Source organism: Garra rufa, chromosome 20 (assembly GCF_049309525.1).
Source record: "Garra rufa chromosome 20, GarRuf1.0, whole genome shotgun sequence".
Classification (NCBI taxonomy): domain Eukaryota; kingdom Metazoa; phylum Chordata; class Actinopteri; order Cypriniformes; family Cyprinidae; genus Garra; species Garra rufa.
In genome coordinates this window covers 168,571-229,518 of record NC_133380.1, presented here as the reverse complement: position 1 = coordinate 229,518, position 60,948 = coordinate 168,571, and the positions used below count along the sequence as shown (strand labels likewise).

The following is a 60,948-nucleotide window of genomic DNA, read 5'->3' as shown; positions in this document are numbered from 1 at the left end:
ACATTTAAAATAAGAAGTTGGCTTTACTTATAAATTGAGTCTTAAACCTTTTAAAAACATTTTTTTTAAAATTCCACAAAAAGTTCAATTAATTAACAATGATACTGTATGAAGCATACAGTGATGTACTGCATAAAAATGCATAAAATACAGGGTAATGTACTGCATTAACAACAATACTGTATAAAATATACAGTAATGTACTGCATGAACAATGAACTGAATGAAGCATACAGTGATGTGCTGCAGCCACGACAAAACATGTCATCATTGTTTCGGTGATGACAAAAGGGAACACATAATCCTTTATTTGGGGGAAATAAACAACATTTTAGTACCGTTATACAAATGTTTAGTATTTTAGTATGTTAGTAGTGTTTTAGTATGTGGGTTAAAATTCTAAAATGTGATGTGGTTGTTACCAAAACATTACTGTCACTACCGAAAATGTGCTGTCACGACCGAAACATGGATGTTTTGTCAAAAATAAAGTATAGCCTACTGAATTATCAGCTAAGATGTTATGATAGTGTTTGGTTCAATGTGTATTCAAACTAATGAATCCTTAAGTTTGAAATCAGTATGGTCAACATTTTTCCTTTTACAAAGAAAAATTGGATTCAAAATACAACAAATCTCATAAATCACACTTAAAATATTTGTAAAATTGTAATTGTTATTGATTTACCTCTGAAAAAATAGAATATATATATTTACAAGGAAAATCTTAATAGGTGAATATAAACCTTCTTATTAAATTATGTATTACTGTGTTTTGGTAGTGACACATTTGGGGAGAGCACAAATATTCCAAACCTTTCTGAAAATAAAATATAAGAATTAACTACACAATTACTAGAAATATGTACCTTGGATATTATACAATTGGCATACATACAAAATTTGTGTAACAAAACATTTCCAACTCTGACTTTGAACCAATTCTGTAGAATGGCCCATATATATTTAAAATATGTGAGGGTGTATGAAGATGAACATCAGTTCTTTAGGGGATGTTCACCATTTTACATACATTTACTTGGGAATGTTATTGTCTACAGACTGCAGTCAGTGAGTCACTTGTTCTTCTGGCAGGTTCTTTTGAAAATAAATTAATGTGTAAGACCTCCATACTGTGGGTTGGCTAATATTAAACTTTCCCCATTATACTTTCAAAATGATTGATTTTATGCTGCAAGCACATGTGTATTAACATATCCGCTTCTGATTGACTCCAGTTCAATACAGTTCTCCATAAATGAAAGATATTCCCATGAAAGCATTACATTTATTAAAAAATTCCCGAGGCACTTCCAAAAGTCAGATACGGTGGTGATTATTGGCAACTTGAGAAGGCAAGAACTCAAATATTTGTATTGGCGAGTTAGTTTACGTTATTGCCGAACATGACATATGTCAGAATAGTTACATAACACACCGTTTAACTACAGACGATAATTTAAGAGAACATACGCAGTTTAATGGGACAGCTGTAACAGAAATCAGAAGTTTAACAGTTAATAATTTAACAGACCAAAGAGCAAAACCTTTGCGACGGATGACAGTTCGCAAGATTTGAGAACAATATTTGTGCCCTGAATGAAAAGCGCGCAGAAGCTGTGCTGTGCGGACAGGTTAAGACAGAGAATGAGTCACTAAACGCTGTTATTCAGGGCTGTGCTGCTGCTGGTGCTGCTCACTATTGAATACACACACCTACTTTTGGAAGTGAGGGTTTAGAACGTGGGTCTGCAGCCTTGGAATTACAGTCCACCTCACGCGTGTCACGTGTCTACGTGGTTCATGCAAGAGCCTTCGCATCACTCCAGAGTCGTTTATGAATGAAGCGTTTTTCATATTAGAGATAAACATGGACAGGTTTGGCGGCGAAGTACGGCTGGTGAACCCGTGCGCACCGGAGCGCATACTTGGCTGAAGTTTCGGATTCTTTTGTCAGTTACTTTTCGACCGTCAACTTGTCTCTGTGCATCGGTAAAGCGCTCTCAGGCAGCTGCTGAATCGGCTGAAATGGATATGTCTAAACGAATGCTTATTTTGTACCTAACCTGCTCGTTTGGACCCGTGAGTACCAACACTTTATCATTTTATACAGTTTTCCCGTGTGATTAGTCATCGACGAAAGAAAAGCCTTTTAGTATTTAACACACCTAGTCCTCAAACAAATCGTCAGATCCAAGGATATAAAGGTAGATTGTGTGCTTTTTCATTTTTCTTCTTTTCATTGGAGATTTTTTGCTTCTCAAATCTGAAGCCACGTTAAACTGTGCTGACAAAATACACTTTGATGAATGAGCCTCAGTAAACTGTTGCTCTTGTGCTCTTCTGTCTCTGAGCAACTGCTGCTGTGTTTCCTCTCACAGAGCAGAATTTGGTAACGGAACCGAATTAAATTGTACATTTCACCGGATAAGAACGCAATCAATTTAAACTTTCCTGCGTTATCCGTAAGAAGTGAATCAAATTTAAGATTGAAAACTAGGCAGGCAGGACATAATTATGTGGTACGAGAGCTTCTCTTATAGCCTACACTGACATTTTGATAAAGCATATTCAGCGATATTAATAAAGCTGATTTATGCATTAAAATAATAACCAGTTGGATTATATGATATAATGCAAATGTGACCCAGGACCACAAAACCAGTCATAGGGGTACATTTTTTGAAATTAAGATTTATACATCATCTGCAAACTGAACAAATTAGCTTTTCATTGATGTATGGTTTCCAAATATTGGCCAAGATACAAATAATCTGATGGTGCAAAAAATCTAAATATTGAGAAAATCGTCTTTAAAGTTGTCCAAATTAAGTTCTTAGCAATGCATATTACTAACTAAAAGGTAAGCTTTGATATATTTACGGAAATTTAGAAAAAAAATTATAATGAAACATGATCTTTACTAAATACTGTACTGTTTTTTTGGCTTAAAAAAGATAATTTTGACCCATACAATGTATTTTGACTATTGCTACAAATATACCCATGCAACTTAAGACTGGTTTTTAGGTCCATGGTCACAAATATGTTTCAGTGGTCTGTGCATTTTACTTAAAACAGTTTGCATTGCCATTTAAAATCCAGATTTTAAAAGGAAAACAGTTTCTGTAAGCAGTATGCACATTTCTATTGTGTAGATGTAGATTTCCTTCAAAATGAGTATAGAGTTGTTTATTGAATTACTTCAGATTTCCTTAGGTCTAGCCAGATGTGAAGCTTAACATGTCCAAAAATTATGCTTTGCTTTACTACATTTCCATCATTATGTTTATCATTTTTTTGTGCTGCTATTGATAGAAATCTGATCGTTAACCTGGGAAATCAGTCAGTATTTACTTTTACTTGTCCCAAGTGATACTGCTAGTAACAGCATGAATTCACAGTACCAGTGTTCCCATGGAAAGATTCCTCTATACAGCTTGTGTTTACCGTTTAAACTGTCTGTCATAATTGTTAATCGTGCTATTTGAAATAGTGAAAATAATTATTTTCTTCTCTTATTGTGACACCATGGTAACAACCATCATTTTCTTCTCTCTTCATCCTTGTGTCCATGTCAGCACTGTCCTTGATCATACCTCATTCCTCGCTGCAGACAGTAGTGACTCATGTCTCTATGAAGTACAGCTTACCATGCAACTGAATTTATGAATACGTCACCCCACACATAACAGTATATGTTCAAAAGAGTGCAATTGTTTGCTTTGGGCACATACATGAAATATTGAGAAACTGCTTTCAGCTGACTTGACGTACAGCATTCAACTTGAGTTAAAAGATACACTGAACGGCACATATCTCAAGATATATCACATATGCTTAATATGTGTTAGTTTTATACATTTGTGACATGTGTAGCATTTTATCAGTAATAAGATGAGTCTGTTTTTTTCCTACAGTTTTGCTTGTTTAGGAATAGTTTATCAAAAAAATTAAATTTTGTCATTAATTACCCACCCTCGTGTTATTTCAAACAACAGAGAGCTTTTGGATTTCATCAAAAATATCTTAATTTGTGTCCTGAAGTTGGACAAAGGTCTTACGGGTTTGGAACAACATGGGGGTGAGTAATTAATGACAGAATTTTTATTTTTGGGTGAACTATCTCTTCAATCATAATAACGGATGATATTCAGCATAACACAAGTTAAAGAGGACACATTTCAGGTCCAGTGTTGTAGAAAGTGCTACTGAACCTTATTTATGAGGCTATTGTCTTGCAAAACAAGTTGTAAAACTCTGTTGTATATCATACATACTGACCGTTCAGGTACCAGAGTAACTTATGACCCAGATGGTCATACTTTCTGTGAGCATATGGACAGGTTAGGGAGTAACCATAGCTCTGCAGTGAAATTCTGATTGATGCCACCTCTCAATGGCCTCATCTGCCAGAGTACCTGCCATAAATCTGACTGTCCTCTGGTGCTCTATGAAAGAATCCTCGAGAGCATTTTCTTATATAATCCAGCCTACATTTTAAGGAAAATTGGATACAGCTGCAGAGAGACAGCTTTAGGACAAATAATTTATGTTGCAAATTTTTCCAACTTATAGATGTCTGGAGGTTAGTCCTTTAGGGATTGACAGGGGTGAAAGGAGACGTTATTAAGAGCTCTGCGCAGTGTGGGTACTTACGCTACGCTTGTTAAATTGCTATGTAAAAATGAAGGAACAGCTTGAATTGTCCTACCCTTCATCAAATCTCCATGACACTCAGGAAAAGGGAGAGGCAGTGTCACATGTGCAACCAGTTCACTTCATCCTTTTCAAACAGTAATTGTGTTCAGCTTGCAATGTGATCAAAGGTCTGTCGCTATTCCGAAATGTGACGTAATGTTCTCTGAAACTTCAAAAATTTAGATGCTTTATTGGAAGTGAGACGTACCCCGTGTCAAAATCTTATGATTGTGTTATTGATGTAAACAGATGCTGTCTGTCCAGATGTGTGAGGTCATGTGGGAGCTGGAAGCGGAGAAAAGAGAATGTTTGTCCAAGCTGGAAAACATCACCTCAGGTATGTACTCTGCATATAAGTCACTATATGACAACAGTAGGCTTGTAAAGACACAATGATTTCTGTATATTGGTGATATACACTGTAACATCCTGTTAAATATACATGGTTGCCAGAAATTCACTATGAAAATATAGTGACAATAATGCAGCATGACAGTTAGTATCTGTAATTTCAAAAGTCAAAAGTTTACACACACACACACACACACCTTGCAGAATCTGCAAATAATGTAATAATGTAAAATAAGATGGATCATACAAAATGCATGTTATTTTTTATTTAGTACTGACCTGAATAAGATATTTCACATAAACGACATTTACATGTAGTTCACAATTGAATATGTAAAAATGACTCCATTCAAAAATTTACATACACTTGATTCTTAATACTGTTTTGTTTCCTGAATGATCCACAGCTCTGTTTTTTTGTTTTTTTTAGTGATCATTGTTCATGAGTCCCTTGTTTGTCCTGAACTGCCTGCTGTACTTCAGAAAAATCCTTCAGGTCTCACAAAGTCTGTGGTCCAACAATGACTGTATGATTTTGAGGTCCATCTTTTCACACAGACGACAACTGAGGGACTCATGTGCACTTATTACAGAAGGTTAAAATGCACACTAATGCTCCAGAAGGAAAAACAATGCATTAAGAGCCAGAGGTGTAAACTTTTGGACAGAATAAAGATGTGTACAATTTTCTTATTTTGCCCAAATTTCTTTTTGTTTTTTATTTAGAACTGCCCTTCAGAAGCTACAAAAGATACTTAAATGTTTCCCTTGCTCCTAATGCATTGTTTTCTTCTGAAGCATCAGCCTATTAACCTTCTGTATAGTTGTCCTCAGTGTGAAAAGATGGATCTCAAAAACGTACAGGGAAATGGTTCAAATACACAAAAATGCTGAAAAACCATAGAATTTGTGGGACCTAAAGGATTTTTCTGAAGAACAGCAGGCAGTTTAACTGTTCAAGACAAAAAAGGGACTCATTAACAGTTATCACTAAAAAAAAAAAAAAAAAACACAGCTGTGCATCATTCAGGTAACAACACAGTATTAAGAATCAAGCCAATGTAAACTTGTAAATGGGGTAATTTCTATAAATTCAACTATTAGCTTCTCTTGTGGACTGTGTAAATTTTTTTTGTGAAATATCTTATTCAGGTCAGTACAAAATTTGTATGATCCCTCTTATTTAGATAAAATAATTACCATTTTGCAGATTCTGCAAGGTGTATGTAAACTTATGATTTAAACTGTATTTCCAAATATACCAAAATCTGCTTTTTTACCAAACTCTTTGAATATGCAAAGGTGGTGCACTCATAGTACTTATGAACAGGAGAAAGTGCAATGCAAAATATGGCAGAATAGTCTTGCCTTCTAAATAAAAGAACCAGTCATCACATCACTACAACTGCCATGGGTTGCATGGTGCCTAAACACACTACTGAAGAAGCTGTATTTCCATAACTGAAATAGCGGCATGAGGCATTTGAAAGATGTCCTCTGAGTAAAATGACTTGCCTAAAGGGACATTGTTTTTACCTTAAAGGGGACATCGATGCCTATTTTCCACAAATTGGTATGACTCTTCAGGATCTACATGAAATGTCTGCAACATACTTTGATTAAAATTCCTCAGTGGTCATGTAAAACAACACCCTTTTTACCTCATCAAAAACAGATCTCTTCACAGTGAGCCGTCTTAAAATGATAATGAGCTACTGCTCACCCCTCCCCTCTCTTCTGTTTTTTTTGTGTATTCGGTGGCACATTACAATCAAACATAAAACTAATTTGTGACTCTGATGTCGGGAGAAAATAAAGAGTCATATATTCACTTTTACATCCAGCTACAAAACACCTGCATTGCTTACAAGACGTTGTCCCTACAGCTGCTCGAGTGCAGAGAAAATGGTAGACAGTGTACAACTGGCTAAGGGTGGAAATATGCTAATACGAGACAGTCCGTCACCATGTTAAAGTCAATTTTGCATTTGATGTCCTCTTTAATGCTAAAGGTCTTGGTTTTAAATGTGACCTTTTCATTAACTACAAATAGCAGTGTCACTCTATACTATAAACATAGAGCAGTGTGAAAATGTGCATTATGAGGTTGGGCTAATAATGCAAGAGCAACATTTTGAATGTTTTGCAGATAAGCAGCATAGCTGTATTTTTTGCACATTTAATCAGATCTTAAAACATTCAAAATGTTCAAAAAGTGTCAATATTTTTTCTCTCATTTCTTCCCACAGTCAGCTCAAACCTCTCTTCTCATTACTGTAGATGCTGTAAATTGGCCAGATAATTGTTGTTTTGTGTTTGTTTGTCTGACCAGGTTTCGGAAGAGGTTACAAAGGCATGCTGGTTAATTAGGCAGAAATGTCCTTCTGTGAAGTGCGATCATCAGTGTTTTCTCTGACACATTCTCTGTGATTAAATCCGTAGTTGTTTCAGTGCACTGCCTCAGCCAGTTAGTTTTGCTTGCAACAAGTAGATTTAGGTTTTTATGTGAAATATTCTCCATCATTGATTAGGTAGTACATCAGATGGTCTGAGAACACATCCATGCGCTACCCAGAAGTCCAGTCACAAAAGGACTAATTAATGATGCTAATTTTAAAAAATAACTGAAATGATATGAATTGCTTTTTTCACTTCATTATTAAAGTCTGATTCTGCTATGATAATGAATACATGAAAAGGATGTCACCACTCATATCAAGTTTTATCTCGATTGTTCATTACTGGCAAGGCAGACAATAACCACAAATGAGTTATAACACATATTTAATTGTGAATTCTAATAACAGTCATATAATAGAGCACCTTAATTACTGGAATCATTCATATGGTTTTGTATGATTTGTATGTGTGAAAAAAAGCTAGAATGAGTAAATTACAAGTGGACTTTACCAGAAGCTTTAGTGGCTGCCTATTGGGCATGTACCTCATCAAACCAAAACGCTGCCTATTCCAGCCTAATCTAATATTGATTTTGTTCTTAATGCACAAAGCAATTACAAAGGCTGGTTGTGTGACTTAAAGGTCTGATTATCTATGTGCTGGTGTGTCAAAGTTGTGTTGTCATTTGTGTTTCCTGTGATTTAAATCTCAATCACAAACCTCCCTTGGGTAATGTATCTTAGACCAATTTGCAGATTGCTTTCTCAGAGTGTGAGATGAACTTTGATAAAGCACAGTCTGTTATAAATTGTTATAAAGTTGTTTTTATAAATTTTAATTCTTGTACTTTTTGTATAGTCTGCATTTTTATAAATATTTTTAAAATAATTGTGCAATCCCATATTGGCCAGACACAATATACAGTGCTATCCACTAATATTGGCGCACTTGGTAAATATGAGCAAAGGTGGCTGTAAAAATAAATCTGCTTCGTTTATCCTTTTGATCTTTCATTCAAAAAATTCACAAAATTCTAACCTATCACTGAAGTAAAACAATGGGAAGTGGGGGGGAAATCTTATTATGAAATAAATGTTTTTCTCTAGTTCACGTTGGCCACAATTATTGGCACTCAATTATTGCAAAGTCCTTTTCCCAAGATAACAGCTCTGAGTTTTCTCCTCTAATGCCTAATGAGTTTGGAAAACACCTGACAAGAGATCAGAGACCATTCCTTCATACAGAATCTCTCCAGATCCTTCAGATTCCCAGCTCCATGTTGGTGCTTCTTCTCTTCAATTCACCCCATTCATTTTATATGGGGTTTCACTGAAGTTAAACACTTGAAAGTGGGAGAAACTCACATTATGAAATGACTTGACTTCCTGTTTGACAGGATAAATAAACAATATAAATATGAGGATTGTTGAGCTTCACAAAATAGAAAGTGGCTGCAAGAAAATAACTAAAACATTGAAAATCCTCATTTTCACCATCAGGAGGGTTTTAAGAACAATCCTCCTCGCTCATCTAAAAACAAACTTCAGCATATTCTGTTGTCAGACATGACTGGAACTTCAAACGGGACTGGCTTCTATGGTCAGATGAAGCTAAAAGAGAGCTTTTAGGCAGCAAGATGAATTTCAGATGAATTTGGTGCAAACAGGGAAAAAAGCACCCCATGCCCATGGTTAAATATACTGCTGGGTCTTTATCTTTGTGGGCCTATTTTTCTGCCAGAGGTCCTGGACTAACATCAAATATATCAACAATATCAAATACCAACAGATAAAAAAATCTAAACCTGACTGCCTCTGTTAGAAATCTTATAATGGGGTGTGGTTGGATCTTGCATCAGGACAATGATCCAAAATAAACATCAAATCAACACAAAACTGAATCACTGAGCCAAAAACAAAGCTTCTGTCATGGTGTCCCAGTTCCCTGACCTGAACCCTATAGAAATTGAATGGGGTGAACTGAAGAGAAGAAGCACCAACATGGAGCTGGGAATCTGAAGGATCTGGAGAGATTCTGTATGAAGGAATGGTCTCTGATCTCTTGTCAGGTGTTTTCCAAACTCATTAAGCATTAGAGGAGAAAACTCAGAGCTGTTATCTTGGGAAAAGGACTTTGCAATAATTGAGGCCAACGTGGACTAGAGAAAAACATTTATTTCATAATAAGATTTTCCCCCACTTCCCATTGTTTCACTTCAGTGATAGGTTAGAATTTTGTGAATTTTTTGAATGAAAGATCAAAAGGATAAACAATGCAGACTTATTTTTACAGCCACCTTTGCTCATATTTACCAAGGGTGCCAATATTTTTGGAGGGCACTGTAGAATTTATCACCAATTACAGCATGATTAAATCTTTTTAGATATGTTATCTCCTCATTGGATTTTTCTCACTTTTCTTTAAGGTTGCACAGGTGAATGGGATCTAGCATGCTGGCCATCAGCTAGGATTGGAGAGGTGGTCACTATCCCCTGTCCGAATTACTTCAGCCATGTCAGTAATCAAAGAGGTATGTCAATATTTTATTCACTAAGTATGAAGATGCAAAATGTTTTCCGGTAGACTTGTTTTTCACTTTCTGTTTTCACAATGCTCCACTGCTAATCATTCTTGATAAAGTCTTTTAAAGTCACTAGTATTTTACAATCTCTGTAGAGACTTATTTTCAGAGAAAGCAAATGTCCTCACTATGATTTAATTAGCATCATAACCAGTGTCACATTGTTTAAAGACTATCCCAAAGCTGTCTTCTGAGTTCCTCTGATTAGTTTTTGATAGCTCTGGAGAATAGAGAAAGATTGCCTGTGCTATTGGGACCTGGTGTTGTAATTTAGCAGAGACATTGACACACAGACGGTAATCATCAGACTTTCTCTGGGGAGAGCCTCATGGGCCAATTATTTCTGAGAATTGAAGACCGCTGTAATTTATTCAAACGAGAAAAGCTGTGGGTAACTTTTAATACTGTTTAGTAAGCCTTTTGTGGTTGTGTTTGGCTAATCAGGATTAGCTGTGTATTTAGCAACTGAACATGAAATCAGCTGTGCTTGTTATGGGTGCTAAGTAGCAGACATGACATTATCTTATCACTGTGTGTGTGTACAGTGAGGAAAAAAATATTTTATCCCCTGCTGATTTTGTATGTTTGCCCACTGACAAAGGAATGATCAGTCTATAATTTTAATGGTAGGTTTATTTTAACAGTGAAAGACAGAATAACAACAACAACAACAAAAAAATCCAGAAAAATGCATTTTAAAAAAGTTATAAATTGATTTGCATTTTATTATTGAGGAAAATAAGCATTATATCCCCTATCAATCAGCAAAATTTCTGGCTTCCATGTGTCTTTTATACAAGTCACAAGCTGAGATTAGGAGCACTCTCTTAAAAGGAATGGTCCTGATCTCATTTTGTTATCTGGATAAAAGACAGCTGTCCACAGAATCAATCAGTCAATCAGATTCCAAACTCTCCACCATGACCAAGACCAAAGAGCTGCCTAAGGATGTCAGGGACAAGACTGTAGACCACCACAAGGCTGGAATGGGCTACAAGACCATCACCAAGGAGCTTGGTGGGAAGGTGACAACAGTTGGTGTTATTATTCAGAAATGGAAGAAACACAAAATAACTGTCAACCTCCCTCGGTCTGGGACTCCGCAAGGTCCCCCTGCTCAAGAAAGCACATGTACAGGTCTGAAGTTTGCCAATGAACATCTGAATGATTCAGAGGAGAACTGGGTGAAAGTGTTGTGGTCAGGTGAGACCAAAATAGAGCTCTCTGACATCAACTCAACTTGTCATGTTTGGAGGAGGAGGAATGTTGAATTGTTGACCCCAAGAACACCATCCCCAACGTCAAACATGGAGGTGGAAACATTATGCTTTGGGGGTGTTTTTCTGCTAAGGAAATAGGACAACTGCACCACATCAAAGGGTCGATGGAAGGGGCCATGTACCATCAAATCTTGGGTGAGAGCCTCCTTCCCTCAGCCAGGGCATTGAAAATGGGTTGTGGATGGGTATTCCAGCATGACAGTGACCCAAAACACGCAGCAAAGGCAACAAAAGAGTGGCTCAAGAAGAAGCACATTAAGTTCCTGGAGTGGCCTAGCCAGTCTCCAGACCTAAAATCTGTGAAGGAGGCTAAAGGTTTGATTTGCCAGACGTCAGCCTCAAAACCTTAATGATTTGTAGAGGATCTGCAAAGAGAAGTGGGACAAAATCCTTCCTGAGATGTGTGCAAACCTGGTGGCCAGCTACTAGAAACATCTGTGATTGCCAACAGGGGTTTTGCCACCAAGTACCAAGTCTTGTTTTGCAAAGTGGTCAAATACTTATTTCACTCATTAAACTGCAAATCAATTTATAACTTTTTTCTGTCTCTATTGTTCAAATAAACCTACCATCAAAATTATAGACTGATAATTTCTTTGCCAGTGGGCACACATTCAAAATCAGCAGGGGATCAAATAATTGTTTTCATCACTGTATATATATATATGGGCCATTCTACAGAACTGGTGCAAACTGCTGTTCCACAAAAAAAAAAAAAAAAACACATTTAAAAAGCAAAGTATTCAAATAGTAGATTTTTATGAAGATAGGCTGAGACTGATTTTAATTACACCCCTACATTTATGATCAGGAAATATTTATGTTTAACTCTCTTTCATAGCTACATAGTTACATAGATACATAGATAGGTCTCATCATTTTGAGGTAAATGTGTTCAAAAGGATAAAAAATCTGTGCATAACCTTAAAGAATGTCATTACCTATTTTTGGGGGGTTCTTTTAGCTAGGTTTAAAAGTATGTACAATTGTCACTATCAAAACAGTCAAGTCCGCAACATTTGTTGAAGTTTCCTTTATTTGGGGGAAATAAACAAAATTTTGGTACAGTTATGCAATTTATTGTGTTTTATAGTGTTTTAGCATGTGGGTTAAAATTAGGGCTGGGCGATAAAACGATAACGATATATATCGCGATAGACAAGAGATCGATATCAATAAAAAATGTGTTCGATAAAACGTTCGATATTTTGTATTCTTCGTCAGCCCGCCCAGCCCCCCTTTAACGTCCAGTTAATTTTATTTTCTATATAGCGCCAGATCACAATAGAAGTTAAGGTTATCTTTCCTACAGAACGGGCCCTTGTTGTTGTATTAAACAAACTAAATAGCCTTATGTTATTTATCTTATTTACACGACGGCATGTGATTTCTGTCTCTACATGATCGCGCGTTTACAATGTCTCCTCACAGACGGGAAGGCGGACTCCATTCATAAAATAGGAAACATAGGAAAACATCGAGCTGCAGGAATGTAGCTCACGATGACCGGAGTTGGAGATACCTGGTTTAGACCTACCTGTATGTGACTTCAAGCACACTTAAACACGATGATACCGACACACGTTCCGCATAGTTACAGACAATAACAAATATAGCAAAGCATCATATTTTGTTGTGTTATATAGATTCAATTAAATTCATTAGTTATGACATTTGCCGATTTTCTCACCACATAGACAGTCGATTATTGTCGATGCTATCACCGCCCCGGTTAGAATATTCTCAGTGTAACGTTAGCCTAAAAACCGACGTTAGCTTCAAAATAAACCTGTCGTATGCGACATAAAGTTAGTAAATAGAGCTTACCCGTGGTACTGGTACAGCAGAACTCTTTAAAATCCGTTTTTTGATTTGTCCTCCTTGGTTGGGGATGTAATCGTCTTCGCTGAAGTGAGCACTGCACACACGAAAATCCTTGATACTGGATATTTTAGCTCCCGCAGAGTAGCCGATGGCAACCAGCCAAAGCTGTCTCATAACTATATCAGAAACAGGAAAACGATGGAATCTGAACGGCGATCCCTGCACATTCTCAACCTGGGAATTTACAAGTTCGCACCATTGTTAATTTTCTACTTTTTACGTCGTTGTCATTCGAGTGTGTAATGGAACAGCTGATCGGAACGTGCGAACTGACAGCAGCAGTGCGGATTGATGGAAACGGAAAGAATATAGTGCCGATTAAAACTGAGGTATGATTTTTGTCAGGAGTGGTTTTTGTGATGTAAATTAATCAAGCTTTGAAACGCATATATTTTTTTCACGTAAAAACGCACAGTTTTGAGGCCCCGGAAACTAACCGTGACTACTTTCTTGAAAAACTTCCAGCGGCCAGAACTCTGACCAAGGAGGTGAACGCAGTGTGGGTCAGTGTGTATACACTATAGTGCTGATAAGGATTGCATACAACTTCATGTCTTAAATGCTCGAACTATCCCTTTAAGTCGCTGGGGTTTATTTGTAGCAATAGCCAAAAATACATTGTATGGGTCAAAATTATTGATTTTTCTTTTATGTCAAAAATCATTAGGAAATTAAGTAAAGATTTTTTGTAAAATTCCTACTGTAAATCTATCCAAATGTAATTTTTGATTAGTAATATGCATTGTTAAGAACTTAATTTGGACAGCTTTAAAGGTGATTTTCTCAGTATTTTGATTTTTTGCACCCTTAGATTTCAGATTTTCAAATAGATGTATCTCGGCCAAATATTGTCCTATCATAACAAACCATACATCAATAGAAAGCTTATTTATTGAGCTTTCATATGATGTATATATCTCAGTTTTGTAAAATTTAACCTTATGACTGGTTTTGTGGTCCAGGGTCACAAATTATATTATTGTGTTTCGCTATAGTGACACATTTGGTGAGAGGAAGTATTCCAAAACTTTCTGAAAATACAATATAAGAATTGACTGCACAACTGCTAGAAATGTGCACCTTGGATATTAAACAATTTGCATCCATACAAAATTTGTGGAAAACGACTGAGACAGAGTTTCCAACTCTTGACTTTGCACCAATTCTGTAGAATGGCCCATATATGAGTCCTTGACTTATTGATGTACTATTTGCTGACTGGCTAATAACTAAACTGCTTTCAGCATAATATTACTAGCATGCAGTCAGGTAAATCACTGCTGACTTCTCTATTTTGCTAGACTGTCCAATGGACCTGTCAGTCATACAGACTTTGATTGACAGGTTTAAACATGAGCACTCATATCATGCCAGATCTCATTAAAATGAAGCCTTACCCTGATTTATTTTAGTGTATGTAACTATCTGGGGAACTGAAAAAACTGGCCTTTTGACATAAAGTTAATATATCAGCTTTTAGTTTCATATTTCCTGTAATAATTTTCATTTTGTTTTGACTCCCCCCTTAACACAGATGAGTAAAAGGAGTCATTTTTGACTTTAGAAGTTTAGAAGGAACTGAGGACTGTCTAGGGCAGTTAAGTTTGACGCAAGAACACCAATGAAAGTATTTCAAGAGGTTGGGTTGCTCAATAATCATGAAATTGTAAGGGGAAATGACAGTGTGGATCAATAAGGTTTTCAAAGTGATCTTACTTTAAAAGCAGCGGACATCCATTTCTGTAATGACACATCATTGAGGAAAATACAGCACTTTTGGGTGAGCTCTTATAAAGTGGAAAAGGTAGCTGACACATTGGCTTCCTTTTATAGAAAATGTCTGTGTTTTTTTATTCCATATGTATGATAGAGAATTTCAACTTATTTATTTGCATGTCCTTTTACTCGCTTGTGCTTTCTGTCAGAATTTCAGCTTTGATTTACGACCATACTTTTCATCCTATGAACTGTTTACACACATCTAATGGCTTCCAGGTCATATCATGTCTTGTTGAAAGGGGCATGCCTTTCCTGTGATACTCTGAGTGCTCTGAGAGAGTGCTTTCTGGAAGGAATCCAAAACATGGATTGAGGGATTTAGATGGTACAGGGTGAAATGCAGTGGATTTATCTTCCTCATGTGCTTGTGGAGTTCATGCAGGAGATAGCCTTTGGTGAGCTGTGATACAGGCCAGATGTGATTGGGAAAAGACCTGCATATATTAGATCAGGGGTGGGCCAACTTGACGATCATGTGATGGGAAAAAAACCTGATAACTAACTGACTGGGAATGTTGAGTTGGATTTTAAAGGAGACAAAGACCTATATAACAAATGTGTTGATGGAACAATTTATGAACCAGAGGGAAGAACAAAGGACACACATGGACCCAGAGGACACAAAAATCCTCATTAATTTATAGCGAACAGATTGAGGCTTTCTGGACCAATCATAAGAAACATTTGTTTTTCTCAGCACCGATTTCCCAGAACTGCTCCATGTTTATAGCTCAGAAAGAGTGTTTAAAGATATTCAACAGTGAATGTTGATGCTTTTAGCGAGAATTGTTTTATCAGTGTTCCTACAGTACACACCAGTGTTTACGCTGCATTAGTGATCGCTGCGATTACGCTGATTTCAACAGAACTATGCGAAAGTTATGCAACAATAACTTGGATTGGTTTGCTTTTGGAAAGCTCTATTCACTTCTTTTAATGACCTCAAAATTAATCCAACACATTTTTTCTCCATTATATTGTGTAGGATGTCCTTCTTTTCTGTTTGTAGCCCAACCAGATATATAGCGGACCTGAAAACGACTTCAGCCACTCTTTAATCTATTTGCAGTATATAACAAAGTGTCAAACAAAGTGGCATTTATTTTAGTGAAATATGGTATAAATACACTTATCAAGCAAAATATTGAATACATTTTTAGGTTTCAAATGATAACACAATAGCACATTTCAGCACTTTCAAACACTCAGTTTTTATGATTGAGCGTTTGCTATTGTCCTTTGCATTATCAACACTGTTTTCCTGTTTAATACTGTAAAGCTGCTTTGACACTGTCTGTATTGTACAAAGCACTATATAAACAAACGTGACTTGACTTGACTTTCTGGTTGTCAGGTGTAAGTAGTCTGTTAATCTGTGTGAATGTTAAGGAGAAATGACTTCATACATCCACAAAATACCTTTCACCTAATGCACCTTGGGAATAGTTGGTTGAGAATAGTTGAAGAAAACATGAAGTTAGTTCTGGGGAGAGATCAAGAAGCATTTGTTTAGTCACATTCAGACATTGCACTGTAAAAAAAAGACAGTGAAACAATAAAATACTGTAAAAATGCTACAGTAAAAACCTGTTGGTTGGTAAAAAAAATGGTAAAAAAATGATCTTTTTGATGGTTACATCTAACATTGTTAAATTAATGTTTATTGCATTATTTCAGTTTCAAGTGTGTCACCGTGATGGTGTTTAGTGTTTGTGTAAATGGCACTGTGCACCTTTAATATTAGTATTGTTAGTATTTAAAAGCTGCTTGTACTTAAATAGGTTGGTTATATCAGTTAATGAAATGACGGTATAGTAATGTAAATTTAGGTTAAAACCGTAAAACCTAAAACTTTGTTACTGTATTTTTACAGTAAAATATGTCTTTACTGTGGGGCAAATAAGTATTTGATACACTGCCGATTTTACAACTTTTCCCACTTACAAAGAATGGAGAGATCTGTAATTTTCATTGTAGGTACACCTCAACTGTGAGAGACAGTATCTAAAAAAATCCAGAAAATCACATTGTCTGATTTTTAAATAATTAATTTCTGTTTTATTGCATGAAATAAGTATTTGATCACCTACCAACCAGTGGCTCTCACAGACCTGTTAGATGTATAAAATACACCTGTCCACACACTCAATCAATTAGATTCCAACCTCTCCACTATGGGCAAGACCAAAGAGCTGTCTAAGGACACTAGGGACAAAATTGTAGACCTGCACAAGGCTGATGGGCTACAGGACAATAGGCAAACAGCTTGGTGAGAAGGAAACAACTGTTTGCGCAATTATTAGAAAATGGAAGAAATTTAAGATGACTGTCAATCTCCCTTGGACTGGGGCTCCATGAAAGATCTCACCTCATGGAGTATCAGTGATCCTGAGAAAGGTGAGGGATCAGCCTAGAACTACACGGGAGGACCTGGTCAATGACTTGAAGGGAGCTGGGACCACAGTCTCAACGATTACCATTAGTAATACATTACAACGTCATGGATTAAAATCCTGCAGTGTGCGCAAGGTCCTCCTGCTCAAGCCAGCACATGTCCAGGGCCATCTGAAGTTTGCCAAAGACCATAGATGATCCAGAGGAGGCATGGGACAAGATCATGTGGTCAGATGAGACCAAAAGAACTTTTTGGTATAAACTGCACTTGCTGTGTTTGGAGAAAGAAGAAGGATGAGTACAATCCCAAGAACACCGTCATAACCATGAAGCATGGGGGTGGAAACATCATGCTTTGGGGGTGCTTTTCTGCAAAGGGGACAGGACAACTGCACCGTATTGAGGGGAGGATGGGGCCATGTATCGCAAGATTTTGGGCAACAACCTCCTTCCCTCAGTAAGAGCATTGAAGATGGGTCGTGGTTGGGTCTTCCAGCATGACAATGACCCCAAACACACAGCCAGGGCAACTAAGGAGTGGCTTCGTAAGAAGCATTTCAAGGTCCTGGAGTGGCCTAGCCAGTCTCCAGACTTGAATCCAATAGAAAAAATATGGAGGGAGCTGAAACTCTGTGTTGCCAAGCGACAGCCCCAAAACCTGAAAGATCTGGAGAAGACCTGTATGGAGGAGTGGGCCAGAATCCCTGCTGCTGTGTGCGCAAACCTGGTCAAGAACTACAGGAAACGTCTGACCTCTGTAATTGTAAACAAAGGTTTCTGTACCAAATATTAAGTTATATTTTTCTATTGTATCAAATACTTATTTCATGTAATAAAATGGAAATTAATTATTTAAAAATCATACAATGTGATTTTCTGGATTTTTTTTTTTTTTTTTGATTCGGTCTTTCACAGTTGAGGTGTACCAATGATGAAAATTACAGATCTCTCCATTCTTTTTAAGTGGGAAAACTTGAAAAATCAACAGTGTATCAAATATTTATTTGCCCCACTGTATATGATCAGAATGCATGAATCAGTTGCAGAACCAATGCATTTTAATCACAATCCAAACAAACATGTCACTTGTAGCATAAACACTTTTTGATGTAAATTAGTTTGTATAATTACAAAAATTAAAGCACAAACAGAATGGTCTTACCTTAACTTTGTGAACCAAACAAAAACAGCAGACAGACTGAATGAAAACGCAAATTCACTCACTGACAGCAGGTGGCACTTTTGGAACATCAGCAATACAACGTTTTCCTGGTCACTGCTGTAAACAAAAACAGCTCTGCACTTTTAAATACTACATTAATATGCATTATACAGAGGTAAGATGAAAAGCAAATCTAAACTTTTCTGAAGACAGTCAGTTCCTCTTAGAGATACATTCATATAAACCCCGAATTCAGTATTTAGGATTTTCTTCCAATATTTCTTGCATCATAAACAGTGAGCTCGATCTGCCTGTTACAGTAATGTTATTTTCTAATCTTTGCGTTTGTCTTCAGTGTCTCTTGCTTCTGTTAATGAACGTTTACAGTTGGTTTTGTTATTAATAGTTCTAAAAGTGTATGCAGTTAATCCCCTCTTAATTCACGATGCTGTCTACATTGCTTGGCCATTTATACCCGTATGCCTTTTTTTTTTGTAAATTCACACCATGTGCGGCCCTAAATTGTTTAAATGTATCTATTTGGGAACCCTGTGTGTGGAAATATCAGTTTATGGCTCTTTAATAGCACTGGTGCTTTTTGTAATCAAGCCTGAAGATTAAATCTCACTCCCGGTATTCCAGCTGTTCCTATATTATTCAGCAGGAGTGACATTTTTTTCCTTGAAGCTTAATCTGTCCAGTGGTAGTATCAGATTATAGATACAAAAGAATCTACCAGGTCTTGTGTTATGGTCTAATCAAGAAGCAATTCATTTTTATAGGAGCACGGAAAGGAAAACAAGCGTTACGAAACTTGGCAGCGCATAGATCCAGGGACATGTCATAAATTCATTTTGGGTGGAGCTTCTAGTGTCCTAATACATGTGAACTTTTTACCCAAGAGCTTTACAGCAAACATACAGTCATTAATCTTCTCAACTGTTCAGAGTGGTTTCTTTGCTCATAACTCAATCTTCACTTTCATGCTTCAGTCAAACACACTGTCAATAGTGCAATGACCTCATGATCACACCTCTTGTAAATGTTCAGAAAGCAAAGTTTACCAAGCCAAAGCTGTTCAACGTTACTTTATACACTTGCAAGCAAAGGTAAACACACCTTAAAGGAAAGTTCAAGGTTCCAGAATTTGTGTCCTGTTGATTGCCACAAAAAAGGCTACAGTGAGTCACTTATAATAGAAGTGAATGGAGCCAATCTAATTTACTTTTATTGATATTTTGAAATAGCTTTTATTTTATTTAAATTGTAAGGTTTTAGTCATTTTATTATGTGCTTTGATCATTTTAATCATTTAAAAACAGTGCCTTGTGAAAGTATTCAAACCCCTTCAGTTTTTTCACGTTATGTTGCCGCCTTATGTTAAACTTATGTTTTTTCCCACATCAATCTACACTCCATACATCATAATGCCAAAGTAAAAAGTGTTTTTAACAATGTTGCAAATTTATTAAAAATAAAAAACTGAAATGATTCCATTGAAATTTATTGATTCCTTGAAATTTAGCTCAGGAGTTTTTATATTGCTTGTAGATGTTACTACTCTTTGAGTGTAAACCTGTGGCAAATTCAACTAAATGAGTATGATTTGGAAAGGCGCACACCTCTCAATAAAAGTTTACCTGGTGAAAAGCATATCAGAGCAAAAACCAAGCCCTGAGGTCAAAAGAACTGCATGCAGAGCTCAGAGACAGGATTGTTCATCTGAGGAAGAGTTCAGAAAAAAATCTGCTGCACTGAAGGTTTACAGAAGCATGAAGCTTTCATTATCCATAATGGAAGACGATTGGAACAACTAGGACTCTTGCTAGAGTTGGTCTCCTGACCAAACTGAGCAATTGATGGAGATCAAGAAGCTGATGGTCACTCTAGTTGAGCTCCATGATCATATGTGGAAACGGGAGACGCTTACAGAAGGACAAACATCACTGCAACACTCCACCAATTCTGTCTTTATGGCGGTGTGGCCAAACTCAATCCTCCTCTTATTTAAGACACATGAAAACCAGCTTGGAATTTGCAACAAAGCACCTAAAGAACTCTCAGACTGTAAGAAACAAGATTCTCTGGTCTGATGAACCTTAAATTCCAAGCACCATGTTTGGTGCTTGGTCTGATCTTTACTTTCACAGCTACCATCCCAAAAGTAAATTATGGAGGTAGCAGCCTCATTCTGTGGGACTGTTTTGTCAGTGGCAGGGACTGAGGGACTCATCAGAGTAGAAGAAAAGCTCAATGCACCAAAATATTGAGATTACCTTAATGAAAACCCAGTCCAGAGCATTCAGAACCTCAGACTGGACAGATGGTTGGCCTTCCAACAGGACAATAACCCTAAGCACACAGCAAGAGTGGCAACTCTGTGAATGTCCTTGGCTTGAACCCAATCAAACATTTCTGGAGAAACCTGAAATTGTGTGTCTGCCCCCATCTGAGCTGACAGAGTTTGAGAGGTGAAGAGGTGAGGAGAAGAATGGCAGATAATTGCCATATGCAGATGTGCAAATCTTGTTGCATCATACCCAAAAAGACTTGAGGCTGTAAAGTTGCTTCAGTAAGTACCGCATTAAGAGTATGAATACTTATGAACTGTACTTTTTTGCAGTTTTTAATTGTAATAAATTTGCAAATCAGTTTTTTGCTTTGTCATTATGATGTATGGACTGGAGTATAGATTGATTTGGAAAAAAGTTATTTAAAGCAGTTTAACATAAGGCTGCAATATAACAAAACATAAAGAAAACGAAGGGCTTTGAATACTTTTGCAAGGCACTGTATGTATATTTGAATCATTTTTATTATAGTAGTTTTTAATTAGTCATTTTAGTATTTTAAACTTAAACTTTATCTCAGTTAGTAGCCAATGCAACATTTTCAAATTTTATGACAACTTTTAACAAAATAATAAAAATCAGCTTCACACTTCTGCTTTTAAGCCCTCCAAAATATGGTCCCATTTACTTCTATTGTCAGTACTGCAATGTAACCTCCTTTTTTTAACAAAACAAGGGAGGAAACTTAATTATTTTTGGAAGTGTTCCACAAATGCTGTTGATTGAGCTTAACTTGTACTGGACCCAGAATACTCCTTTAATTACCCACATTCTTGCAGCTTCTCACAGCAATTCCACTTTTAGAGCCACTGTCATAATACGTCAAGCAGCTTGCGTTTGAAAGAGAAGGACACACCTACACACCCACCTTCATTGCAGAAAGCTGCTGTAATAACACTTTGCTCAAAGAGCTTTATCAAAAGCCCAGTCTGATTCATGTTTATACAAGTCATGCCATTATCAACACTTGTTTAAAGACCAAAACCTTACCAGAACCAGAACCCCCATCCTCACCCTTCAGGCTAGCGGGAATCTTGCATTAACTCTCACAGGGGGGCGAGCTTTAACCCGAGGCCCGGCGTGTATCTCTGCAGGCTTTGAGGCAGAAGACCTCTTCAAAGGCGCGCTCTGAAATAACATAACAGCGGGTTGATTAGCTCCCATGTTCGGTCCACATCTTCATACATGGTGCTGACAATCATTGTCTTGTTTTACGGAATGATGAAAGCATTCTTCTGACAATCCCTCATTGAAAACAAATCCAGACTCTAGCGGCAGTAGCTTATCTGTCCCAGTGCTTGAGATTACATAGACAATGTCTTGTGCGTTTGTATTCTGATGAAGAGATTGTCAGCTTTATTCATGCAAAAACATACTGAATGATTGTGTATTTGTCAATGATGTGAATTTAAAAAAAGGATTTTGTAGTCTGTGGGTGCTATTGTGAGTTGAGCAGGAGCAGTTTGTGCTTGACTGTAATCTGTTTATTAGCTAACACTATAAAAGAGCTCATATTTTATGTATTCCTGTTGCAGGATCTCTGAACGCCCTCAATCCTCACTTTGTCTAAATGTAAATTTTTCGCTCTCAGAAGTAAACATCATCAGCTACACATACTTCTGGCACAGTGATAATGAGGTTTTCAAGCTGTCCCATCTGAGCGAGATGATCACCGCCACAACTTGCCAAATGCATATCAAACGTTCCAAAATTTCACAGTGATGTATTTTCCATCTTGCTTCCCACAGAGTCATTTTAATTGGATGTGGGGCTGGTTTTTAACTTAAGAAATTAGACAAATAAGCTTTTTTCTTCATGTTAACATGTTTAAAAGTCTTGGTGGACAGATGTAATGAGGTTGGTGCTCATTCATGTACACATCCGATTTGAAATCTTTGATGCAATTTTAACAATTTGTAGAGACTTTAAGTTAGAGCTTCAACTTTTGAAGCTAGTTATGGTTAAAAAGTAAACAACATTTGATTCCCTATCCGTTAATTCCACTGTACGAAATCCTGCTCATTAGAAGCTTTTGTGATTAGTTGCTAGCTGATTTTGTGACATTTGGTCACAAGCATTCTGTTCTAATTAAAGGGCACCTACAGTTGAAGTCAAAAGTTTACGTACACCTTGCAGAATCTGCAAAATGTTAATTATTTTACCGAAATATTGTTATTTTTTATTTTGTACTAACCTGAATATGATATTTCACATAAAAGATGTTTACAGATAGTCTACAAAAGAAAATAATAGTTGAATTTATAAAAATGACCCTGTTCAAAAGTTCTTGATTCTTAATACTGTGTTATTACCTGAATGATTCACAGGTGAATGATTTTTTTGTTTAGTGATAGTTGTTCATGAGTCCCTTGTTTGTCCTGAACAGTTAAACTGACTGCTGTTCTTTAGAAAAATCCTTCGGGTCCCGTAAATTCTGTGGTTTTCAGCATTTCAACCCTTACCGACAATGACTTACCCACATGATTTTGAGATCCATCTTTTCACACTGAGGACAACTGAGGGACTCTCAACTATTACTGAAATGTAACTTATTTTGTCTACTGGGAAACATGTAAGTATCTTCTGTAGCCTCTGAAGGGCATTACTAAATAAAAAATTATGATATTTAGGCAAAATAACAAAAATATACACATCTTCATTCTGTTCAAAAGTTGACACCCCGGGTCTTAATGCATCGTGTTTCCTTCTAAAGCATCAGTGAGCATTTGAACCTAACAGTTTTGTAACCAAAGAATTTGTGGGACCTGAATTTTATTTTTATTTTTTTTTTTTTTTTGAGAACAGCGGGCAGTTTATCTGTTCAGGACAAACAAGGGACTCATGAACAACAAAACAAAAACAAAACAAAACAAAAAAAACACAGCTGTGGATCATTTAGCTAACAACACAGTATTAAGAGTATGTAAACTTTTGAACGTGGTAATTTTTATGAATTCAACTATTACTTTTTAAACGTCTTTTATCTGAAATATCTTTTTCAGATCAGTACTAAATAAAAAATAACATGCATTTTATATGATCCCTCTTATTTTGGTAAAATAATTAACATTTTGCAGATTCTGCAAGTTCTATGTAAACTTTTGACTTCAACTGCATTATGCCCCTTATTACAGTAAATAATATAAGTCTCAGGTGTCCCCAGAATGTGTCTGTGAAATTTCAGCTCAAAATACCCCACAGATCATTTATTGTGTAAAATGTAATTTTTGGGGTGTGTCTAAAAAGAGCTGTTTGGGTGTGTATCACTTTAAATGCAGATAAGATGCATATTCCCGCCCCGTTTTCAGAAGAGGGCATAGCGTGTACATCTCTACTTTGCATACCTACAGCAATAAACAACCCGTAGAATCAACATGACTGAAAGCGAGAGAACCGGTGTTCAGGCGTACATATGGGAAGCTAAACACCGAAACTGGACGAAACAACGCAATGTTACAGAGCTCGTGTCGCACTGACCTGTCACCAGAGATTGTATGTAAGCATAACGGTCAACTTGGATTACGTATGCCTTGATAACTAGGGCTGCAACGATTCGTCGACGTTGTCGACAAAAATCGATAATAGAAATAGTCGACAATGAATTTCATTGTCGATGTTGTCGCCAGACAACCGAGTGAGGCATCTTTCTGCCGAGAGTCGCACATACGCAGCTTCTATGCTGAGCGATAACAAACAGAAATGGCGGCGTCCAACGCAGCAGCTGCGCGTACCAAAACACGCCCGTTTCCAGGCCCGGATTGGCTAATCGGGAGGACCGGGAGAATTCCCGGTGGGCCGGTCCGTTTTTTTGGCCGCGAGGGCCGGTGTCCCTAGCTGCCTGCACTCACAGCAGTCGCCAGGGGCTGACTGTCCATCGGGAGAATTTTTGGCCCGCTACCCTCCAATTTTTATTATTATTATTTAATATTGTTGTTGTTGTTTTTGTTGCCGGCCTAATGTACTAAAGTGGTTATTTCAGAATTAGCCATTCAATAATAAAACTCTAATTAATCATAAATCGGTTAGTCTTGACTGGCACGCGTTTCGTCTCGCGCGCGCTCCGCGCATCCGCGCGTCCGCCGTCCGCCAAAACGACGCGAGACTGAAGTAAAAGTGCCCAGGTGGAGCAGAGAGACAAATCTGTCCTGTTTAGGACCTAAAGCGCAGGTCTGTTACATCTGTAAACAGACTATTGTAGTTTTGTCTTTGTTTACTTAAGTATTGAACTGCTAACAAATGTTAATCTATAAAAAATATCGTTTTAAAACAGGTTTAGGGAGCTACCCTTATAAAAATTAACTGTGGTTTTACAAAACATGTTTACTATAGTTATACAATAATTATACAATATACAATGGTTTTGCTACACTATACTTTCACCATGGTATAAAATTATGATTATACTAATGGGAATCAATCCTAAAAAAAAACCCAAAAAAAGCATGGTTACTATGTTTACCATAGGTTCAATAATATCATGGTTAATTTTCCTTAGGGCCAAAAAAAAGATATATTCAAGATGTAGCTAATTTTTGTTGTTTTAATTTTAACATTACGACAATAACACATGGTCCTAATGTAGTGGCCCTCTTTTTTCTGTTGCCCTTTTTTCTATCAAATGTTTTAGTACTAATCATAAATTATATATAATTTTGAAAGCTTAGAAGCTCAAGAACCATCCTGGTGGCTGTCTCCTCCCCCTTAGCAGCAATGTCAAGTGTCATTTTACAAAATCACAACTTTTTACAATCTTGACAAAAACATGTCTTTAAAAAGGTCTCAGTATTTCTGCAATAATCTGCTGATTGTCTTCTTTAAAAAAGACCAACCTTAGATCTGCACTGTATAGGTGGTTGTAAAGGTCGAGATGTGTTTATGAAAAAAGCGACACAAGATACAAGAAAATTTGTTTAAAAAGTAAACACACATGAGAGACAGAGAGATTAAAAGAGATTAAAAGGCAAATTGGAAGTTCAAGAGATAGCATTTAATTATTTTACCCAGTTGATTTCAACTTTTCTTTATGTGATGATGAAAAATATTGTTGTCCAGGGTTTCAAATTTTGGTGTGGGATGGCCTGGATAAGTGTGAGATTTCCCGGCCTGAAATTTTGTCTCAGTCCGCCCCTGGTTAACGTCAAGCTAGTTAGGAGCAGTGCAAAACAACGATGTCTGCAAATCACCGTTCATGTTTATGTATCAAACCTTTTCTTGTACTGTTGCTCTTCAGCAGCAGCAGCCTCTAGTCCAGTTTGCTGCTAAGAGTGAAGAGCCAGGCCCCGTAACATTAACAAGCACCAGTCATGAGCCCAACACACTAGAATGGGCAGGTAGGACAGTGCAATACTTGTTCTATTCTTTATTTGTGTTTAAGGACTGAACAATTTTGCACAGAATATATATTCAGATATTGCAGAAAAGGACATTGTGATGTTTAAAAGAATAGTGTTAGACATTTACCCTTTAATGTTCTCATTTATGAAAAATATTTGAACTTATAAAGCAGCGGTTTACTTGAAAAAGACATGATAGTGTCATTAGAAAGTTTAATACATTTTCTTTTAATCTTTATTTTATACATATAGCTTAATATACATTTGTATTTATTTGATATTTTTTCATTTCAAGGTTTGGATATTTATGAGCACTAATTCTAACAGAAAATAGATACTGATACTGTTAAACATTATATTGTGTTAACTGTTCAAATAAATCTTCACTGTGAAGCAACACTTAGGCTACTGTATTTGCACTGAATTGGAAATGACGTCATTTTAATATAGTCAGTCGTGAACTAAAGTGGGCCGGTCTAAGGCTTGAAACTCCAGGGCTGAAAAGGAGTCCCACTCCGGCCCTGCCCGTTTCACACATACTCCGTCTGCAGTGCGTTTTTTTTTTTCCACACCCATGTTAACGGATTAGAACGTTCACAATGTACGGACTGCAAACGCATTCTGTGTGAAAGCAAAACGAGTCTGTGCTTCTTCTGCACCGCATACGTAACGCACACGGACTGTAGACGCACTGCAGACTGAGTATGTATGAAACAGGAGTAAAGTTTGGGAGCATTTTAGCCTGCTACGGCGAATTAAAATATTACCTGCATGGTTTGTAAAGCAGTCCTTGCGCATCACGGCAGCACCTCTGTGATGCACGAACATTTAAAGAGAAAGCACGTCGGACAGTTGAATGAAACGGAGTTTGGCTGGCCTCGGTAAGATTTAAATAACATGGAAGCCAATACGTTTTGTTTTGGATATACATTTTTGTTTACTGTTTTATTGCTGCTGATGGTTTACAGGAAGAAAATGTTTACTTGATTTTAATTTATTTTTTCTTATAAAACAAATGTGCCTGTCCATTAAAAAAATTATAGAGTTTCTTAATTTATGCATTTATGTCTGTACTGACCGAGCACTGTGCCTAATTGGTTTTAGACAGGGCATTTTTATTTACTTTTAGTATGAATTGGCCTATCAGCAGCAACATATGCATTTTTTATTGAAGTACCCCCTTCTTTCTTGTGTTTACTATAATTTTCCACATAATTAAAGCAATCTCATGCTAAATTTGAGAAAAATTGAATAATTATCCGATTAGTCGACTAATCGTTTCAATAGTCGGTGACTAGTCGACTATTAAAATAGTCGTTAGTTGCAGCCCTATTGATAACCAATCACATTACAGACATAACATCACTGCATTTCAGTTAGAGTTGCGTGACACTCAATCACCGTTTACCGATACCATAGGAATGAATGGGAAGTGCCATAAAATGATTCCCACCTGTCACAAAAAGGCTGTGACTTCTCTTATAAAACAAAAAAAGAGTGAACCCTCTCCTCTATTGACATCCATTCAAAAACAACAATGTCTGGTATCCTTCCCTGCACAGCAGCATTAGCTTTAGCCATTATGCTTTTTTGTCTGAGATTGCAGGCTTGCCTTCTAGTGGCTTTGGAGTGACTGATTTGACAGCACAGGTAGCAAGTGTTTGCTAGCGCCACTGAAAGTGGACAGTGTGGCGCAAACTAATCTCACCAGCGCTGCGCTGGTCAATTATGGTTATCGTTTAACCAAATATGGTTACCTAAGCACTAGAATGACATGACATTCACAAAGCAGTCTGAAGATAAATAATTTGCACAGACATTAACGCATTTAGATTGATTTTAAGGTGCATTACCTAAAAAAATAAAAGTAATCCACTGCGTCCTCAGTGGCTCAGATGTTGGGAGAAAATGAAGACTCTTATGTTCAGTCTTACATCTAAATAAAGAACACCCAGATTACTTACGAGACATTGTTATTGGTTATTGGCTCGAGCACAGAGAAAATGGAGAACAGCCTACAACCGAAGAATTCTACGACCAAACTTGCTGAGGGCGGAAACTATGGTGGTAATGCAGGACTGTCAGTCAGCAGCTGTGGGTGGGGCCTGAACAATGTGACATCACACTGCACAGAGAATTTAAACAGCATGCCTAATGAGACTGATTTGTAGGGTTGTTGTGTTCACACACTGCCAACACACATTTATGTCCAAACACCATGTAAAAGTAGATTTTCCATCATAGGTGCCTTTTAATGTACAGTAGATTTACATCAATCCCTGTATACTGTTGTGTTTCACTGTCCAGAAGTAGAGCCTGTTGTGTTCTCTCGAGGTTTATACCTACCTTCTTTGATGCCCTTACGTTCTCCAAGGATGACAAGGTTCCTACAAATGAGAGTAACATTTTCAGGGGTGAAGAAGTTGATGTTTTATTCATGACTCATCTCTCTAATTGTGAGGCAAATCGTCATCTGGGAGTTTGGATACAACCAGTGACTAACTGTAAATTAAAATAGCTTTTATTTTCTATTTTATTTCTTTTTATTTGGTAGCAAACAGAATATTTCCAAATGCTGAGACATCTGTATGACATTTCAATACTTGGTTTAGTCAGAGACAAATTTGTAATCCTTGCCTCGTAATACTGGGAATATTTTGGGAGGTGCTGTTTTTTAAAATTCCATTCCTTTCTATTTATCTTCTGTTGTGACATCAACCCTCAAAAAACCTGGCCTCAAGTGTATGGCAGAAAGGTCATGAATTTGATAAGAGTGACATGGACATTACATGTAGCGGGAAAAAGTGAGAGGAGGATCTTAAGGGTCATTATGGGAATGTCATAATGTGTCCAGTGAGTAAAAGGATTTTCCAGCTGGTATTTCAGGCAGCGATAAGACGGACAGGACTACATCTGTTATTTTCCCTCCTCCATTTTGCAGAGAATGATTACCTGATGAGCTTGTCTACTATTCGCTTCACAAAAACAGGCTGGGTGCAGAAATCAGCCTCATTCAGTTTGAAGTGCTCCAGGCCTGAGAGGATTCTCAAGCCAGTGAGCGTTTAGCGCAGTTATCAGTTGCAGAAATCTCTTCCAAAAATGTCCATTGAATTTTGCCTAAAATAAATCAGATCACTAAATTTTGTGTTGCAAAAAATAAGATAAGACTAAGACGTTCCAAGTTTTCCAATGACTGTAGATATTTGTAATTTCCTGTTGATGAATTCATTGGCCGCTTGAGATCCATGAAGTGCTCATTTCCTTTGGTTGTTCTGCAGTAATCGCCAGCCTCATCTTTGGCAGTGTGTTTAAGTGTGTGTGAGTAGCAGTCATTATTGGAGGAATGAGGCTGTGATTGAATCCTGCGGTTTAACAGTCTTCATTTGTCTCTGTTTTGACCTACGTACTCACTGTCCTTTTGCCCTTTGCAGGAAACATAACGAAGAGCTGTACTGCCAATGGCTGGACTGAAATAAACCCAGTCGTCGTTGCATATAACTGTGGCTATGACCCCAATATCACAGAGGATGGAAACATGGTGCGTATGTTTGCTTTTTTGCTTTGTTTTAATTTGGCACCCACTGTGTTCTAATCAATAACAGCATATAGTTTTGCATATAATAATTAGGCGTCAATCAAGTACATTGGGCAGGACATTTAAATGCTTGCATTTCATTTATCAACCTCATTATCGCTTTTCATCTTAAATATGTAAGTAGTAGCAACTTTACATGGCCACTCAATCTAATGTTAACCTAGAAAAATGTGTGGTATGCAAGTGTCTGTGTGGAGTGTTTAGGCTGAACAGTAGCTCGCTTACTGCACGACAGATGGAGGCGCTGGTGTGGTCACTTGCTCTTAAAATACTCCGTCATTTTTGGTCTTACAGATAAAAGTAATACATCTTTCAAAGCTGTAAAGACTCTACGTTTATTTGTGTGGACTCAGAATAACAATGAAATGTTGCACTTTTGTAAAATAATGAAAGCAAACAGGATGCTCTTTCTACCGTCTCGGTCTCTGCGAACTTCAAAACTCTGTGAATACTTGCCTTACAGAAAACAAAGAAACTTGTGCTGAAAACAAAGAAAACAATAGTTTATCATTAAATTAATAAAATGTTAATGCAGTCTCCTTGCTGGTTTTTTCTAACACATTACTATATCTGCCGGTACGCTGTGGCAAACTTTTTTGTGTGTGCTTGAGCGCTTATTAAAGACTCATTATTATGATTTCTATGGTTTATTAATAAACGTGTGACTAATGCTGAAAATGAACAACTACTAGTTGACCAAAAAAAATCACTAGTCAAGGGCAGCCCTAGAAAAAATCATGATAAAAAGGCCTGCACATGCAAAATTTATGGGAAGACAGTATTAATAAATTATGCATTGCGATTTATTATTATTTGCGCTAGTCAATTTACTGGTATTTATTTAATAACCAAAAAAAGCCTGTTTATACTATTTTGGACTTGACTTAGCTGTGATATTTGCTAATTTGCACTGTATTTGGTAGTGTGTCTGTCTCTGTTCTTAAATTTGCACATTCCACTCCCATCAGCACTATTATGGTATTGCAGTCTGAGGCAAATTTTCCCTGTTTCGTTAATCTGGCTCTTAACCTCAGTTTGTTGAAATAATTTAAGCAATATCACATAAAAGAAGCAAATGTTAATCCATAATCACTAGGGCTGTGACAATAAATCGAATCATCGCAAATAGAGAAATGATTCTGCATTTTCTGAATACATCACAAATCAATTCTGAGCTTAGTTTTTAACAGCAGATGGCACGGCATGCTTTAGAAACAGCCATACTCTGCTTGCTTCTGATTCCTTACACACACTTGAACCTGAAAGAATCATTTATAAAGTTTAAAAAGGTTGAAGCAAATAACAAGGGTGTTCATGGTGGGCTGTGTTTACATTAATCTAGTCATAAAAGCAGATGTACAAGTACGTTTAAATACTTACATGACTCAGCTGAACATACAAGCTATTCTTTGTGAAAATATGAGTGTGCAGTTGAAAAAAAAACTAGCCTAGAGTGCCATCTGCTGTTAAACTAAGCTCAGAATCGATCTATGAATTGCGATACATTGATTTAATGTCCCAGCCCTAGTAATCACAGCCTTGCTGATATTCAGACTAAAATTCCAAAATTAGTTACTTACAATTTAGACACAAAATGAATTTATCTGTTTCAAAGCAAAAGCTATTCTAACTGGTTGAGTAAACGATTCAATGACTCACTCATAATGACAGTGGCTGGACCTGAAATTGCATTTCTTTCTTTTGAGTATTAAATCTCTTGGCTACTGTTTTTAAAAAAGCATGTTTTGTATAGTATCAATGTGTGCAGTATCCAGACATACTAGTAATCTAAACATACTATATTGGTCATGTTGTCCCTATAATGTGAACTACAATTTTAGTCACATCGTTTTAATTCCATCAACAAATCCTCTCCAGTGGCCTCATGGGATTGTAAAGTCAGATACGCACTTTAAAATTTAGAATAGTAGGTCATCCAGGGAGCCGGTCACTTGTTTAGTTCCTGGATAAAACGTGTTTAAAACGAATCGTTGAATAAATCAATAAAAACAGTCTTTTGTCTCCACCTACTGGTGTGTTGATGTAACAATCAGAAGGAGTCTGTAAAAATCCAAACCAATAATTCACAGACCGAACTATTTTAAACGTACAATCACAAGAGTGATTCAGTCTTAAAGGATAACTATTGCCAAAATGCAACCTGGGCTGTTTTTTTTACTCTCGCAGACATCTTGCCAGTCAAAAGGTGTCGATCTCCGAATGAGGAGATTAAAGATGGATAGCCCCTAAAGCATATTTCCATATAAATGCACGGCTAATTCATTGTTTTGTCGCAAGTGAAAAACAATATTAACCTTCTAGTTGTAAAAAGAGCCTCATATAAGCCTAATATTTCGTCCTATGGAGTCCATTCATTCGCATTCGGAGATCGACACTTCTTGACTGGCAAGACGGCTGCGAGCGGAAACCCAAACAGTGAAAGTGAGTTCTTCAAAACCTTTCTTTTTAGTAAACTCTGTGTACACAAACAATGTTCTCAATGCTTGAGATCATGTGTAGAGACCCAGGCGATACTTCGAGCAAAGTTTCATGGTGTGTCAAGTCTTCTTAGTGTTGTAAAAATATCGATTTTGATGCGCTCAAATTTATGCCCCTAGTACTCCCATTCACCGGCCATTGACCACAAAACGAAATCACGGTCAATCTCAAAAATGGCTCGTTTGTCGTAATTATGCTTTTAGATATAAGTCTGTCTCGTTTACAGTACAAAAAAAAAAAAAAAACAGCCCAGGTTGCATTTTGGCAATAGTTATCCTTTAATGGTAAATCTGCTAAATGGCAGCAAATTAAACATAATTAAAATAATCAAAACAAATCAAGACTGATCTTCTAGTTCTTATTCCAGTTTTGCATAATAATCATTCGTGAGTTTCTGAGTTTAGTTACTAATCATTCACTGTTTTTTCCCCTTGTAGGGTGAATTCCTGGGCTCTGTGAGGATTGGATACACTATTGGTCACACTGTGTCTCTTATATCCCTTATCATCGCTATCATCATTCTGTGCTTTTTCAGGTAAAACCTCCATACAACTCAAAACACACCACTGACTTGTGTTATAGGACAAGACCTTGGCTCTTTATGGCTTTTTCCTTTCTCACATAGAAGAAACTCCCAAATAACTCCCATTTGATAGTTTTGTTGTCCTCAGTCAATGCCCACATTTTATGTGATTAATTCAGCTGTGATCCAGCAGCGAATCGATGTTCTGGTGATCATACTGGTGTCAAGCCAGACGACCTTGTTCAAAATGCCCCGTTTTATATCACATTTAACAATACAGTGTATTGCGAAAGGGCACAGATGAAGGCGTTTGATAGGGTTATACAGTTTCCATTATTGCACAACCTCTCAAACAAAATGGCTTGGTAGTTTGTAACTCTCTGCTTTTCCAGCGCACAGGCTTCCTCGTAGTAAATTAACCACAGTGGATGTTCCCCTCAGTGACCTCAGAGGTCAAGCCAGATCTCAAGTGTATTGAAAACCTTCCTCTTTTGGCTTGCATCACACTTAATTAAACAGGAACATGGTTCTTGAGAGTTGTCATATATTTAAGCTATCATACACACAGTATATGAGTTTCCTATGCCTCTTTGAAAGATAGAAGACAAGCATGGATAGAAAGAGTGGCTCTCCTCTCAACATGAACAGCACTGCATGCATACTCTCTTGAGTGTAGATAGCAATATGTATGGAAATGTAATGAATTGCCTTGTCGTGCACATGTGGTTATAATGCATTGTCTATATAAAGTATATGCAAAGCCTATTAAGGAACCTTCAGCACATTGTTTATTGTGTTTTTGCGTATCATTTATTATGCTAAAACAACTCACTGTGTCTCTTTCTCTCCTTGCTTCTAAGAAAACTCCACTGCACAAGGAACTACATCCATATTCACCTGTTCATGTCCTTTATACTGAAGGCTGTGGCTGTAATTATGAAGGATGTAGTCCTATATGAGGTGGAGGAACCTGATGACTGCCACTATGGATCTGTAAGTGCTTTTTAAGTAAGGGATAATGTACAGTCAGTGGGTATAATTGCGATAATGACTGGCTTACTGTACAGTTATATCAATTATTATTATGTCTACTTACATAATCACACCTACTTAATATTATCTTAAAGTTTTCGCTAAAAAACATAGTTTTTTACAATGTCCTGAATATTCTTCCTAGCAACAAGACAAGTGCTGCAACAATTTTAACAGTAATATCAACAACCTTGTAGCTCATAGTAGGTCTGTCTTTAACGGTATAAAAGTTATTGTTAAAGGGAACCTGAGTATTAAGACTTGTATGGCTTAATATAACATAAATGATGTCTCTTGCTGAAATATGTAGTAGAAAACCCATGAAAGGTTTATGCTATTTCAATATTATACATGCTCTGGACTATGGGGGCACCATTATTTTAATAATGTGAAATGTTTGCGCATGGTGAGCTACTGGCACCAGTGTTTCCAAGTCTGTGGTTTTCCCGCAGAATTGGGCTATTTTTATACTTTTGGCGCGGGTTGCTTTTCATGTCCGCCGGTTGAAGTGACCGGAATGCTAATTTTACCAGAGGAACCCCACCACAAAACGTGTATTTTACCCCCTGGAACGCAATTTTTACCGAGGGACCCACCTTGAAATGCAGTTGGGCTGGTTTTGGGCTAGTTTTGAGTAGCAATTGGGTGATTTTGTTGTGAAAACCCTGGCGCTATCTGTTGCCATTTTTACCGCAACACAACTCACAAAAATAAAATACTGATACGATGCCACATTGTGTGGCTTTTGGTTGTAATTTTTAGTCGAAGGGCAAAAAGAAAAACATACAAGTCTTCACTGCTTTTCCTAGGGATAAGAAGAGGTGAAATAATCAGAAGATGCCTGTGGATAAATAAAACTTCCTAAAGATCCACGTCTTTGTTCTCTTCACTTTAGCCCTGATGCCTGTGAGGCTTTCAGTAAACATAAAGCTACTGAAAGAGGTTACAAATGGCAGAGACAAGAAATGGTAGATGCCATCCTGGCAGGATATAAACATGTCAGTGCTTGCCATGACACTGCAGCTGCTGAAGGAATTTCTCAGCACGGATTTCACTCGATATCCAGGGGAATTTAGACTCCTTGTAGGGAAAAATCTATGGTATGGCATTTGGTCTGGCCTGTAAGCTCTTTCATTAGCTGTGGTCATCATATTATTTTCCGAATTGTGTTGCAGTAAAAATAGCAACAGGTAGTGCCAGTAGCTCATAGAGTGCAACCATTTTATATAATCTAAAAAATGCCTCCACCCCCCCCCCCCCCCCATAGCCCAAAATATGTATAAACCAGATTTCCTACTACATATTTTAGTAAGAGACATAATTCATGCTAAATTACGCCATACAATTCTTAAAACCCAGGGTTCCCTTTAACAATCAGTTCCTCTATGAAGAAAATGAATTGCATTTTTACTTCCAGAACCTGATGTTGAAATCCCAACCACTGACATCTGCGATTGACCAATCAGAATAAAGTATTCCAGACAAACATATAATAAAATATATCAAACTTAATTTATTATTATTAGTAATATGCATTGCTAAGAACTTCATTTGGACAACTTTAAAGGTGATTTTCTTAATATGTAATTTTTTTTGCACCATCAGATTCCAGATTCCAAAGAACTGTATCTTGGCCGAACATTGTCCTATCCTAACAAACCATACATCAATGAAAAGCTTATTTATTCAGCTTTAAGATGATATATAAATCTCAATTTAAAATAAACTGACTCTTACGCCTGGTTTTGTGGACCAGGGTCACATATAGTCAGGTTGGTTCAGTGATACTACATCAAACCACATAAAGCACATTCTTTAGGTTATACCTCACAAAACATTTTACACTGCATTTGGTTGCATTCTACTTAAAGGAGTAGTTCACTTCCAGAACAAAAATTTCCAGATAATGTACTCACCCCCTTATCATCCAAGATGTACATGTCTTTCTTTCTTTAGTCATAAAGAAAATAATGTTTTTTGAGAAAAACATTTCAGGATTTCTCTCCATAAAATGGACTGGTGCCCCCGAGTTTGAACTTGCAGTTTAAATGCAGGGCTCTAAACGATCACAGCTGAGGAAGAAGTGTCTTATCTATCTTAAAGATTGATTATTTTCTAAAAAAAAATTTAACATTTATATAGTTTTTAACCTCAAATGCTCATCTTGTCTAGCTCTGCATGAACTCAACTTCAGAATCATCCTACATTACTGTTTTACCTTTTTTTTTACTGTTTGACCTTCTTTTCATGTTAACTTTGTAAACACTGGGTTTGTACTTCTGCATTAATGTAGGATGATTTTAAAGTTGGGGGAGAAAATGAGATAGGAGTTTTTTGACATGCACTAACAGTCCTGAACCAGACAAGGTTCAGGAGCTAGAAAAGGTTAAAAAGGTTAAACTGCAATTTGGAAGTTCAAACTCGGGGGCACCATAGAAGTCCATTATATGGAGAAAATGCTTTCCTCAAAAAACATAACATCTTTACGACTGAAGAAAGAAATACATGAATATCTTGGATGACAAGGGGGTGAGTACACTATCTGTGAATTTCTGTTCTGGAAGTGAACTACTCCTTTATTATCTACTTTCTGAATGTAACCACATCCAGTGAAAGTAATGGCTTTTTTTGCCCTCGCACCATCTCCACAATTGCTATACCGTCGTTAGTAAATTGCTCTAATGTTATCAGAAGGTTTGCTCTTTAAATGGTGTTTGGCAAAGTGCTCTTTAATCTCATTTTGTGGCCAGGCATGGCAGTGTTTGAGCAGTCCTTAAAGATCTTTGAAGAGTTTGTAAATGACCTCCCTCATCCGGATATGACCAACGCTGTATTTACCCAACATCGTGGTCATGTTTAGCTTGTTTAGTGCCATATTCATAGTTGTTAATGTGTTCAAGTTTGGATAAGAATTGTATAATGATGATATTTTGTTAATTAACAAAAGTGTATTTGGTTATTAAAAGGCTTTGACGGTCTGTGTGTGTAATGGTTTAGTAATGTGTTCTCTGTGCGTTTTCCTGTTTAAACACTCTTCATCTGGCTCTGAGTGTTTTGGGCCGTCTGGACGCAGCTGTCGGCCAAAAGAATATGTCACATCTGTCACAACAGGGTGCTCAAACACTCATGATGGCACGTTATCCCCTCTGTAAACAGCCTTGCAAGGTCACAAAAACAGGGTTGACATTTAAATGGCCAGGGTTTGTTAGATATTGTCATTAATTAAATTGGATTCGTTATTTATTAGAAATCGTTTCTTAGGTTGTTTAGTGCTATGTGATTACTGCAATAATTAAGAAACATTTCTAGGTGATAATTACAGTACGTGTAGGACATTTCTGAACAGTCAGCACTCTACAAAACCATCAAACATTAACAGACAAGCATACGGCGATTCTTTATATGTGTTTACGCTCTTTTTAATGCCCCTCTTTAGAAGTATTGCACAATGTTTTCTAGCGCCTCGCGCATGCAACACTCCAGCGCAAAGGCATTCCCTTTGTTTAAGTACATGGTAAACATGCAAGCCCGCAGTTCCTGTTATAATATACACAAGTGCATAATAGCTGTAAACAAAATCCTCTCTGCATTTTACAGGTGGGCTGCAAGGCTGCCGTGGTTTTCTTCCAGTATGGCGTCATTGCCAGTTTCTTCTGGTTACTGGTTGAGGGTCTTTATCTGCACGCTCTTCTGGCCGTTTCCTTCTTCTCTGAGAGGAAGTACTTCTGGTGGTACATTCTCATTGGCTGGGGTGTGTATGTTCTCAGTTGGCTTTAAGATATATTACCCCCAGGCCTCATAATTCTTCATGGCCTGTCAAATGTGAATGACAAATTGATCTCTAAAGTCAATAGGACCTTGTGCATGTACGCACTCAAAATTTAACGGTTAACCTTTTCATTGACGTCACTGTATCATGTTGGCAAACGTTTCACATGTCACTTTTTTAACATTTTGAATAAGCAGGCTCAGATTTGTATCTCAGGGTCAGTTACGGTTTGAGGCTAATTGGCAATCCATTTGTTTTATTGAAATCCTAATGATCATGTAGGTCAATTAAATAAGGAATCCCTGGAAACATCTGACAGTGACTCTGAAATGTCAACTTGTCAGAGCAGTATGTAGTCAAATATTGACAATATTCATATTCATGTCTGTTTGTGTTCCAGGAGTTCCAGGTGTCTTCATAACAATCTGGAGCATCACAAAAGCTTATTTACATGATATTGGGTGAGTAAATGCTACTTGTTTGCATTGTACATTCAGTGGAGCCATAAGAAACCGTTTTGCTTGTTGTAGCCACTGAGAGTAACAATTCAAAAACAGAGTAAAGTATATAACTATTTTTATGAGTTTATGAGCTCAGTTGAATGTCTGTCTTCTACACACCTTTTGCCAATAGCTACAATATAGCTGACACTGTAAATTTCACTGAAGGCTGTGCCTGGATGATAAATGACATGCCTTCATGGAGGTCAGGAGGCTATATTTAGAGCAGATCTCATAGGAGGAGACATTTGAGCAGAATTTATGTGGATATTTTCATTTTCATTGCCACATTTTTTCTTATTTATTTCCTTGTTTGTTTTTGCATCCACATTTCACGTGGACTGTTCAAACAGTGGGAGTCCAGTTTTTCACCAGCCTTGGCTTTGGAAATATTTTTTCCAGTCATCTTCTAGGGATTTTAAACAATTATTTAACAAAGTGAAATAATCATTCAGCTCTGAAATGAGTCACAACACAACGCAGTTGCTGTGCTTTTCTGTGCAAGTCGAGTTGCCGTGGTAACAGAGATTGATTGGCAGATCACTCTTCGAGATTCTTACCCAGACATTTGACCATTAAAGGATTAGCTCACTTCCAGAATAAAAAAAATACCTGATAATTTACTCGCCGCCATGTCATCCAGAATGTTCATGTCTTTCTTTCTTCAGTCGAAAAAGAAATTGAGGTTTCTGAGGAAAACATTCCAGGTTTTTTTTCTAGGGACTAGCAGGTTGAAGGTCCAAATTGCAGCTTCAAAGGGCTCTACACGATCCCGGCCGAGGAATAAGGGTCTTATCTAGTGAAGCGATCTGTCCTTTTAAAAAAAAACTTTTATATAAACACAAATGTTCATCTTGCACTAATCATGTTGGAAAGGTCACGTGTGGGTAGTTCTTTGTCTGTGTTTCTGGATTCAAAATGGTAAGGTAGGGTGAAAAAACCCATGTAATTTTCTTGTTTTCTTCTACAACTTCAAAATTGCCTGACATCGTTGTTTTACTTTTTTCCGTAAATGGCATTTGACTTTCTTCGCACATTCGCTTTGTAAACACTGGGTCAGTATATTTGCCTTTGTCAACTTTTCAATGCAACTTGATAATGTGTGAAGTCAAGCTAGTGCAAGATGAGCATTGTGGATAAAAAGTATGTCAGACTCCAGACAAAGTAAGCAGTTTGTCTGGAGTCACATGAAGAAACAGAACCAACTGAGACAGACTAAATTCAGAAGAACTGTGGCAACATCTCCAAGATGCTTCAAGACCGACCTGCAAAGTTATCTAAAAACTATCTGCATGTGCAAATAGGGCAAAAACTGGAAAGGATGGTCACACCAAATGCTGATTTAATTTAGTTAATATAGTCAGCTGATAAAGAAAATCTATTTATGACATTATTTTTAATTTGATTTAAAGCATTTTTAGACAAGTGCCTAAAACTTTTAACAGTACTGTAGCTTTGCAGGTAGATTTCTTGAAGCACCTTGGAGATGTTGCCACAGTTCTTCTGGGTTTAGTCTGTTTCAGTTTGTTGTTTTTCTTTATTCCATTCCAGAAAGACTGGGTGATGGTGACATCGGATCTCTGTGTGGAGCACTGGCTGTTGTCAGACTCCTTGTAGAAACAAAAATCTCACTGGATTATTACAATTAATGGCAAAATGAATGTTTGGAAATGTAAACTGATATTTCCTTCTGACACACTACAGCAAAAGATATAGACATAGCGACACGCCTCATAATCTGAAAACACACCCACAATCCAACGCTCTCCATTGACTGTGTATTGCGGGAAGCTGCCTCCTTGTCATTTCTGACTTATAACAAGAAACAAAACAATGTCTAATAGCTGCTATGTAACAAGTTGAACAGTAAACAAGCTAAAAAACACAGAACTACGTTTTTACAGGTTGTCGACCTAAAAAAGGAGTGTTTAATGACACAAAAGTTGAGCACAACGTGTCTTATTACTCTGAGAACCACGGCTGCTGGAGGGAAATTTAACGGCAACAGTAAACATTCATTATTTTTAACCATGTCAAATAGAGCCCGACTGATAAAGGATTTTGAAGGCCGATACCGATACAAATATTTAAAATCCGATATATCGGCCGATATATACATTTAGTTTTTTTTTTTTTTCAGAAATGTGCAACAAAACATTAACAGATTTCCCTAACATTAGTTATTTGTAGTTATTTATGAGTTTTAACTAACATAATATGTGGTTTCCAAGCTCATTAATGTTAACATTAGCAGTCTTCCACTGATAGTGGCATTAGCTAGCATTGTGGTTAGCTAGTCTATGATGAGCCATAATTTAGCAATGGATAACATCATACTGCAAATTGTAAAAATATTTTCAATATAACAGGCCAAGGAGAGATGATACGTCTCATTGCTATAACTGTCACGCTATTAAAGAAATACTTCAGTCTCATTGTCAAAAGTTAAAAGGACAGTCAGTAGGGTTGGGTATCATTTGAATTTTATCGATTCCGATTCTTTTCGATTCCCACTAGTAAACGACAACAACAACAACAAAAGTCAAACAATATTTCAAACATGTTTATTTTCAGTGCCATTAGTTTCAGCTCAAATAACAAACAAAAATTATTTTCTTTTATTTCGACGTGGTGAACCAACTGCAGATGCTTAGATATGTTGCTTGTGACACCTTGCTTGCAACATATTACTTTATTACAGGGGATCTCAACCTTTTTTACACCAGTGCCCCCCTCCTTCTTGAGTAAATTTTGCAAGGCCCCCTATGCCTGACATTTCCTCTAAAGGCGTTTATTTTAAACCTTTTTTATTACCAAAACATTTGTTGTGCCTTTTTATTTTTCTACTGCATGTTATAAAAAACTCAAAATTCAAACAAACTTTAAATTAAAACTATACTTTTGAATTTAAAAGAAAACCCTCTGCTCAGTTCTAACTTTTTAACACGTGTATATACACATATACAGATTTAAAGCTCCTGAATTCTTTAATTCAGACATTCTTCACAACTTCAGAGTACTTTTTCTTAAGTAAGTGAACCTCTCAAACATTCAACAGGGAGATGCCAAAAAAACACTCACTAAACCTGTCCATTTTAACTGGACTGACTGAATATCTACTGTTTGTATTTATTATAAATAAACAAACAAATACAGTGAATACATTCTAAATCTGTTTTTGCTGGTGCTAATATTTGCATAAACAGTACTGACCCTTACCAGATCCACCACTATGGGTGAACAGGACACTCACAAGACATTCATTTTGACAACTATGCAAATATTTAGAAATTTCATGCAAAAATACTATGGATCACAGCCCCGAAATCATGAATAGTTTGTGAATCAACAGCGGACTTATGCGTGTCTAATGTACGAGTCTGATTTACAAGAATGAATACATTAGGCACGCGCAAGTTCGTTACTATTACTCTGGTCTTCATTACATTTACATTAGCGTGAGGGTTTGTTTCATGCATGCAGCCATCATGAGATGAAGTAGATACCTGTCTTCCCATGGGGCTATAGGTTACTTTTATGAGGGCGAGAGTGGGACGAAATAACATATATTTCTGCTGGAGCGTGCGGGCGTGGGAATAAAAAATCCGTCCCTTGCAGGTCTCTAATGGCGCTAATGGCTCGACTCGACTCGGCTCTGTTTGGTTTTCCACTGTGTAAAAGTTGTACCTGTACCTCCACAATAGTACCTGGTTGTCATAGCGACGCTGCAAGAAACTGCCGTGACGTAATCTTCTACGCGAAACACACCCGCTGTCTGCACCTCCTCGTTTGACCACGGCGTATTTTTCCGAGTTGCCATAATATGTAATGGATTGGATATGTCACGCAATCTCTGGCCAAACTTTTTAAAAATGGCGGGGTTATTCTGGATACTATTGCTGGCGCGTACAATGAAGACGCAGTGAATAGTGACAATTCTCTCTGACCAATCAGCAGTCTCCTGTGTTTTCACGTCACATTTTAGTATCGCCTCAGCTCGCCTCAGCTCGCTTGGAACCTCGCCGGAGGTGGTACGAAAAAAAGTACCTGGAAGCCGGTACAGGTACAACTTTTACACAGTGGAAAACCAAACAGAGCCGAGTCGAGTCGAGCCGAGGCGAGCTGAGGCGAGCTGGTACTGTGTAGTGGAAAAGCCCATAAGATAAAGTTTGCGTGCAGTTGTAGCTTTGCCTTCAGTTTTTACAAAGTTTAGCTACACTTTTGAGCACTTCCCGCGATCCATCTTGTAGACTGATGTTTACATTACCACGTAAGTTCCTGGCAGATTGCCAGTTGAAAAAATGCACCCAGGAATCGAAACGAGGAATCGAAATTTGAATGTTATAACAAGTATCCGATTCTTTATCTTAAGTATCAATCTTCGATTCCCAACCCTAACAGTCAACTACACTGTAACAACGTAACGTAATTACTAGCTAATTCCGCTTCACTCTCGGCTTATTTAACAGCAGCAAAACTGGAAATGATAGTCACGAATTTTGTCATGCTTATTCAAGTTAAGAGAACTGATGGGGATGTTCTTTTAGTTGTTATTGTTATTCAAGCAATGTATGTCTCGTGATCAACTCACCATGAACACACTTCACAGATGATCTCACTCACGGATAACTTTTGTAACCGGAATGCTGACTCCGTAACAACTTTCAAGCGACTGCTGAAAACTCATCTTTTTCAACACTATTTGACTCAATAAAAAAAAAAAAAAAAAAAAAAAAATTCTACTCTCTTCTCGACCTACCCCTTCTAGCCCGCACTCTTCTAACAACGCCTGATTATATGGTATTTTTTGAGCCCTTCCTATGTCGGTCTGCCCCTTAGGATGAATCACTTGTTGCATTCCCAATTTGTAAGTCGCTTTGGATAAAAGCGTCAGCTAAATGAATAAATGTAAATGTAATGTAAATGTAACTGGTTCTCTCTGCCCGACTCTGGCTGGATCAGCAGGTTATACACGAGTGTTGCCAACAGGGACGGTGTAGAGTGCCCTCTGGTGGACAAACTATACATAGCCACTCATGACATGGTTGAAGGGGCTTTCATCCATTTTTATTTTATTTTTTTAAATATTCATTTATCGGCCATTATAAATGCGGATACCGATAGTTTGGAAACTGCCTAATATCGGCCGATAATATCGACCTGCCGATATATCGGTCGGGCTCTAATGTCAAAGGATTATTTCACCAGCCTGAAAGGAGGAGATATATTTAGAAACTAAATTTTATTGGTCTATGTCAGTGCTCCTTTTCCTTACCTGCCTTTTGTTGGAGAAATGATCCAGCAGAATGGCCCAATGTGAAATATCCTTACATCTACAACTATTTGTGTCCTCAAACACTAGTTTTTTCAGCTTTTAGACATTGTTTTGTTTCTTGTTATAAGTCAGGACTCAGGAGTCATGACAAGGAGTCAGCTTCCCGCAATACAGAGTCAATGGAGAGCATTGATGGTGGGCGTTGGTTTTAAGATTATAACGCGTCCCGCTATGTCTCTATCATTTGCTGTAGTGTGTCAGTAGGAAATATCAGTTTACATTTCCCCATCCCCCCCACCTCTGTCTCTATAGAAGTAACTAACTTAAAACCATTTTTTAGCCACCTCTGTACATTTTTCTACACAGAAAATGGTTGGGAATGTTACTACGGAACCCAAATGTTTTGCTCCATTACCGTAGTTTAACTCTATGATTTTGTTTTGACAGATGTTGGGATTTTATTGACGATGATCTGTGGTGGATTATAAAAACGCCTACATTATTAACAATACTGGTGGGTGACCTTAGAGCAGCATCAAATTCTCACAAATATGGCAGGTGGTGCATGAAATACTTTAAATACTTCAGTCTGTTATTGCTGTTTTTCTAGATGAACTTCATTCTTTTTATTTGTATCATCCGGATACTTCGTCAGAAAATCAGCTGCCGAGATATTGGGAGAAATGAATCACACCAGTACTCGTGAGTTTTTGTGTTAGCCCACAGACATCTTGCCAACCTGATCTCATGACATTCTCATATCACTGCAGTTTCCAACAGAAACGTCCACTCAGTGGCACTAAAAAGTGTTTGGTACAAATGATACGTTTCATGTGACGTTGGTTTTGTATGTGTCACCGCAGTTCTAATTTGAAATATCCATTGAGTGGCGCTATAACTTTAATGCTCTGTGATGTTTTAAAATAGCATTCCCTTCTGCACTACACTTAAACCTACCTGACAGTTTGAACAAAAGCACATTTGACATTAAAACACAATCGCAAGCATGCCGTTTAGCTTATTTTTTGATCTCTTATCTTTTAGCTCTTTCATTGTGAGTCATGTTTTTCACGGGCTTCGTACCCAAGGATTCCACATCCTAAGTCCAGTTTTGTGCCGGCTGAACTACCGAGCAAGCTTGTTACTTTCAGAAGGCAAAACATATGAAGCTGTAATCATAACTGTGTACAAAAACGATTACAAGTGCTCGCTGTTTTACAGTCTCTAGTGTTCATTTCTGTTGGAAAATGCAGGGATATGTACTTATTGGTACGTATTTCATGACTTGCGAAAAAGTTCTCAAAAGTATGTTTTCTTCATTAGATCAGGTAGCAACCCATCTTGCATGCACAATATAAACATATTCTAACATATGCCATTTCTTTTGATTTGCAGGAGACTGGCGAAATCAACTCTACTTTTGATTCCCTTGTTTGGGATAAACTACATAATCTTTGCCTTCATGCCTCATCACATCGAGTCTTATGTGCGTCTGGTGTTTGACTTGATCCTGGGGTCCTTTCAGGTAGGCAGCAGGGGACTGAAACATGTTTTTGCCCACAATCGTACAATGTTCTTCTATAAGCATTTCTTATCTAGTTTGGATTCTCTAAATGCCAATAGAATACTAAGATTGGCCACAGCAAAAGATTCACTGTGGGATCTGCCAGCATGCCTCAACCCCAGACATGCCCAGTGATATTTATTCCCTCCATGTTTGTTATGCAGCCAGATGAAAAGGTTGAATGAGGATATGCAAAAATGGCCTTAAAGGGATAGTTCACACGGAAATGAAAATTCTGTCATTTGTCATTTAGTTGCTACAAACATTTGTGACCCTGGACCACAAAAAGTAGCATGGGTATATTTGTAGCAATAGCCAAAAATACGCTGTATGGGTCAAAATTATAGATTTTTCTTTTGTGCCAAATATTATTAGGATATTAAGGAAAAAGCATGTTCCATAAAGCTATTTTGTAAATGTCTTACCATAAATGTATCAAAAATGAATTTGATTAGTAATATGCATTGCTAAGAACTTCATTTGAACAACTTTAAAGGTGATTTTTTCAGTATTTAGATTTTATTGCACCCTCAGATTCCAGATTTTCAAATAGTTGTATCTGAAAAAAATCCAAACAGTTGATAGTAGCCATTGACTTTCATAGAGAAAGAAAGAAACAGGGTTGGAACAACATGAAGGTGAATAAATGATAACAATTTTATTTCTCCTATCCCTTTAAATACTCTAAAGACTTACCATCAATCTTTTTCTGATGTCGAATTTAAATATAACCATGGCTTTGTATAGACTAAAATGTGACCCTGGACCACAAAACCAGTCATAAGGTTAAATTTTACAAAACTGAGATGCATACATAAAAGCTTTCTATTGGTGTATGGTTTGTTAGGATAGGACAATATTTGGCAGAGATACATCTATTTGAAAATCTGGAATCTGAGGGTGCAAAAAAATCTAAATACTGAGAAAATCACCTTTAAAGTTGTCCAAATTAAGTTCTTAACAATGCATATTACTAATCAAAAATTACATTTTGATAGATTTATAGTAGGAATTTTAATTTAAATAATGTTTACTTAATTTCCTAATGATTTTTGGCATAAAAGAAAAATCAATAATTTTGACCCATATACTGTATTTTTGGCTAATGCTACAAATATACCCCAGCGACTTAAGACTATAATTTATCTAAATAAAAAACTATCAGTAACATACTGTAAATAGGTTTAAAATATTCAATTGTTTTATATTATTTAATTATCATTTGTTTTAAAATGTGTTTATTGCAAAATTATAAGGACTGATTTTAGCATTGTTTTAAATGATTATATTTTATTTAACTGTGATTGTGACTACAAATCTGCCAAATTGATTGTTCTTTTTTATTTTTCTTCAGGGATTTTGTGTTGCTGTCCTGTACTGTTTTCTAAACGGAGAGGTAATATTATTAGAATTTAATGTTTTTTTATGCATTATTGAGAGAGAGAAAAAATTGGACAGTGGAGATCAAAATGAGAGAAAACCTCATTTCATTCATTTAAAGGTGCCATAGAATGGAAAACTGAGTTTACCTTGGCATAGTTAAATAATAACATTTCAGTACATGGACATGACATACCATGAGTCTCAAACACCATCGTTTCCTCCTTCTTATATAAATCTAGTGTTTGCAAAAGACCACCGAAAAATAGGTCAATTCTAACATATACCCAACTGTTACGAAACTTTCCAGAGATCGTTAATAGTTACGCCTCCAACATTTGCATCGCCCAATCATCACTAACGTCAGTACATCAGTTAAACAAGGCAAGCCACTGAAGGGACACGGTTAGCTTAATGCTAGCGCTAGCCTGTTACATTGCTATACATAGGATTTCACTTACCACATAAACAGAGAGATGACTGCGCTGATGATGGTGAATGATGGAGAAATAACTGCCTGATGATGGCGAATGATTTACAGATCTTGAGAATCACTGACGAGCAGCTCAACTCTGCGTTGTAACTTTACACAGAGCACATGCGATCACAGTAATCACACTAAAATATCCGCGATTCAAAACGGCAGATTCAACAAACCACATATTAAAAGCGGCTAGAGCTCTTTTGTAGTTATATCATGTACTAATACCGGCGGAAAATGTAAAGCTGCGATTTTCTAGGCCGATACTTTTAGGAACTACACTCCCATTCTGGTGTAATAGTCAAGGAAGTTTGCTGCCGTAATATGGCCGAAGCAGGTGGAGTAATATCACGCAGCACATCGCAGCACAACGTGACCAACAGCATGCAAAGGGAGCGTTCCTCGGTCGAAGTTGCCCAGCTGGGAACTAATTTCAGGTGCTGCGTGATATTACTGCGCCTGCTGCGTCCATATTATGGCAGCAAACTTCCTTGACTATTACGCCAGAATGGGAGTGTTGTTCCTAATCTTATCGGCATAGAAAATTGCAGCTTTACATTTTCCGCCGGTATTAGTACACGATATAACTACAGAATAGTCAAGTGTTACATAGAACAAATATTGAAACTCGTTGGTCATTTTTGAACGCGATGCTAATGGTCTAATAAGATTTAATGATCTATGCTAAGCTATGCTAAAAGTGATATCGCCAGAACAAGAGAACAGCTGAATGGAATTAAAAAGGGTAAAACTCAACTTATTAACTCGGAGAATGAGACTATTTCCAAAAAAAGTGGAGTGTTCCTTTAAAATTATCCAAACAGTAGTAGAAACAGGCCTGGTTCTACGGGGGTGCTAAGCATCCTCAAACAAAATCAATAGCACCCCCAATTAAAGTTGTTATAATAGCATTTTATTTCAGATTTAGCCAACAATCTAGTATGTTATGGTTTTCGCTCTGGAGGTCAGTTTCTGTTTCAACGTGTTTCAATCGCGCACATATCTGTTGTCTGCTGTTTCTTGAATCAGAGGCTTTTAAATTAGAATCCACTCACCTCTCAAATCGCCAGATTTTGTTGAGGTGATGTTATTGTGTTCCACACGAATCATCTCATTATAACATTCGAACATAACATTCATTGGAACTTCATTGTTTATAACGTAGCCTATCTTTGTGAGATCGCACAATATAAATATATAAGGTTAGAGCACCCTCACTAATTTAAGAAGCACCCTCAGTTATATAGTTCTGGAGCCAGGCCTGAGTAGAAGGGCAGATCTTTAAGAATATTTCATAAATTAATTGTATTTGTTACGCCTTGCTCCTCTTTGACTGTTACTGCTCCCTCTGCTGCTTCGCTGGTTATTTCCTGTTTGGCAGCCATTTAAGAAAGGCCATGCCAAACAGACTCTGCGAAATATTGTTTTGCTCCTGCGAACTCTACCAAGCATTTCCCTGGTTTCCTAGTTTCACAGTTTCATAGTTTTGTAGTCATTCCCTGGTTCTGTTTCAAGTCTTAGTCTTAGTCATAGTTTTGCCATGTTTCTTTGTTTGTTTTCATTTGTTACTTTGGACTGCCCTCTTGGATTTTGACCCTCGCCTGCTCATTGGATTACGCTTTTGTCTTGCCCTGGATGTTCCTGTTTTGCCGGTGTTTGACCCTGCCTGTTCTGACAACGATCTGTACAATAAAGCTTGCATTTGGATCCACACCTCAGTCCTCAGACTCCCATTGTAACAGTATTCTGAAGCACAGTATAAAAAATGTCAAGTAATATTTGAAAATGAACTCTGATCAAAATTAAAGACAATTTACAGATTCCTCTAAGTTATTTCAAGTATTTATAGATTGTTCTCTAATTTTGATCTTCATGCCAGTCAAATGTTTGGAAGCACGTAAATTTGTTTCTCATGATCTTAAAAACCTTTAACAAAATCATGAGTATTGACCGTATACACACACTCTCCAGGTTCAATCTGAGATCAAACGAAAGTGGAGACGGTGGCACATGCAGAGATTTCTGGGAGCTGACACCAAGTACCAGCAGCCCTCGATGACAAGCAACGGCCTCAACTTCAGCTCCCAAATCACCATGATGACGAAATGCAGCCCCTCCACGCGCCGCGCTTCTGCCTGTCAAGATGACTTCTCCTCTGTCTGAGCGCTGAGTGATGCTCTGTCTATGACGAGAAACAGAAACCAATGTGTCTGTGCTCTACACGCACAGAAAGGCTGTCACCCGGACCACCTCCATCATCCGCAGGTTGCTGCTCCGCCATCATTCCTGTAGGAACTGCGCATCTCACTGCTCAGTAGTAGGAACGTGAGGGAAACTGTGCGGCTCAAATCCCATGGTGACGGTAGAAATATGCAAGTAAAAAGGACTCTTTGATGTTTACCTGTGTTTCATCAAACTACTGACTTGCCAGGATGCGATCACAGCTCATTTTGTTGCTGAAGAAGACTTGTTTGAATCATGATCCACATCCATTCCCCGATATTTGTGCACAACAACACAGACGTTAATCTTTAGCATTCGAGTTGGTATCTGTCTGTTGTGTTTTCCCTGCCCTCATTATGCTGCTCGAGATTTCTCAGACTCTTAATAATCTGTAAAGCTGAACGGTGACCTTTTGGGTCTCTAGTGACCAGGTTTTATTTTTATCTTCTTCCTTATTCCAGGAAAAAAGTAATGTGATTTAGACAGTCTGACATTCTGCTACAATCCTGTTTTGTGCTTGCATATCTGTGTACATGTGGACGAACACAAATGTTTTTCATCGAGAGCCATAAAAGCATGTTAACTTGTGCAACAGAAGTATAGTGTATCATGCTGTATGTTTTTATAGTGTAGTTGTATAGTTCTGTATGAAAACGTACATCATGGATTGTGTAAATGTGCACTTGTCAGATAAAAACAATTGCAAACGATGCATTTTTAGGAGATTGGACTCTCTAAAAAGATTTTTTAGTCCAAAATCTTTTAAGCTGTCATAAGTACATGTGTAGTGTTAGTCATAGTTGCGGAATGAAAATGCTCCCACATGTTTGCATGCACAGTTCTTGTACCTCAGTGTGAGTAAGATGTACATTTAAGGGAAGATGTCAGTAAGAGTGTTGTTGCTGTTTTTTTTTTTTTAAGTGTATTGTTGATGTTGTCTTAGAAAGTATACAGATCAGTTTTATTACATTAGATCTTAGTATGACTTTCCTCTTTATATAACAGCATTTAAATGCTGGCCAGAGAAAATGATTGATTTTTCTATTAAATTATGTATTATGTATTATTTTATATTTAACAACTCATTACCATTTTCAATGTGCAATTTGTTTTCTATCATTTTATTTTAATTTTTGGATTTAACAACTAATTGCATTGTGTTTATCTATTTACGTTGAGGAGGAGGCAAGGGAGGCAGTGTCTCCTCAACAAACTGGATGAGAAAAAATTCATAGTTACAAAAAGAAAACAATGCAAATATTACAAAATATGACATAAACGCGTATAAATTACGTTTTTTCTGAAGTAAAACAGCCACACCAGCAGTTAAAGTTACAGTGGGAGTCCACTTCTTTCCCTCCCCTGAGCCTATTGAGTTTTAACAGACCCCTTAAAGCGATATGATTGGATATGACTGATTATGTTCAACTCCGATTGGTTCATGCAATAAATCCCGCCTCTTGTGTTCGTGCATGTTCCAAGTTTGCAAATCAGTCTGAATGAACAAATTAATGGAGTTAATGAGAAGACTAATAAAAAGGTAAGTAAACAGCTCTCACACACTTAGATATTACCACTTTTTCAAGTCAAAATCAAACTTAAAATTGCTGTGGGTTCTTTTAGTGAGCTGTCAGCTTGGTGAAATTAAAGGCGCCCCAGAGTAAAAGGCTCTTTTGATATTATTTTTCTCTAAACCACTAGATGGCAGAAAAACGTGCAGTGGCACTTTCCAAAACATCCGATATAAGTGCACTTTTGGTTTATGCGATCGCTGGCAGCAACGCAATCTAATCTTTTGATGTTTTTAAAAATGTTGTAGATTTAAGTAACAAATGAATATATCTTGAAGAAAAGGCCTTCTTCTTTATTTTCAGTTTTGTTTGAGATACTTAAAGCAACAGTTTTTAAATAATGAAAGAATAAGTACAAGTTTGGTATTTAGGGTTAAAAGCACCCCTGCTGTTGGGGTAATAATTAACTTGATAATTAACAGAAGGCTGACTTTTTATTTGTTGACATGACATTGTTAGATTCAGATGATAAATGTCAAATTTTATGTTGGGTGTCCATCTTAAAGGGATAGTTCACCCCAAAATTAAAAACTTTGATGTTTATCTGCTTACCCCTAGGGCATCTAAGATGTAGGTGACTTTGTTTCTTCAGTAGAACACAAAGATTTTTAACTCAAACTGTTGCAGTCTGTCAGTCATATAATGGCAGTCAATGGTTACCAAATCTTTAAGAGCAAAAAAAATTTTAAAAATTAAAAACAAAAACAAACAAAAAATACACAGACAAAACCAAATTAAACCCTGTGGCTCGTGGCGATACATTGAGGTCTTAAGACAAAACAATCGGTCTGTGCAAAAAACTAGTGATGTATGTCTCGAGACTGGTCTTGGTCTCGAGACCACTTTTACATGGTCTCAGTCTTGTCACGGCCTTGACGGTCTTTGGTCTTGGTCTTGTCTTGGTCTCGGACCTCTTGGTCTTGCCAAGGTCTCGCTGTCTCAGACCGTCATAGTGGTCGGGGATTTAGCAGTACTACACGCTCAAAAAAAAAAAAAAACCTACACGCTCTAGAATCTTTGGTATCCACGACAACACAACGTTTGATAATGCAACAATAATATTTTGCGCCCTTCAAATCAAATGCAACCAATCACATGCATGTATTTTTTTTTTTTTTGCGACAGCCGTTGGCGCTCGTCCATCCATATAACATTATGCCCTCTATATTAACAGTCAATGGTTATGCCTCAGTTAGTGTAGGGTAGAGCGTAAAGAAGAGACAAGCACATATCCAGCAGCTGTGTGTGTGTTTGATTACAGTATTGTATTTAAGATGGTGTTTTACTAAATAAATGGTCTTTTAAATATCATCTCAGGGCTCGAAATTAATTTACTTGGTAGCACTGGTGCTCCCAACTTCAAAAAGTTAGGAGCACCAAAAAGTTTTTAGGAGCACCTAATTTCGTTTTAGTAATGCGCCGATCTTGATTCTTCATGGTCAATTCTTAATGCAGATGTTTTACAAGCAAATGGGCTGATTCTGAAAGCCTTTTTTATATATATTTATATTATGCCTTAAGCAAGGGACAAGAATGAATGAAAATATGAGTACATGAACAAGGTTAATTTTCTCTATTATAGTTACAGCCATTTAAAGAGGTTAAAGATAAAGAGTTAAAGCCATTTAGAGGCAACCACTGCATTTTTAAACAATCAGTATAAACAACAAAAAATAAACGACACTTCTTTCTTAGTCGTGTAGACAATAAATGCAGGCATGATCAAAGTAAGCTACTCTTTCAATATTCAAAGTGCAAATGACCGAATTTTTCTGATACAGAGCTATAGACACAATACAGCTTATTATAGCCCACATACTAATAACAGCCTAGATATGTTATGTAGCCTAATTTGGGCACATTGGGGAGTCGCTCTCTAAACGTGGGGTATTAAAATTGCTTTTGAATGCGTGTGCGAGTTTTACTTTTGGTTTCGTTTTATTGATCCCGCGTACATTCAACAATACAAGAGATTACTTTAACAAAACCATTTGAAAGTGGGAGGACACCAACGGGATTTTGGAAAGTGTCCCGAGTGGAAATTACGCCCCTGCGTGAGTGGAACTCTGCCGCTGAGTTATCATCTGATGTGAATTTATGCGGCGATGTACAGTATATTGAGACGGAGGCGGCAGAATTGTATCTGACAGAATGTACGCTGTAGCTCAATATATTTCTTCAAAAGCAGATTGTGGAGACCTTCTAATTGTCCACAATCAAAGGAGAGAACGGTGAACCTGTCACTGCATCAGCTCACAACAGTCTGTGCAGTAGTTAGGCTAGCCAAAGTTTTGTAAAGAAATGAAAGTAAGTCGCACCACAACAATTACTCGCACTTGCACAAATGCTCCCAAATATAATTTGAGGTCGCGCAGATTAAATTTTGGGAGCATATTTCTCAGACAGTTGTTGGAGGAGCAAGATGGTGTTGGGGGTGTTTGATGTTTTGTCAGATGAACCAGTCAGTACCAGTAATGTCAGTCCTCATCAACAGTATACAAAAGTTAAGGGAGTCTCAATCCTCTAATAGTGTAGTAACAGCCGTCATACAATTGCTACACATAGTTGATCTCACCCAGTCTGAAAAAACATTTACAGTGAGCTCAGTCACACACATGACATGGTCTGTCTCTGTATTGCTCTGCCTGTAGTTGAAGTAATACCGTCTAATATGTATTGAATGTAAACTGTGGCTGAACCCTAGTATGCTGCTGTTCATACAAGTTATTGCATAGCTTCAACACTAGTCTGTTTTTTTTCTCCGGTCTGGTCTCGACTTGGTCTTGACATGGTCTGTCTTGGTCTTGGTCTCGATACTGTTATACAGTAGGTGAGACGTGCTGGACGGACGAGACGATATACAAACACACAATATATTTAATCTTCTTTAGAGTAAACAGGCAGGAACAGGCAGGAACACAGAATACTTCCACACATGTAAACCATTCAACGATTAAAGACCGACATGAACTGAAGATACAAACAGACTTATAAAGACAGACTAATAATTACAGACAGGTGACGGTGATTACACAAACGAGGACTAAACCAAATGATCACAAAATGACAGGGGGAAGACAAATGGGAAAAACCAAATGACAAAACAGACAGAACTGTGACATTACGCCCCCCTCCGAATAGGCGCGTCCTCGCGCCGTAGAAAGGACAAAAAAAAAAAAAAAAAAAAAGAAGAGGGGTGGCAAACCAGAAACATAAAGTCCATGAGGGAGGGGGGCTTTGGCGGAGGACGCAACCCCAGGAAACAAAAGTCCAGGTGGCCAAAAAGACAGTCCAAGGGGGTGACGACAGTGGGAGGAGCCAGAGAGGAAACAGGAGGGACCCGGGGCAGGAGGAAATCCGCAGAACCCAGACCAGAGCCATGATGACGGCCCATGGTGGAGCCGACGGAGGGAGGAGCCATGGTGGAGAAAGGACCGCCGACTCCATGGGGCCGACCGACAGAGGCGGAGCAGATGGAGGAGGAGCCCGAGGCGGAGACGGAGAGCCGAAGAACCGGGGTGACACCGAGGATCCGGAGGGCCAAGGTGGAACCGTAGGCTCTGGCGACCGAGGCGGAGGTGGAGTTCCGGAGGTCCGCGGTGGAGCCGGAGCGACAGAGGATGGAGGCTGTGCCGAAGGGAGGGAGGAGTCCGAAGGAGCCGGTGGGACGGCGCAACGAGGCACAGCCAGAGTAGCAGAGTCCTGAGGGGACGGAGGGACGACGACTGACCAGGGCGGAGCCGGAGAGACGATGGAGCCCGGTGGAGCTGGTGGACCGACGGGCGACGGTGAAGAGGAGGGCGTCGAGAGCCGCGGTGGAACCGCAGGGTCGAAGAGCCGAGGCGGAGTCCTGGACTCGGAGGCTGGAGGCGGAGCAGAGGGATCCTCCAGCCTAGACGCCGATGGAAACTGGCAGCCCTGCGGCGAGCCCACTGCACAGATGTTCGGCTGAGGGTGAGCTGAGGGGCTGTCAGGGGACAGCGGTGGCAAGACAGACATGGATGTGGACAGAAGAGGGCGGGTGGGTGGGAATTCCAGGAAGACAGGTAGATCATGACGGATGGATACTTCAGAGAAAAAGTCAATTAAATCCCCAGAATGATGCTCAAGCTCACCCCCAGTGGTGGTGCAGTGGGCAGGGCTCTCTATCGCCCTCTCTTGCTCCACGTGGCAGTCCACCGTCACGGATGTTGATGCCGGCTCTCGCACCTGGTCAGATGGGTCAGGCTCTGGCTCTGTCGCTCTCGGCTCTGGCTCTCCATCTGCGGTGGGCACGGGCTCCAACTCCGCTTGTCGGGGTGATGGTTGGCTGGGTTCTAGGTCAGGAGTGGGGCTGACGTCCTCTTCGATGAGGTCGATGGTCCAGGATGATTGGCAGGACGCCAGCACCTACTTGATGTAGTCCGGCAGGCTCTCTTGAGGACCCTCCACGGATAGCAGCGCTTTGGTGGTGGTGTTCAGTCCGATGTAGTAGAAGTTACAGAGGCTGCTATCCGGGAAGCTGGAATGGTTTGCCAGGAGGAGATAGTCACGGGTGTGGTCCTCAAGAGAGCGTTCCCCCTGCCTCAGGAGGATGAGGAGAACGGTAGGGTCCATAATAAACTAAAAAAAACAAACACTGAGAAAAAGCGGAAAAGAAATGCAGGGGAAGGTACCGGGTAAACTGTTGTAGGTCGGTCTTTTCTGTTATAGGTGAGACGTGCTGGACGGATGAGACGAGAGACGATATACAAACACACAATATATTTAATCTTCTTTAGAGTAAACAGGCAGGAACAGGCAGGAACACAGAATACTTCCACACACGTAAACCATTCAACGATTAAAGACCGACATGAACTGAAGATACAAACTGAATATTAAAGACAGACTAATAATTACAGACAGGTGACGGTGATTACACAAACAAGGACTAAACCAAATGATCACAAAATGACAGGGGGAAGACAAATGGGAAAAACCAATGACAAAACAGACAGAACTGTGACATTTACCTTCTGGTCTTGGTAGTGTCTTGGTCTCGGTTTAGGCGGTCTTGACTACAAGTCTACAAAAAACTGAACAGTATTTATATCATTATAAAAAATAAACAACTGGTATGATTTATTTTCACACAAAATCTGTTGCTTCATTAATGTTCAATACAAATGTATATATTTTTCTGCAATCCTACACTTTGGCCACAGTAAAAAGCACATTTTTTCTTAGGGTGTGCTTTAGCCCCGTTGTACCCTACATCTCTACATCTGTGACCAGTGTTTACCGAGCTGATGACTGATGATTTGAAAATATGTTTAGTATTAAAAAGAACAGCTGAACATCAGTTCATAAATAAAAATAATTATTTAAATAAAATAAGTTGTTTAAATTGTTACTGGCTTGAGTTATTATTTTGGAATAAATTTAAATGCTTTAAAACACTGAACTGATTAAATTTGTACTTGGTTTTAATAAATAGTATAGTGTTAATTACATTGTAAATGCAAACACAATATTCACTACCAGTCAAAAGTTTTTGAACAGCAAGGTTATTGATTTTTTTCAAATGTCTCCTCAATCCTGCATTTATTTGATTCAAAGTACAGCAAAAACAGTACAATTTTGAAATATTTTGACTATAAAATTAAAATTATTAAAATAACTTATCTATTTGAACATATTTTAAAATGCAATTTATTCCTTTGTTTAAAGCTAAATTTTCAGCATTATTACTTCAGCATTACAGTCTTCAGTGTCATATGATCCTACAGGAATCATTCTAATCTGCTGATTTGCTGTTCAAGAAACATTTTATATTATTATTATTATTATTATTATTATTATTATTATCAAAATTTAAAACAGTTGAGTACATTTTTTTCAGGATTCTTTGGTGAGAAAGATCCAAAGATCAGCATTTATCTGAAATAAAAAGCTTTTGTAACATTATACACTATACCATTCAAAAGCTTGGAGTCAGTATTTTCTTTTCCTTTCTTTTCTTTCGGAAAGAATTTATAGAAATTAATACTTTTTTTTAAAGGATGCTTTAAATTAATCATAGTGATGATAAAGACAAAAGATTTCTATTTCTGATAAATACTGTTCTTCTGAACTTTCTATTCATCAAAGAAACCTGAAAAAAATTGTACTCAGCTGTTTTCAACATAATAATAATAATAAATGTTTTTGAGCAGCATATCAGAATATTAGAATGATTTCTGAAGGATCATGTGACTGGAGTAATGATGCTAAAAATTAAGAAATCAAGAATAAATTACATTTTAACAGATATATTAAAAATAGAAAACAGTTATTTTAAAAAGTAAAAATATTGTTGAAAAAAATCTGTTTTTGCTGTACTTAAAATCGAATAAATGCAACCAAGGAAAATGTGACTGAGAGATGATTTTACATTTAATAATAATAATAATAATAATAATAATAATAATAAACAGAATTTCAGAACACCACTGCAAGCACATACACATGGCTCTCTGTAAAAACTGAACACATTTGATTAATTCTGGCATTAATTCAACCACAATAGCAGCTGCTTTTGTTTTCATATATTGTGTTTTCACTGATTTCTCATGAAGTTCAAAAAACAGAGACATCACTATTAGGATGACAATCAAATCTTTCTCAAGAATGATGGAGTAAGAAAAACCAATCCCAGTGAAAGGTGAAGAAGATCTCATTTTTGTTTACCTCCCATCTAAACACATCTATGATTTATTTGTCTATCAAATCCCTTGTTAAATTATTCTCCTAACTCTCTCTCTCTTCATCTCTCCTTGTTACTCCTCTCCTATCATTTTCAGTGTCTGAATACCAGTGAGCATGCTGATTTCACAGCAGACAGATTAGCCAAACTCAGCATGGTCAAACGTGGTTTAAAATTACAGTGAGATTTCCAACACATAAACAAAATGATGTTTGTAGATGTGAGCAGATGAGCCAACAGGAGGCAGTGTCTCCTGGGGATTTCATTGAAATGAAGAAAATGACTCCCATTGGGGGAGCGCTGGAAACTAAGCCTAGAATCACAGCATGTTAATTAGGATGATATGAACATAATTATATAAGCATGCATGCATGGAAATTATGTCCAAACACTATATATGACCCAAAACCACAAAACCAGCTTTAAGTATAGCACATGTAGCAGTTGTATCGGTCAAAATGATTGATTTTTCTTTTATGCCAAAAATCATTAGGATATTAAGTAAAGATCATGTTCCGTGAAGATATACTGTAAATAGATCAAAACTTAATTTTTGATTTGTAATATGCATTGCTAAGAACTTCATTTGGACAACTTTAAAGGCGATTTTCTCAATATTTAGATTTTTTTTGCACTCTCAGATTCCAGTTTTTTCACATAGTTGTATCTATATATTGTCCTATCCTACCAAAACCATACATCAGCAGAAAGCTTATTTATTCAAAAAACTGACCTCTATGACTGGTTTTGTGGTCCAGGGTCACATATGGTATATTATAAATTAAATTACTGTAACTCATTATTGCAACCATAAACATCTTTGCTTGAGAGGCTTATTATTAGATGCCCTTTACTGACACAGGTTTTATAGACCCTGTGATTTATGTTAATTTGTGACTTTCATTAGTTTACTCATGAACTCAAACATGACTGTAAGATTTACAACCTTCCTCTTATACCATGTTGCTGAGGACTTTATTAGTGTCCAATGATTCTGCATTACTGTCAGAGCAAATTTTGATGTTGTTTCAACTTTACAAAAGTGTTTTATACTCAGTGTTTTCAATCTGATTATTATTTCTTCCTCATCAAAACCCTTAAAAGTTAAGAGATAGTTAATCCAAAAATGAAAATGTTTTCATTAATTACTCACCCTCAAATTGTTCCAAATCTGTAAGACTTTCGTTCATCTTCAGAATACTATTTAAGATATTTTCGATCAAATCCGAGAGCTTTCTGACCCTGCATAGACAGCAACACAACTATTACGTTCAAGGCCCAGAAAGGTAGTTCAACTGTAATTATATGAAGTTATAAGAATACTTTTTGTATTTCTTCTCTTCAAATTTTTAAAGACTCTCTCACGTCGTACCAGTCGGCTGCTAAATCTGCTAAAGCTGCATATTTTTCTAATATAATTGAAACTAATCACTCTAAACCTAAGGTTTTGTTTTCAATTATTCAGTCTGTCGTCAGTCCTTCTGTTAACACCTTGCCTGTTGCATCTTATGCTGTCTGTGAAGGCTTCTTGAGACATTTCAGTGACAAAATCACTACCTTAAGACTTGGCATTTGCCCCACTATAACGTTAAATAACTCACCAATCATGCCGTCTGTCTCTTCCTTTTGGGAAGCTTTTGAATCCATTAATTTCCAGACTTTGAAGGAGGCGATTGACAAGCTTAAACCCTCTTCTTGCTCCAATGATATTATTCATCCAAGATTCTTAAAATTAATTCTCGATTCGATTGGGCCAGGCTTGGTGTCTTTTATTAATAAATGTCTCCAAACGGGCTGTGTTCCGGCTAATCTTAAAGTGGCTACTGTCACTCCTTTGCTCAAGAAACCTTCACTGGATCCTTATGTTCTAAAGAATTTTCGGCCAATTTCGGCCTTACCTTTTGTTTCTAAGGTTTTGGAGAAAATTGTGCTGGATCAACTTAAATGCTTTGTGACTAATAAGGGTATCCAAGAGGTGTTTCAATCTGGTTTTAAGTCTGCTCACAGCACAGAGTCCGCCCTTTTGAGAGTGCTTAATGATATTTATGTCTCCACTGACTCCGGAGATTGTGTGATTCTTCTTCTCTTGGATCTATCGGCTGCTTTCGATACTGTTGACCACTCTATACTATTATCTAGATTAGAGTATTGGGTGGGTTTAAAAGCTAATGTTCTGAAATGGTTCCAGTCTTATTTGTCTGACAGAAAGTTTTTAGTAAAGCTGGGTAATTTTACCTCTTCCACTGCACCGCTGACCTGTGGCCTTCCACAAGGCTCTATTTTAGCTCCATCTCTGTTCTCTCTTTACATGCTACCTCTGGGCTCTATTCTTCGGAAACATGGAGTGTCTTTTCATTTCTATGCAGACGATACTCAAATTTACCTTCCCATCAAAAGAAATAACGCTACTGCTACCACCAATCTTTTGCTGTGTCTAGAGGAGGTTAAATCATGGCTAGCTCAAAACTTCCTCTTCCTAAATGAAGACAAGACCGAGATAATCGTTTTTGGTCCTAACGAGAACTCTCAGAATATTAGCCCCGACCTGGACAGTCTATCAGTTTTCACATCATCGCAGGTGCGTAACCTTGGTGTCCTATTTGACCAGCATCTAAAATTTGATAAACATATTGCCTCCGTTATTGGATCCAGTTTCTATCAGCTTCGATTACTGGCTAAGGTCAAACATTTTCTCACCCCCAAAACTTTGGAAATGGCTGTCCATGCATTCGTCACGTCTCGTCTAGATTACTGCAATTCTCTATATTGCGGCATATCTAAGTCTCAAATTGCACGCCTACAACTTGTTCAAAATGCCGCAGCAAGACTTCTTCGTAAATGCCATAAACATGAACACATCACACCGATTCTGAAAGATCTACATTGGCTGCCAGTCTCTCAGAGAATTCACTTTAAAATCCTTCTGTTTGTGTATAAATCGCTACATAACCTAGCTCCAGTCTATCTCTCTGAACTTCTTCATCTGTATTCTCCTTCTAGATTACTAAGATCTTGTGACCAGGCTCTATTAGTAGTGCCTCATACGAGGCTCAAGCGTAGAGGGGCACGTGCATTTGCGGTAGCAGGGCCTCAACTTTGGAACTCTTTGCCTTTAGAGATCAGAATGGCACCTTCTCTGTCTTCTTTTAAGTCCCTGCTCAAAACCCATTTTTTCTCTTTAGTGTTTTAATTCTGATATATAGTTGTTTTAAATGGGGTGTGTGAATCTGCTTGGTGGTTTTGTTTTATGATTATGTTTTCTGTGAAGCACTTTGGTCAGCCTGAACGGCTGTTGTAAATGTGCTATACAAATAAACTGAACTTGAACTTGAACTTGAACTTTTTGTGCACAAAGGAAAATAATGACTTAATTCAACAATTCATTCTCTCCCGTCTATATCTATCTATCTATACATTAACTTAACCCTTGTGCGACCTTATGGACATTTTTGTCCATTTCAGTTTAGTTTTTTTGTCTGTCTGTGTTAATGCCAGCTGCATAAATTTTGGCTCAGGTGTTTATTTTTATTGAAATGTTAATATTTCATCCTCATTTCCTTCAAAAAATCAATATACCCTCCATACAAAAAATACTCACACTAAGGACCTTAAGG

At 37.5% G+C, this 60,948-nt stretch overlaps 1 protein-coding gene across 1 annotated transcript; it reads left to right on the top strand.

The window, feature by feature from the left end:
• Nucleotides 1–1,742: 1,742 nt before the first annotated feature.
• On the top strand, nucleotides 1,743–50,128 carry LOC141293577 (vasoactive intestinal polypeptide receptor-like). The gene is made up of 13 exons (XM_073825602.1): nucleotides 1,743–2,082; nucleotides 4,951–5,038; nucleotides 9,878–9,982; nucleotides 29,648–29,754; nucleotides 32,748–32,845; nucleotides 33,694–33,826; nucleotides 37,463–37,616; nucleotides 38,035–38,095; nucleotides 43,857–43,923; nucleotides 44,020–44,111; nucleotides 44,805–44,934; nucleotides 46,328–46,369; nucleotides 48,806–50,128. The coding sequence occupies exons 1-13, from the start codon at nucleotides 2,029–2,031 to the stop codon at nucleotides 48,995–48,997; spliced, it is 1,323 nt and encodes a 440-aa protein (XP_073681703.1). The 5' UTR covers nucleotides 1,743–2,028; the 3' UTR covers nucleotides 48,998–50,128.
• Nucleotides 50,129–60,948: the final 10,820 nt, after the last annotated feature.

Coding starts and splice junctions, on each gene's coding strand:
- LOC141293577 (XM_073825602.1), top strand. CDS start 2,029: ATGGATATGTCTAAACGAATGCTTATTTTGTACCTAACCTGCTCGTTT. Junction 5,039..9,877: donor GCTGGAAAACATCACCTCAG/GTATGTACTCTG, acceptor CTTTTCTTTAAG/GTTGCACAGGTGAATGGGAT. Junction 32,846..33,693: donor ATCATTCTGTGCTTTTTCAG/GTAAAACCTCCA, acceptor CTTGCTTCTAAG/AAAACTCCACTGCACAAGGA.